The sequence below is a fragment of the Dipodomys merriami genome, unplaced genomic scaffold (assembly GCF_024711535.1).
Source record: "Dipodomys merriami isolate MVZ:Mamm:240054 unplaced genomic scaffold, mDipMer1.0.p SCAF_19, whole genome shotgun sequence".
Taxonomy (NCBI): Eukaryota; Metazoa; Chordata; class Mammalia; order Rodentia; family Heteromyidae; genus Dipodomys; species Dipodomys merriami.
In genome coordinates this window covers 15,621,335-15,681,223 of record NW_027203270.1, presented here as the reverse complement: position 1 = coordinate 15,681,223, position 59,889 = coordinate 15,621,335, and the positions used below count along the sequence as shown (strand labels likewise).

At 48.7% G+C, this 59,889-nt stretch overlaps 1 protein-coding gene across 5 annotated transcripts; it reads left to right on the top strand.

The window, feature by feature from the left end:
- The first annotated feature begins 6,606 nt into the window (after window positions 1–6,606).
- Window positions 6,607–57,428, top strand: Slc43a2 (solute carrier family 43 member 2). Of its 5 annotated transcripts, XM_070027455.1 has the most exons (15): window positions 6,673–6,694; window positions 7,291–7,352; window positions 7,537–7,739; window positions 18,822–19,029; window positions 20,658–20,713; window positions 21,375–21,451; window positions 39,557–39,649; window positions 41,082–41,215; window positions 41,302–41,504; window positions 41,922–42,068; window positions 44,747–44,885; window positions 46,214–46,343; window positions 48,910–48,983; window positions 50,137–50,260; window positions 51,495–57,428. In XM_070027455.1, the coding sequence occupies exons 3-15, from the start codon at window positions 7,580–7,582 to the stop codon at window positions 51,654–51,656; spliced, it is 1,707 nt and encodes a 568-aa protein (XP_069883556.1). In that variant the 5' UTR covers window positions 6,673–6,694; window positions 7,291–7,352; window positions 7,537–7,579; the 3' UTR covers window positions 51,657–57,428. The 5 variants fall into 5 exon arrangements, with proteins under 5 accessions (XP_069883557.1, XP_069883556.1, XP_069883559.1 ...); XM_070027456.1 differs by lacking the exon at window positions 7,291–7,352 and having other exon boundaries at window positions 6,607–6,694; XM_070027458.1 differs by lacking the exons at window positions 6,673–6,694; window positions 7,291–7,352 and adding an exon at window positions 6,800–6,868.
- The last annotated feature ends 2,461 nt before the right edge of the window (window positions 57,429–59,889 follow it).

Sequence of the window (59,889 nt, the reverse complement as noted above, 5' to 3'; positions counted from 1 at the left end):
ACGCCTGTAATCCTAACTACTCAGCCCCCTGAGTAGCCAGGCTTCAATGTCTCCCAGGCAGGAGACTCTTTATCTCCAAGTAACCACTGGAAACTGGAATTGGCACTATGACTCAAAGTGGTAGAGTGCTAATCTTGAGTGGAAAAAGCTAAGAGACAGCACTCAGACCCTTGAGTTCAAGCCCTACAATGGACTAAAAACAAAAATTTAATCATCACACTTGGTGTGCCTTATGTAGAGAACACCTTTTTCTAAACACTCAGGAGGCAGGCTTGGCCTTCGTGACAAAAAAAAAGGGGCGGGGGGGGGGGGGGGGGGAGGGAGCAAAAGCCAGTGGCTCATGCCTGTAATCCCATTTACTCAGGAGACTGAGGTCTGAGGAACATGGTTTGAAGCCAGCTGGGACAGAAAAGTCCCCATGAGCTTCTTATCTCCAATTATCCACCCAAAAACTGGAAGTGGAGCTATAACTCAAAGTGGTAGAGTACTACCTTTGAATGAAAGAGCTCAGAGATAGTGCCTAGGCCCTGAGTTCAAGCCTCACAACTGATCACAAAAAAAAAAAAAAAAAATCAAAAGAAGCCAGGCACTGGTGACTCACACCTGTAGTTCTAGTTACTCAGAGGGCTAACACAAGAAGGATCTAAGTTCCAGCCAGGTTGTGCAAAAAAGTTAGGGTCCGCATCTCAACAGAAAAATCTGGGCATGGTATACACATTTGTCATCCATCTATAGTGGGAAATAAAACCGTGAGGATCACAGTCCAGGTCCAGGCAAATGCTAGACCTTATTTGAAAAAGTGAAAAAGGGGGCTGGAAAGGTGGCTCAGTGGTAGAGCGCTTGCCTTGCATGCTCAAGGCCCTGGGTTCGATTCCTCAGCACCACATAAGCAACAAGAAAAAAGCCGGAAGCGGCGCTGTGGCTCAAGTGGTAGAGCGCTAGCCTTGAGCTGAAGAGCTGAGGGACAGTGCCCAGGCCCAGAGTTCAGGCCCCACGACCAGACCCAAAAAAAAAAAAGTGAAGAAGGCCAAAAGGCTGGGGATGTAGCTCAGGAGTACTTGCCTACTATATACAAGACTCTTAAGGTTCTAACCCTACACACACACACAATCTCATTACAACTTAAACTTATATATGATTATTCTAAGACTGGAGTTCTTTCTTTTCTTTTTCTTTCTTTCTTTCTTTCCTTCTTTCTTTTTCTTTCTTTCTTTCTTTCTTTCTTTCTTTCTTTCTTTCTTTCTTTCTTTCTTTCTTCCTTCCTTCCTTCTTTCCTTCCTTCCTTCCTTCTTTCTTTCTTTCTTTCTTTTTTTTTTTTTGGTTGGTTATGAACTCAGGGCCTGGGCACTGTCCCTGAGCTCTTTTGCTCAAGGCTCTGCCACTTTGAGCCACAGTACCACTTCTGGTTTTCTCATGGTTAATTGGAAATAAGAGTCTCATAAGACGTTCCTGCCTTGGCTGGTTTTGAACCATGATCCTTAGATCTCAGCCTCTAGAGTAGCTAGGATTACAGGTGTAAGCCACTGGCGTCCAGCTAAGACTGAAGTTCTTTTTTTTTTTTTTTTTTTGCCAGTTCTGGGGCTTGAACTCAGGGCCTGGGCATTGTCCCTGAGCTTCTTTTGCTCAAGGCTAGCACTCTACTACTTGAGCCACAGTGCCACTCTGGCTTTTTCTGTTTATATGGTACTGAGGAATTGACTCGACGGCTTCATGCATACTAGACAAGCACTCTACCACTAAGCCATATTCCCAGCCCAAGACTGAAGTTCTTAATAGCTATTTTTATTTCTTCTATAGATTATCTGGTTATATTCAGTTTTCAATTGAGGTATTAATCATTTTTGGCAGTATTGTGATTGAACTCCTACAACTACCTCCTGAGCCACACCCCAGCTCTAAGTGCCTTTTACATATCGAGGATATTAGTTCCTTGCTCAGTTTGTAACATTTAAAAATCTCATTTAGAGATTTTTCATCTCCATAGAAGTTTAAAGTTTTAACTTAGATTTTTGTCTTTATGACTTTTTAATTTTTTGGTGCTGGTACTGAGGATTGAACTCAGGGCCTTGTGAGATCCTCCAGGTCTCAGTCTCCTGAGTAGCACTTTATTGGTTTTATTTTTATATTTTGCAGGGTTGAGGATTGAGTCCAAGTCTTCATACATGCTAGGCAAGGATTCTACCACTGAGTCACATCTCCAATTTTTTCTTCTCTTCTCTTCCTCTTTTCTCTTCTCTTCTACTCCCTCCCTCCCTCCCTCCCTTCCTCCCTCCCTCCCTCCCTCCCTCCCTCCCTCCCTTTCTCCCTCCCTCCCTCCCTCCCTTCCTCCCTCCCTCCCTTACTCCCTCTCTTCCTTCCTTCCTTTCTTCCTTCCTTCCTCCCTTCCTTCCTTCCTTCCTTCCTTCCTTCCTTCCTTCCTTCCTTCCTTCCTTCCTTCCTTCCTTCCTTCCTTCCCTCCCTCTTTCCTTTTCCTGGGGCATGAACTCAGGGCCTGGGTACTGTCTCTGAATTCATATTGCTCAAGACTAGCACTGTATAACTTGAGCCACAGTTTCACTTCCAGGCTTTTTTTAGGGGGGTGGGGTGGGGGTTAATTGAAGATAAGAGTCTCTTGGATTTGTCTGCTCAGGCTGGCTTGGAACCTTGATCTTCAGCTCTCAGCCTCCTAGGATACCAGGCATGAGCAATTTGCCAAGCTGAACCAGATACTTTTTTTTTTTTTTGCTTGAACTCAGGGCCTGGGCACTGTCCCTAAGCTTCTATTTCTCAAGGCTAGCACTCTACCACTTGAGCCACAGTGCCACTTCCAGCTTTTTCTGTTTATATGGTACTGAGGCATTGAACCCAGGGCTTCATGCATGCTAGGCAAGCACTCTACCATTAAGCCATATTCCCAGCCGGAACCAGATACTTTATTAAATAAGAGTCAACTGGGAGAGAATGAGAGAATAGAAAATACTGTATGAAAGAAAATGTGCTCAGTACCTGACTCATGTAATTATAATCTCTCTGTACCCTCATCACCTTTATAACAATAGTAAAGTAAATTAATTTACAATAAATAAGAGTCTTAGCCGGGCGCTGGTGGCTCACGCCTGTAATCCTAGCTACTCAGGAGGCTGAGATCTGAGGATCGCGGTTCAAAGCCAGCCCGGGCAGGAGAGACCGTGAGACTCCTATCTCCAATAAACCACCAGAAAACCGGAAGTGGCGCTGTAGCTCAAGTGGTAGAGCGCTCGCCTTGAGCTGAAGAGCTGAGGGACAGCGCCCAGGCCCAGAGTTCAAGCCCCACGGCCGACAAAAAAAAAAAAAAAAAAAAAAAAAAAAAAAAAAAATTAAAAAATAAATAAATAAATAAATAAATAAGAGTCTTACAGACTTTCTGTAGAGGCTGCCTTTGAACCTTGACCCTCAGATTTCAGAATCCTGAGTAGCTAGTACAGGTGTGGACCACTGGCACCATTTCTTGTTCAAAGATCTTAATTGCTATTAGTTTTATTTTAGAACCAAGCAATACTTCCATTTCTTTATGACTTTTACACAATGCTGTGTTGGGGTCTTGACACACCTGATTAAAAAAATCAAGTTTTATTTAGGTGGATCTGGGTTCAAATGCCAGGTGCTAGGTGTGTGTGTGTGTGTGTGTGTGTGTGTGTGTGTGTGTGTGTGTGTGTGTCTGTCTGTCTGTCTGTCTTTAGGAGAGTCATTTAAAGCCTTAGCTTGTCACCTGGAAAATGGAATAAGGGCCTTTCTCCCCTAGTGGTTGTAGGATTGAATGACACAAAGATTAAGGCACCTATTAAATGTTTAGCCTTCAAGAAAGGGCCAGTAAGGGCTGGGGATAGGGCTTAGTAGTAGAGTGCTTGCCTAACATACATGAGGCCCTGGGTTTGATTTCTTGGTACCACATAAACTAAATAAAAACCTTTTTCAAAAGTCATTACTACTAGTACTGCCATCATCCTCCAATTCTGGATCTTGGTCCAAGAACCTACTTCTTTTGTGTGCTGGTACTGGGGCTTGTACTCAGGGCCTGGGCACCGTTCCTTAGCTTTTTCAATCAAAGGTGGTGCCCTACCACTTGAGCTGCTTCAGGCTTTTCTGGGGGAGAGGAGTGGTTAACTGAAGACAAAAATCTTTTGGAGGGCTGGGGAGGTGGCTCAGTGGTAGAGCACTTGCCTTGCATGCATGAGGCCCTGGGTTCGATTCCTCAGCACCACATAAGCAGAAAAAGGCAGAAATGGTGCTGTGGCTTAAGTGGTAGAGCACTAGCCTTGAGCTGAAGAGCTGAGGACAGAGCCCAGGCCCAGAGTTCAGGTCCCAGGACCTACCAAAAAAAAAAAAAAAAGTCTCAAGGACTTTCCTGACTGGACTGGCTTCAACCCACAATCCTTAGATCTCAGCTTCCCCAGTAGCTAGGATTACAGGTGTGAGCCACCAGCTCCCAGTTTTGAACCAGATACATTTTTTTTAGCACTTTCACTTGTGTTTCCATTCACAAACTCATATTATGTACTTGCTTTGTTCATACTTCAGTATAAAGGGCTGCTTATGCAAAGCTGAGTAAGACATATTCCTGCCCCAAAATAATTTATAGTCACTGGAAAAGGGGAGATGCACACAGATGAATAATTACGAAACAATGCAATCAATGGACATGGGTAGCTAAGGAAATCCTGGAGAGTGGCTAAGGAAGGCTTCCCAGAAGAGATGCTGTCCCAAAACAGCTATGCTGAGGACCAGAGGATAGAGAAGAGTGAAACTGGAACCACAGGTAATTTCATCTGAGTGGAGCTTCTAGGATCACGCAGGGCAAACTGCCTGTAGAAGGGAGAAAAGGTTAGTGGGAAAGAGCCAGTGTGGGGTCAGGTTGGAGAACTTGAACTTCATCTTGCAGAACAAAAGGTAGTTTCTAAAGGATTTTGGCAGAGGCCAGGCTTACAAGGTCAGATTAATATTTCTCATAGCTCACTAGGAGGGACTGAGAGTTAGACTTGGGAGACAGAAACTGAAATACAGAACATAAATGGCTAAAATAAACTGGAGACATTGTTGTAGTGGTGGAGGGGGGTGAGGTGGAGGAGAGGGGAGAATCACAGCAAGTGTCCAGCAAATATTTGTTGGAAGATCTACTTCAGTGGATAAAGGTGATTGTCTGAGGGAGAATGACAACACAGTTTTGAGGGAGACAGTGCATTATTTAAATGTTGGAGGCCTGGAGAGGTCCTTGAGCAGTCGGATTATGGAAGACCGGAAAAGGGCTGGGAATTTGTCAAGTAACAACTTAAGACCCTAAGTGGATGAGTAACGGGCCAGGTAACCGGTTAGGACCCCTGCAAACCCACAGGCCTCTCTCCCTGTCTGGGCAAGGACACCCTGGCAGGGTGGTCAGCGGCGGGCTCCGGACAGCAGGGGGCGCACGCGGACTGAGCGAAGTGGAGCAGGAAGCTGCTGGACTCCGGGCCCAGGGGTCAAGCAGCTTCCATAGTGTAAGGAATCTGGGGCGAAGGAGTCTTCTGAGGTTAAATTAGGACTTGTGACCAGGAAGATGTAACCAGACAGCTGAATTTTCACAACTGTGGCTCCCTCTGCCTGCCCTGGCAGCAGGTATACAGACGAGCCAGAGTCCTCTAGATCCCTGGAAATCCCGTGCACCCTCCGGGGCCAAACTGACAGCTGGGCATTATTCGCAGCGACGCTTTGCAAAGAAAACTCTCACCTGAAGGCGACATTGGGGAACAGGGAAGAAGGGCAGGGAGCTCCTGTCTGGGTAGGGGGTTCCCATGGGGACTGAGCAATGTAGGAGCGGGGTTGGGGCAGGGGGGGGGACCCAGAGTCTGAGGACCAGAGGAGACACCGTCCTCACACGGGACAGACAAGCCCCAAAGTCCTGTCTAAAGATCTTCAGGGTACAGTTATGATGAACAGGCCGGTGACACTTAGGAGAGGGGAAAGGACCTACGAATCTGAAAAGCAGGGAAGACTTACATCACACCAGGACAGGAGGCCCGGATCCCAAACCCTCACAATGCACCCGGTTCGGGACCACCGGACACAGAACAGCTGGGAACCAGGACACAAGATCAAGGAAGCAGGGGCTGCAGCACGGGGTGGGGAGGAGGCGGGGTGGGGTGCCTCTGGAGCTGACCAGCTCCGTGGGGAGCCATCGCGTCCGGGCGTGGCGCACCGGGCGCGGGGGAAATGGGTACGACAGAGCAGGCCGGAGCGGAGCGGAGGCAGGAGCCCAGCTGGCTGAAGAGAGGGACCGCCGTGCTGCTGGGGAAGTTCGGGGAACGGAAGATCGCCGAGACAGGCGATCGGCCCAGCGTCAGGTCTCCGGACAGCGCCTGGGGAGGCTAGGGTCAAAGCTCCCGGGGATTCCCGGCCCGGCTGCGACTCCAAGACAGCAGAACCGAGGCACAGCCCCTAGCGATCCCCAGCCCCCCACCCCAACCCCCGCCCGCTCGCCCGCCCGCCCCAACTCTCTTGTTTGTCTCCAAGTCCGGCCGGAACCGGCTTCTGCTTGCCGGGGGGCGGGCGGGTGGCTGCTGATTGGTCAACGCCTGTTTCCAGCTCCTACTCAGCCAATCAGCGGGAAGCACTGCTTTTCATCTTAGGGTCGGAATAAAAGGGCTGGAATAAAAGGGGACAGAAAAGGCTCCGGGCGGGCCCGACACACACCAGTAGGAGCCGGGTGAGCTGGACCTCCTGGGATCCCGGCCCGAGGCGAGGGTGCGGGATGCAGAAGATGCACTTGAAAGGGCTCAGGGAGACCCGGCGGAGGAGGAGAAGAGATGACAAATAGTAGAGGGAGCTGGGGGAGAGAGGGCTGGGGACCTGCCTTTATGGAAACAGGCTAATTACGGAGGTAACAGCCCAGAACCGCGGGGTCGCGCGGCTGGCTCGCGCCGCCGGTTTGAACCGGCTTCGCCTTCTCCGTGTGGGGTTCGCGTGGCCGCAGCGCCTAGCGACCTAGACTGTGTCCAATGGCGCAGCAGTTCCTGTGCAGCCAGACCAATGAGCGCGCCGTGGGCGGGCCGTTCCGGGGCTCGGAACGCTGATCTTGTGGTTAGAGGAACCAGCTCTGGGGAAGGGTCTTGAGTGCGGGCGGGAGAGAGCCTCTGACGGTCCCTGGGAGTGGCAGCTCTCAGGTGTGCCCCTGCCCAGGTGGCCATATCTCGAGCTGCCTCCGCTTCCCACCCCCACCGTAGCTATGTCATCCTGCTTGGGTCTAGGACTAGTTCCACGTCTTTGAGCATGCGTTAATCTCTTCATGCTTCCTTGCCTCAGTTTACCTCGGAGTCAGCTGAGGGAGAAGTCTTCCTTCCTTGTCAGCGTAGCTGAGGGCACCGGTACGAGCCAGCCACGGGTTCGGGGGCGTCCTAGGTCCGGGGTAGGGTTGGGGCTTGCTTACTTCGCTGCGCACACCTACAGCGGGGGCCGAGGAAGGGTGACAAGCTCCGCGCCCTCAGGCAGCGGCCAGGGGTGGCGGTGCGGGCTGTTCAGGACGGGCACTGACGCGGGGGTCTGGCGCAGGTGATCGCAGAGCCGGAGCCGGGCAGCCGCGCCGCGTCGCACCATGGCGCCCACCCTGGCCACTGCCCATCGGCGCCGCTGGTGGATGGCCTGCACTGCTGTGCTGGAAAACCTCCTCTTCTCGGCAGTCCTCCTGGGCTGGGGTTCACTGCTTATCATGCTCAAGTCGGAAGGCTTTTACTCCTACCTGTGTACTGAGCCAGGTAAGATGGGCACCGGGCCGGGAGAGGGGGGGGGTCGGGAGGGGGCGCTCAGGTTGGCTCCTCGAGGGGAGCTTTGGGAGAGGGCGGATGGTGGCCAAGACCCAGTCAGCAATCCCCATCACTGCGCAGTGCTCCCGGGTATCCAAAGGCCCTGTGGATCCTCACCCAGCTCTATTTGGTATCATATCCTCGTCCCCGTTTTGTGATGAAGAAACAGAGGCTTGGACTCTTTCTGGTTTGCTGGACCCGGGGACTGTGACAGACCCCCCAAACTCCCATATCCAGTTCTTTCTCCTTGCTGGACTTCGGTTTGCCAGGGGCCGCCTGGAATATCGCTTGTCTTGCAATAAACATGTTGCTCCCTGGTTGTAAGAAAGAGGAACTCTTGATTCGGGGCCTGGGGTAAGGCAAGAGGGAGGAAGTGGCTTTGCCTCCACCCCAAGGATGTTTTTCAATCAGGCCATTATGGAGTCTCCTAAGGGCTTGCAGACATAATTTCTTGTCTTTTTGTTTTGCTTTGCTTTGTGATTCTCCAAAGGTCCTTTCTTTCCACAAACTGTGAGAACACCTCAGTGGCCTTCCAACCCTAGGGGCAGGAAGAGGAAGGGCACAGTTAGGGAAATGATGTTAGGTTTGCTCCCTTCTTTTTGTACCTCCAGATTGCTGAAGGCAGGCTGAGGATGCTTGCCTACATGAAATCTGACCACCCTGCACCTTCCCACTTTAACTGCTGCAGAAAAGCCCACCATAAAGGTTAACTTGGTTCCTAAACTCTATCCTCCTGCTAAGGCAACTGGGTAGCAAAGGCTTCCCTTCGCTTTCTCCCTGTCCCCAGCAGAGACTGTGTAATAGTTGAACTCAAAATCTACCCAAGTGCTTGATTCCCTTGTGATGGAGATAGTCCAACGCTGACTCCCTGACTCACCCCCTGCAATGCCTTTTATTTCTAGTTTTCATAGAAGAAAAAGCTTTAGACTGGTTCTTGCTGCCTGTAATCCTCCCTTTTCCTTTCAGTTCAGAGGATTCCTGAGTGTCTAGGGAGACCTGGCAGGAGAGGTTAAGGGCAGGAGAAAGGGAAGGAATTGGAGGCTGCCTGGGAGAGAGCAGAAAGTATATCATTTATAATCAACCTTTAGCCTTTAGCCACTCAAAAACATTTCCTAACAGCCTAAGGGTTCTTGGCAGGCCTTTCCCCACATCAGCAAGAAATCTTGGGAGATGAGAGTCAGACCTTGTTCCTTGATCTAGCTTTCTGTTTTATCCAAGAGATGTTAGGAGATTAATGACTCTTTTGGAAGGAACAGGTTAGAGTGTTTGGCTCTTCCTCTCTTTCAGAGTACACGGGGAGTTTCGAAAACAAAAAAAGAAAAAAAAATGCCATCCCTAGACAAAGCTTTTAGTATCTCACCTGGACTAGAGGACTGTTGTGGTTTAAAAAAAAAAAAAAACAAAAAACTCTGGTGTTGGGAAAGTCAAATTGTAGGGACTTTTTGTTTTCATGGATTGTCCTTTTATATAATTTATTATATGATATTAACCAAAGTGGCCTGGTGATCACTTAATTTCCAAAAATCTTGGCTTCTTCCTTTGGGTGGGAGTGATTCCAGAGATTCTGCCAATACAGCGCTGAGTTAGTATTTAAGCCTAGGAGACACTTGACAGGTCACTCCTACAAACCAAAGTGAAGGTGAAGGGTCAGGATTATGGGTTGAACATCAACTTCTTATCCCATGCCTTTGCTCCTGCTTTTGATTTTGCCTTTTCTGATTATCTGGCAAACTGGCTGATCAGCATGCTCAGCGGGAAAGCCTGCTGATTCTACACAGCTTATCTCCCTGGCTTCCCTGCTCCTTGCTTCTTGGAATCCATCTAACCTGTTGTCTTTTGGAGCTAGAAGCCCCTTTGTTACACTTAGTGGGAGTTCCTGGTAAAGCTTGGGTCAAGGTTTGCACTAAAGCCTAATATTATATCAAACTTGGATGGCTGAGTTGCAGAGAAGCAATTAGGTCATTTATTACATTTATTGGATTAGATTTTTTTTTTTTTTTTTTTTGTCAGTCATGGAGCCTGAATTCTGGGCCTGGCACTGTCCCTCAGCTCTTCAACTCAAGGATAACATCCAACCAGTTGAGCCACAGCCCCACTTCCGGTTTTTTCTGCTTATGTGGTGCTGAGGAATAGAACCCAGGGCCTCATGCATGCAAGGCAAGTGCTCTACCACTGAGCCACCTTCCCAGCCCCATGAATTAGAATTTTGAAGAGCTGACCAGTATATAGCTGATGCAAATTCCTCAGCTTCTTGTTGCTTTTCAGATTGATGCTGTTTGTTTTCCAAAGGAAATTTGCCTGAACCTGTTGAAAGGTTCCCAGAATTCTTTGTCAGGACTATGGTCAGAATCTGGGCTCCAGACATGGTATTAGATTTCAGCTTGGTGAGGTGAGAGAAAAAAAGAAAATAGCTGTTGTTCCTTAGCTTGTTTTGCCTTACCACAAGACACGGGGGAGGGGTGCTGGGTGACGGATGGACTGGGGCGCCAGGTCCTGGCATTTCATGCACTTCGCGGCTGGATGCTTCCCTAGTCCCTCTGCTGTGGATACTGACATCTCAGTCTGGGGCTTCCCCCAGGCTGTGTCCTTTTGGCCTCTCTGTGGCCAACTGAAGTGATCAACCCACACTTGATCTCTTTTTTTTTTCTGTTGCTCAATAGCAGTATCAGCTTAGAAGGATGAGGTTACCTGTGGATGTCCTGTCTCCTCTTTGATCTAATCTATACTTTGGTAAACATTTGGTGAGGTGCTGGACTGAAGGTGCCAAGCAAACAAACCATCATACACAGACTTCATGCTTCTGAGAGAGGAACCAATAGTGGGGATCTGGTTGTGATTGGGTAGGGAACTCCCAGAAGTTTAGGCTGAAGCCTGGGGGAGAGACTGAACAAATACTTTCAAGGAGAGGAAAGGATTGTCCCAACAGAGATGACATGACCAGGAAGGTAAGAAGGGGCCAGGATGAGCAAGATCTAAGGGGTCATTTGGGAAGACTGGCAGAAAAGGAGCCATGAAGACAGAAGAGGGTTAGGATCCAGTTCACCTCTTAGAGGCTCTTCAGAACCATTGAGAGCTTGCCACATGCTGGGTGTGAGTGGAATAAGGGCTATGAAAGTGGAAATCTTCCCCTCCCCCCACTGTGCCTCCACTCCTGTTAGAGGAAGTCAGAGCCAAACCAGAAACATGAAGGTAAACTGCAGTTCTATGCTCTTGATCGCTGTGGCCACTGATTGTAGCCATGCAAAGCTGGTTCCTGGGTCTCAGAGAGGGCAGAGGAGCTACTATCCCCCCAGGGAAGTAAGGCCAAGCCAGGGTGCAGTTGTGGACAGATGTTCCTATTGCTCCAATCCCCCCAAACACTCCCTGCAGTGGTAGGATTTGAATTCCAGCCTTACTTTTTGCTTGTTACTTTGGAGATGGAGTTTAGTGAACTCTTTTTTTTTTTTGTCAGTTGTGGGACTTGAACTCTAGGCCTGGGTACGGTCCCTGAACTCTTCAGCTTAAGGCTAGCAGGCTACCACTTGAGCCACAGTGCCATTTTTTTTTTTTTACTGTTTATGTGGTGCTGAGGAATCGAACCCAGGGCCTCATACATGAGAGGCCAGCGGCTGAGCCACCTTCTTAGCCCCTTTATGAACTCTTATGTCCCGGCTGGCTTCCAACTGCAGTCCTCTAGATCTCAGCCTCCTGAATAGCTATAATTACAGGCATGAGCAAAACACTTTCTTTCTTTTTCCGTTTATGGGGCTTGAATTCTCTTGTAACCCAGGCTGGCCTCCAACTTGCAATTCTGCTACAGCCTCCCCAGTGCCAGGATTACTGGTGTGCACTATTACATTCAGCTTCTTTTTACTTCTTTTATCCCAGTTTGTTTTAATTTTTTGCAATGCTAGGGGTTAAACTCACATATGCCAGGCAAACATTCTATCACTGAACTATATCCATTCCCAGTTTATTTTGAATTAAAAACAAAATTTCATAAGAATGGGTAAAAGGGCCAAAGACTTGTGTCTCAGGATATATCACAGAAAAGAACTAGTGCCCTTGGATGTCACCAATAACCCTGCCTTTCTCCTTCATGTTCATGATCTAAATTCCCTCCCCCAACATCCATTGGCCTCCATTGGCTTTGTGTGTGTGTGTGTGTGTGTGTGTGTGCGCGCGCGCGCGCGCGCGCGCGTGCATGTGCACACACACACACACACACACACACACACACACACTGCTCCTGGGGCTTGAACTCAGGGCCTGGGCACTGTCCCTGAGCTTTTCTGCTCGGGTTAGCATTCTACCACTTGAACCATAGCTCCACTTCCAGGTTTTTGGTAGTAAATTGGAGATAAGAGTCTCATAGACTTCCCTGCTTGGACTGGCTTCAAACCATAATGCTCAGATCTCAGCTTCCTGGGTAGATAAGATTATAGACATAAGCCATCAGTGCCTGGCATCCATTGGCTTCATGAAGGTCCTGTCCAGCTTGGGCTATCTCTCAGGGACCTTGTGGGAAGGCCATGGAGTATCCGCTCTTTCTCCAGATGATACTAAAAGTCTCAGGCATAGCTCCTGATGCTGTGTGACAGCCTTTTCCCAGATCTGTTCTGTCACTGAGCCAGCCTTGTTCTAACTGGAGAGGACAGCATCAGTGTAGCCTAAAGGTTAACAGCAGGAGCTTTGGGCTCTGACAGCCTGGATTCAAGTCCAACTTTCCCTACACCTTTGGCAAGTGACTTACTTGCTCTGAAACTCCAGTCATGTGGAACATGGGGCCTGAGTGAGAAGACACTAAACAATCCAGGGACTGAACCCCACTGGACATAGTGACACCGTGGCTGGTGTACACAGACTCTGCAGAAGCAGGCTGCGCTATGATCTCCATGAGGGGCTTGGCTCTCTGACCACAGTCAGACCACAGTCTTGCTTCTTGTTTGCTCCTGTGGCTCAGCCGACCTCTCACCCATATCTCCCCGCCGCTGGACTGAGGTGCTGTTTCCTGTTGCCGGATAGACTAAGGACTGGAGAGAGACAGGAGATCCTGGGGCAGGTACCCACAGCAGGGCCCGCCAGAGACCCACACCCTGGAGGGGAGGGCCTCAGAACCCAGCAGCCAGCAAAGGGCTGCCTGGGGATTTAGAGGCATCACCAACTCTGTACCCCTGGGCTCTCAGCATTCTCAGGAAGCTATTCTGGAGGCTCCAAACTCTCTTTGTTTCCTGGGGTAAGGAAGGTCTCTTTTTGACTCTGGAGAGGCTCTGGAGAGTCTGAGTGGGGTCTAGCACCCTCTTTTCTCCCTGGCTTTTTCTGTAAAGATGTTGTTTGTGAGTCTTCTGAGTGGGGCTCAACAGTACAGGTCATTGTTCTGTCTGCCCCAGCCCTGGCAGCCTTAGTCCCGTTTTCCCCACATTCTGCCACACCAATTCCTTGTCTGTCTTCTTAGTTTGCTCTCCCTGGCTGGGCCAGGCTGGGCCACTCTGGCTGACCATTCTGGAGGCATCTGTTTAATAAACAGAGTTGTTTAGGTGAGACTCCAGGCAGGCTGGCTTGGCTGGGCCAGAGCTGAGCTTCTAGGCCAGGAGCAAGGGGCGGGGGCTGCTGGTGGTGCGGGGGTGGGGGTGAGGGGTGGGGGGAGCATCCCAGGGCTTGGTACTTCCTGGGTGCTTATCTCTATGTCTCTGTCCTGGCCTCCATGGGAGCAGAGGGAGAGGAGCTGTGTGGGCCTGCCTGAGTTTGGACATCTTTGGGGACTGAGATTATGTGTGTGGGCTGTTTACTGCCAACAAACTTCTGGACTCGGCAAAGGTTTCATTCTCTCCGGGAGCAAGGAACACTCTCAAATTGCTCCCTGAGCAGACAAGAAAGGCCACTCAGCTCCCCCAGCCCTCTGGGTCATCTGTCGCTGGACATCACTGTCTGGAGGTAGGAGGGCAGAGGGCCAGGTGGGCCCATTGGCAGGGATTGCTTTAAGACAGAAGCCTGGTGTGTAGGTCCCTGCTTCTGTGCATCGTAGCCTCAGGGTGACAGAGGCAAAGACAGACACTCTCACTTGCACCTGGCCCCTTTCCTTGGAGACCCCCCGTCTGGTAACCGGATGACCACATTTCCAGGCAATTTTGGATGTTTCTATTCCTAGGCCCACTGAGGTAGAGGCTGCCTAGGGAACATGCCTTGAATTTGCTTTTCCCTCCTTTGGGGTTGAATGGAACCCGAGGCCTCATTCACACTAGGCTAGTGCTCTACCCTTGAGCTATATCCCTAGCCAGTGACTCTGGATTTTTATTTTCAGTCCTGCGATGAAAAGAATCATAGGGGGTTGGAAGTTTGGCTCAGTGAGTAGAGTTGCCAGCCAATGAGTAAAAGCGTCAGGTACCGAGTTTCAGTCCCAGTCTCAGGCCTACAAGAAAAGAATTATGGATTCAGGGAGCCAGCTGTGGGTGCTTCTCCAAGGGACAGTAGAGGAGGGAGCTGGTGCCCTTCCTTATAGGGAATACTGCCTTGTCTCTCCTGTCCTCAGCTCCCTACTGCTCCCTGCGGCGTCAGAGCTGTGGCACTCCATAGGTCCCAGTATAGTCATGGGCTCCAGCCTCTGCACACCACCATCAGTTCTCACAATCAGGCCATCCAGGGCTTACGGACCTTCCCTCCACCATCTGTTGTATCACATCCAGGCTGGTTGGGTCATATCTGCACGTGGACCTGGAAATGGGCACTGCTGAGTAAAGTCCCTGTCCCTCAGCTGCTGGTCCAGTTCCTGTTGCTGGCAGGGCTGACACCTGAGACCAGCGCCTTCCTGTGACTCTGCCCTTCCATGAACTGCCCCACAGTGCACAAGCCAGCAGCTCAGGCCTGCCACCCCGCAACACAGACCCATTCAGAGCTGCATCTCAGTGGTCTCAGAGGACCTGTCTGCCATATGTTTCGGCCTCCATGTGGTGACTATTCTTAGAAAAGTGGGAGAAAGTGGCAGGAGCAGGAACCTGTGGTTTTCATAGTTAACCTTGTGGCTCTAATCTCCCTAAACCCACTCTATCTGCACCTGGGATCTGTACATCCTCTTTCCTTTTCTCTGTCTTGATCCTTTTGGCTGTTTGGATCCAGTTCCATTGTTTTTACTCATTCAGTAAATAACTGCTGGGGCCAGGGCCTGCTGGGAGCTAGGACCTGGAGGTAACTAAGACCCAAGCAGCCATCCTGTGCTCCCAGCCCAGTGGGAGACTAGACCATGGAATCATGCATGAAGCAGACTTAGTATTGTGCTCCTGGGCACTGGGCAGGTGCAATCCTTTCCTTCATCCCAAACCTCCAATCATAGTAATAAAAATAGTAACTTTTTTTCTCTCTCTCGGTTGTGGGGCTTGAACTCTGGGCTTGGGTGCTGTCCCTGTGCTCTTCAGCTCAAGGTGAGTGCTCTACCTCTTGAGCCACAGAGCCACTTCTGGTTTTCTAGTAGTTTATTGGAGATAAGAGTCTCATGGACTTTCCTGCCCAGGCTGGCTTTGAACCATGATCCTCAGATCTCAGCCTCCTGAGTAGCTAGGATTATAGGCGTGATGCCACCGGTGCCCAGTTTAAAAAAAAAAAAAGGTAACTTTCAATTGTTATTACTGAAAGCTTCCTGTGCCTGTGTAAGCTTTAGAATGTGATCTGTTTTTTTTTTTGGGGGGGGGAGGGCGGGAGGTTCTGGTCCTGGGGCCTGAACTCTGGGCCTGGGCACTGTCCCTCAGCTCTTCAGCTCAAGGCTAGCGCTCTACCACTTGAGCCACAGCGCCACTTCTGGCTTTTTTTTTTTTTCCTGGTTATGTAGTGCTGAGGAATCAAACCCAGGGCCTCATGCATGCAAGGCAAGCGCTCTACCACTGAGCCACCTTCCCAGCCCCCTGGGTTTTGTTTTGCTTTGCTTTGTTTTTGTGCTGGTGCTAGACTTGAACTCAGGGCTTTATACTCTCACCTGGGCTTTTATCAGTCAAAACTGGCACTTTCCCACTGGAGCCACACCTCCACTTTCAGCTTTTTTGCTGGTGAATTTGTGAGATAAGAGTCTCTTGGAATTATCTTCCTGGGCTGGCTTTGAACCTTGATCCTCAGTTCTTAACTTCTTGAGTAGCTTGGATTATAGCCATGAGTCACTGGTACCCAGCTTATTATTTTCTTTCCTTGTGATTTGTTTTGTTTTGTGGTACTAGGAATTAATTGAACCCTGAGCCTGGTTCATGCTAGGCAAGTGCTCTACCACTTAAATCACACTCCTAGAATGTCATCTTGAGTTTCTTATTGATATTTCCCAAAACCATAAATGTACACACTATTGTTGTTATATTATGTCCATTTTACAGATAAAGAAACTGATAGAACAGTATCAGCCGGGCGCTGGTGGCTCACGCCTGTAATCCTAGCTACTCAGGAGGCTGAGATCTGAGGATCGCGGTTCAAAGCCAGCCCGGGCAGGAGAGACCATGAGACTCCTATCTCCAATAAACCACCAGAAAACCGGAAGTGGCACTGTAGCTCAAGTGGTAGAGCGCTCGCCTTGAGCTGAAGAGCTGAGGGACAGCGCCCAGGCCTGGAGTTCAAGCCCCATGACCGACAAAAAAAAAAAAAAAAAGAACAGTATCAAGCCACTTCCCCAAGTCTGTTCAAGTGTAGCAGAGGAACAAAAATTAGAAATCAGAGGCTGTGTTCTGCCCCATAATCTCAGCACATCCCCAGCAGAGCTTGTTGGTCAGAAGTTAGCATGTGGTTTGAATCACCATAACTGCTTTCTTATTCCCCTGCCTTTTATTCCCCCTGCCTCCTGGCCCCCCCCCTCCCCCAGCTCTTCTTTCTGCTCATATCCAGGCCTGAACTCAATGTCTTGTCTTGTACTTGCTAGGCTGGCACTCTACCATTTAAGCATGCCTCCAGCTCAATTTTCTGGTTAACTGGAAATGATGTCTGGAGGGCTTTTCTGCCTGGACTGGCTTTGAACCATGATCCTTCAGATCTCAGCCTCCTTAGTGTCTGGACCAGGTGCTTTCTTTACAGTTGTGTGAGGCAGCCCTGAGATGCCTGGGCAAGCCTTTGCCTACCTCAGCCTTACAGCCCTGGCACCAAAGGGCTGCAATTGGGAAGCAGTTAGTTATCTGAGGAGCAGTATTTCCTTGGCTCTCTGGGGTAGCCTTGCATCTAATCAGTCTGTCCTGTCTCTGTGGGATTAGTCAGCACCTCTGAACTAGCAGTCCTGCTGAGGACAGTTCCTCAGTCTCAATCTCAGCTTGTCCCCATCCTCCCCCACCCCTCGCTTAGCTACCACAGCACTTTTTTCTGCCTTCTGTGTTCTTTCTTTGCTGGTTGGACTTTGGAGGGGGGCCCTTAAGGGCTGAAATTACAACACAGGTGTGGCTGACACACCAGGCTTTAGCACCCAACAGGGTCTGGGTGTGGTCACAGGAGACAGCCACACAATAGCCCAGAAGAACAATAAGAAAAGATGCATCTCAAGGCCAGGTATGTTGGCAGCCCACATGTAATTCCAGCTATTCTGGAGGTAGAGATCAGGAGGACGGTGTTTCTAGGCCAGCCAGGGAAATGTCAGTGAGACCCGACCTCAATAAATAAGCTAAATGTGGTGGAGTGTGCCTTTCATCCCAGCTAAATAGGAAGTATAGGTAAGAGGATCACAGTCCAAGGGTGATCCAGGCCAAAACTCAAGATACTACCCGAGAACAGAACTAAAGCAAAGCAGGCACTGGTGACTCATGCCTGTAATCCTAGCTATTCAGGAAGCTGTGGCCTGGAGGATTGCAGTTCAAAGCCATCTGGGGAAGAAACAGTCAGCTAGACTCCATCTCCAAAATAACCAGCAAAAATCAGGGCTGATGGTTGGTATAGCTCAAGTGGTAGACCACAAGCTGAGCAAGCAAGTCAAACAAGCATGAGGCCCTGAGTCCAAGCCCTTGTACTATCCCCTTCCTCCCAAAACATAAAGATGTAAATAAAGCACCAGGCACCAGGCCCTCACCTATAATCCTAGCTACTCAGGGTGCTGAGACCTGAAGATCCCAGTTCAGAGTCTGGGCAGGAAAGTCCAAGAGACTCTTACTTCCATTTCACCATCAAAAAAGCCACAAATGGTGTTGTGGATCAAGTGCTAGAGCCCTAATCTTGAGCACAAAAGCTCCCAGGCCCTGAGTTCAAGGTCCAGGACCAGTCCTCCCAAAAAATAAAATAAGTAAGCTGGGTTCCAGTAGCTCACACCTGGAACCCTAGCTACTCAGGAGGCTGAGATCTGAGGATCATTGTTTAAAGCCATGGGCAAGAAAGTCTGTGAGACTCTTATCTCAAATGAACTACCCCAAAAAGCCTAAAGTGGCTTCCTTCCTTTTCTTGGCTTGAACTCAGGGTCTGAGCACTATCCCTAAGCTCTTTTGCTCAAGGATAGCACTCTACTACTTTAAGCCACAGTGCTATTTCCTGTTTTCTGGTGGTTAATTGGAGATGAGTCTCATGAATTTTCCTGCCCAGACTGCTTTAACCATGATCCTCAGATTTCAGCCTCCTGAATAGTTAGGCTTACAGATATGATCATACCACCAGCACCTGGCAAGCACAACTTTTTTTTTTTTTGGGGGGGGGGTCCGGTAGTGGGGCCTGAACTCTGGGCCTGGGCGCTGTCCTTCAGCTCTTCAGCTCAAGGCTAGTGCTCTACCACTTGAGCCATAGCACCACTTCCGGCTTTTTTTTTCTGCTTATGTGATGCTGAGGAATCGAACCCAGGGCCTCATGCATGCAAGGCAAGCGCTCTACCACTGAGCCACCTTGCCAACCCAAGCACAACTTTCTTTACTGGATTCTCTAAATGGTCTTTGGTGTGAAAGTTGCTAACTCCTAGATTATTGCTTCAGAGGACTTGGGTCAAATAGACATCCAGGCTTGCTGTGGATTATTGGAACCCTTAAGGGCCCCGGAGCCAAGTCTGGTATTCCCAGTGGGGTAATGGAATGGTGTACCTGCCCCTCTGCTCTTTGGGAAAGCCTGCCATGTTCTTTTCCTCTATATTCACAGAGAATGTCACCAATGGCACAGTGGGAGGCACCGCAGAGCCAGAACATGAGGAGGTGAGCTGGGTGAATGGTTGGCTCAGCTGCAAGGCCCAGGATGAGATTCTGAATTTGGCCTTCACTGTGGGCTCCTTCCTGCTCAGCGCCATCACCCTGCCCCTGGGCATCATCATGGACAAGTATGGTCCAAGGAAACTCAGGCTGCTGGGCAGGTCAGTGTGGGATCCTTGGGAGCAGAGGGTGGACAGGTGGAGCCCTTGGGTTGCATCTCCTAAACTGAGGGACTCCTTAAAAGGAGTGTGTGTGTGTGTGTGTGTGTGTGTGTGTGTGTGCGCGCGCGCGCGCGCGTGCCAGTAGTAGGGCTTGAACTTAGAGCCTCTCACTTTTACTTGGCTTTTTCACTGATGGCTGCTGCTCTACCATTTGAACCATACCTCCACTTCAGGCTTTTTGCTGGTTAATTTGAGACAGCAGCCCCTCAAATTTGTATGTTGGGCTAGCTCAGAACCTAGAACTGCAGATCGCAGACTCCCGAGCAGTGAGGCTTATAGGCATGAGCCACTGGTTCCCAGCTCCCTAAAAGATTTTAAGCACGTAATCTTAATATAAGCACATGCAAATACAAACTATATGTACCTGTCTTCCTTCCTTCCTTCTTTCCTTCCTTTCTTCCTTCCTCCCTCCCTCCCTTCCTCCCTCTAGGTTTGAGCTCCAAAACTACAAATACACATACATACAAACACATACATATACATATATACATAAACGTAGATACATACAGCTCTAGTCTGTTAGACTTTGGCCAGTTTCCAATTCACTGGCCCTCTTTTTTTTTTTTTTGCCAGTTGTGGGGCCTGTACACTGTCCCTCAGCTCTTCAGCTCAAGGCTAGTGCCCTACCACTTGAACCACAGCACCACTTCTGGCTTTTTCTGCTTATATGGTGCTGAGAAATCAAACCCAGGGCCTCATGCATGCAAGGTGAGCACTCTACCATGAGCCACCTTCCCAGCCCCATCTACTAGCCCTCTTAAGTCAGGGTCTCTCCAAGCCATTTCCCATTGGGAATAACCACCTTTTCAGGCAATAGCTTATAGTGGGTAAGTCCTATGCCCATGAAGGGAATGTGTATAAGGTTGGAGAATTAGTGCCTTTCACTCTAGTGAAGAGACTAGCTTCCAGGGAAGAGCTAAGTGAAGGAGTTTGGAACCAGCCAGACATTTATCCTGCCTGGTAGGTCATGTCCATGCTGTGGCTGAGTGGGCCCAGGAACCTGAGGGGTGAACTGTATGCTTTCTCCCTCCTTAGCCTGGGCCCACTCCAGTCCAGTCGGGGAGGGGCAGTGGAGTATGGCATTCATAGAACCAGGCTTTGGGGCATCCATTCTGGCCTAGCCTTTTGCTAGGTAGGAGATCTTGAGAGAAATTAGGGGTTTGGAGTTTTGGTTTTGGTTTGCCTTTCTTTGTGGGGGGTGGGGAGATAGTGCTGGAGACTGAATCCAAGGTTTATACATGTTAGGCAATTACTCTACCATGGACCTATAAACCTAACCTAACAAAAACTTAGGATTTGCATTTTATTTTTAATGAGATTTATTTTCCTCATTAGTAAATTGAGGCCAACTACAGTATTCTTTGTTAATATTGGAGAATGAAACCTAGGGCCTTGTGGATGTAAACCAAGTCCTCTACCACTGAGCTATGCCCTCAGCCCCTAGAATTGTAAATTAAATAATGATTGTAAGTGCTCTAAAATGACACATAGTATCTCCCTATGATAAGACTGCATGATAGTGTCAATAATGCAATAATACATAATGTACTCTCTCTGCTTGGTTCTAGTGCCTGCTTTGCTGTCTCCTGCTTGCTGATTGCATATGGAGCAAGTAACCCAAACTGTGAGTATGCCTTTGCTCTACTCTTTCATCAGGAACTGGGGAGAGATTGTCCAGAGGTGCTTCCTGGCTACCTGCTCTTAGATACCGTACCTGTAGTCCTTGCCTGGAGTAGACAGCTGTTAGGCCTCTATACTCAGTTTCTTATCTCAAATGAGTGGTCAGGTAAGAGAGTAATCTACCCCAAGAAAAAGTCTCTTGGGGTGATTTACTCTCTGTAGCTCTCAGAGTGTATGAAGCCCCCAACTTCTCAACAATAAAAAGATGCCTGAGAAGTGACTTGCTCTCTATCCTGTTCAGACCCATCCATTGTTTCAAGGACTTTCCAAACAAATACCAAAGTAGGATCTGCATTTTGCCAAAATCTTCACCAGGCTCCTCCCCAGTTTTTCAGAAACCTAGGTGTGTAGTGTCATTGAGAGTATTGTGGGCCTCTTGCTTGCTGCTAGGTCAGCAGACAAAGGAGGACAGGTGTGTACTTTTTATAAGAGCTCAAGCTCTTGGTAGGCAGGAGGAGGAGGCACTAACCCTCTATAACTTTTCCTCCATTCAACCTGCATCAGATGGGAACCTGTTCCATGCAGAGGGGTGGGGCGGAGGGACCAGGCCCTGGCCTCCCCAGAGATTATCTATGATTCCTTGCTTATGACTCTATTCTCTACAGCTCTCTCTGTGCTCATCTTCATCGCCCTGGCTCTGAATGGCTTTGGTGGGATGTGCATGACTTTCACCTCTTTAACGGTAAGTATTGACTGATTGATTATCTATCTATCTATCTATCATCTACCTATTTATTGTGACAGTACTGAGGCTTGCACTCTCTTTTGGCTTTTTCACTTAAGGATGACATTCTACTACTTGAGTCACACATTAGCTTTCAAATGTTGAGTTTTTTGTGGGTTTAAAAAAAATTATTTTAAAGAAGATCTTTCCAGGTGCCAGTGACTCATGCTTGTAATTGTGGTTCAAAGCCAGCCCAGGCAGAAAAGTCTATAAGATTCTTATCTCATAAACTACTTAGAAAAAGCCAGAGTGGTGCTGTAGCTCAAAAGAAGCTCAAGGACAGCATCCAGGCCCTGAGCTCAAGCCCTATGACTGGCAAAAAGAAACCCAAACAAATAAACAAACAAACAAAAAACAGAGAGAGAGGGAGATTGAGTTTTGAGTTTAGTAATCTGCAGAACTTGACACAGCTTTTATTGGTTTCTACTAACTCACTTTCAATTCATCCACATTGCCTGGATGTCCCAAGCAAAGCCTACAGTAGACACAGTGACTGCAGCAAAGCTGGTCATGGTCTCGAGCTGGGAGGTCTTGTCGGTGGCAGGGCACTGCTCTCAGGCTGACTTCTGGCCTTGATTTTAGCATGGGGAGAGCTACTAACTAGCTTTGTGGCTAGGGAAGAAAAAAGAGCCACTGCCTCCCCCTTTCTTCTTTTCATTTTCCGTGGCTACTGTCACCAGGGTCTCTGGGAGTTCTGGCTAACAGTTAAACCCCAAAGCAAACCTCCCTTAAATCTCCCCAGTCCTTACCTCTGCCTTACCCAGACCTGAATGAAAAACTCAGAGGAGCACCTGTGTCTTTCTTCTTGGTTTTCTCAATGCCAGAACACAGCAGCCTCCAAAGGGGAGAGAGAGTTGTTTCTGCATGATGCCAAACACCCATTTCTTGGGAGAACAGGGTGCCAAAAATAGGCTTCTCTTTGAGATGGAAATGGGAGCTGAAAGAAGGTGCAGGTTGAAAGAAAGAAAGTCAAAGAAAGAACAGAAGGGAGCTCTCAGTAGCTTCACCTGGTTGGGCAAGGGCACCATTCATAGCTACTTTTCTGAGACATTTCTGTTCAGCAGAGAAATCTCATCTGCCTCAGTTTCCCTGTGAGAGAGGTTTTAAGATACAACACCTACTGTTACTATTTGTGGTTTCTGATTTCCCTCTCTGCCTGTGAGTCAGGAGTCATGCTGTTGAGAGGCCCTTGTTTTGTTCTGGGAGCTCTGGGGACTTGTGGTTCTTTGGTGAGGAGCTTGAAGAGGTGCTGGCATCTCTGTGACCTGCCCTACGGCTTTGAGCCAGAGGCCAGGCCCAGTGCTTTCTCTGTGTCCCCTTCTGGGCTTTACCGTGCTGGCTTTGTCCTGGCAGAGAGGATTAAGTGTCTGGGCCTAGGTCCATGGACATGGAAAGAACATTGCAGTCCATGTTTGGTGAGTTCAGGCAGTGTGTGTGTATGGTGTGCTCTGGGTGTGAGTGTCTGCAGGGTGTGTGACACAAATGCCGATGACTGGGTTGCTTTGCCTCTGCTTGTACCTGGAAGATTTACTTTGTACTCTTTAGGGCTTATGGAGTTCTTTGTTTAGAGACAAAGTCTCATTATATAGCCCAGGTTAGACCTGAACTTGCTATGTGGCCCAAGCTAGCCTGAAACTCTGGATCTTCTAACTTCTACCTCCTGAGTACTAGGATTAAAAGCATCACCATTCTCAACTTTGTGTGTGTGTGTGTGTGTGTGTGTGTGTGTGTGTGTGTGTGTGGGTGTGTGTGTGTGTGTGTGTGTGTGGGTGGGTGTGTGTATGCCAGTCCTGGGGTTTGAATTCAGGACCTGGGTACTGTCCCTGAGCTTTTGTTTTTTGCCCAAGGCTAGTACTTGAACCACAGCTCCACTTCTGGCTTTTGTGTGTATGTGTGTGTGTGGTTAATTGGAAACAAGTCTCACAGACTTTCTTACCTAGACTGGCTTTAAAATGCCATCCTCAGTTCTCAAACTCTTAAGTAGTTGAAATTACAGGCATGAACCACCAGTACCCAGCCATTCTTGACTTAAAAGAAAAAAGTTAAAACTTTTTAATCAGTTACATTAAAAAACAAAAACAAACAAACAAGCAAAAAAATCCTACCTCCTCCCCACCACCCTTGCAAAGAAAAAAAAATGACAACCTCTCAGAGGAAAACAAATGTGGAAACTGTGGGAAATATGTTCACGCTGTCAGAAGTACACAAATTCCATTAGGTTGTGTAAATTGTGAAACAGGAGTCGTAGTTCTGTTTGTTCTTGGACAGTGTAAAAACCACCATTCCTTTCATCAAGATGAAAAATAAAAACTTGGCATCCCTTGCATTGTTTTAGTCACGCTGGATCTCTGTTATGGCAAGTCTGAATTTCAAGGATAAAAGAACAAGATGGTCCAGGGGGATTTAAGCTCCAAAGTGTAGAATGATGCTTTGTCATAATAAAATATAAGATAAATAAGAATGGGTGTACTCAGTTGTTGAATGTGTACCTAGCATACATGAGGCCCTGGGTCCAATTTCTGGCACCACAAAAAAAAAGTAGGTTTAAGAGCACCATACCATGAGCCCCTTTAAGAAATCCTTTAGGCTGGGTATGGGTCTAGTAGTATACACCTGTACTTGGGAGGCAGAAGCAGAGGCAAGATAATCTCAAATTCAAGATCAGCCTGGACTATAATAGTTAGGGGCTGGGAGTATAGCTCAGTGGTAGGGCACTTGCTAACATGCTCAGGGTGCTGAGTTCCATCCCCAACACCACAAAAGAAAGAAAGAAAGAAAGAAAGAAAGAAAGAAAGAAAGAAAGAAAGAAAGAAAGAAAGGAAGAAAGGAAGAAAGGAAGAAAGAAAGAAAGAAAGAAAGAAAGAAAGAAAGAAAGAAAGAAAGAAATGCAATTTATGACTCTGGAGCTGTTGTCCAAGTAACTTTTATGAGAAACAATAGTCTATAAACATTCGTGTGTGTGTGTGTGTGTGTGTGTGTGTGTGTGTGTGTGTGTGTGTGTGTGTGTGTGTGTGTGTGTGTGTGTGTGTGTGTGTGTGTGTGTGTGTGTGTGTGTATGCCAATCTTTGGGCTTGAACCCAAAGCCTGGGTGCTGCCACTGAGTCTTTTCACTTAAGGCTAGTGGTCTAACACTTGAGCCACAGCTCCATTTTGGGCTTTTTTTTTTTCTTTTTATTTTTCATTCTTTTTTTTTTTTTTTGCCAGTCCTGGGACTTGAACTCAGGGCCTGGACTCTGAGCTTCTTTTGCTCAAGGCTAGCGCTCTACCACATTGTCACCGGGCCACTTCAGCTTTTTCTGTGTATGTGGTACTAGGGAATCAAACCTAGGGCTTCATGCAGGTAAGGCCAAGACAAGCACTCTACCACTGAGCCACCTTCCCAGTCCCACTTTGGCTTTTTTGGTGGTTAATTGGATATAAGAATCTCACAGACGGGACTGGGAAGGTGGCTCAGTGGTAGAGTGCTTGCCTTGCATGGCTGAGGCCCTGGGTCCGATTCCTCAGCACCCCATAAGCAAAAAGAAAAAAGCCGGTAGTGGCGCTGTGGCTCAAGTGGTAGGGTGCTAGCCTTGAACTGAAGAGCTGAGGGACAGCGCCCAGGCCCAGAGTTCAGGCCCCATGACTGGACCCCCCAAAAATAAATAAATAAATCTCTAATCTTTAAAAAAAAAAAAAAAGAATCTCACAGACTTTTTTGCCCAGCCTGGCTTCAAACTGTAATCTTAGCCTCCTGAGTAGTTTAGGATTGTAGACATGAACAACCAGCACTGGGCCTTTTCTTAGTTTTTATGATTATAAAACAAGACTGTTGCTGGGCACTGTTGGCTCACTCATGACTGTAATCCTATCTACTCAGGAGGCTGAGACCTGAGAATTTCAGTTCACTTGGGCAAACAAATTCAGGAGACTCTTATCTCCAATTAACCAGCAAAAAGCCTGAAACAGAGCTGTGGCTCAAGTGGTAGAGCACTACCCTTGAGTGGAAAAAGCTAAAGGAGAGCTTGAGACCTTGAGTTCAAATCTCTGTACTAGAACATGGGTACATGCATGCCCAAACACACATACACAGAGAATATTTTCATTCTGCAATGTGAATTATAGACTGCAAAAATCTTTTTTTTCCCCACCAGTCCTGGGGCTTGGACTCTGGGCTTGGGTGCTGTCCCTAAGCTCCTTGTTGTTTTTTTCTTTTTCTTTTCCTTCCTTCCTTCCTTCCTTCCTTCCTTCCTTCCTTCCTTCCTTCCTTCCTTCCTTCCTTCCTTTCTTCCTTTCTTTCTTCCTTCCTTCCTTCCCTCCCTCCTTCCTTCCTTCCTTCTTTTTTTTGTCGGTCATGGGGCCTGAACTCTGGGCCTGGGCGCTGTCCCTCAGCTCTTCAGCTCAAGGTCAGCGCTCTACCACTTGAGCCACAGTGCCACTTCTGGATTTTTCTGCTTATGTGATGCTTAGGAATCGAACCTAGGGCCTCATGCATGCAAGACAAGCACTCTTCCACTGAGCTAGCCACCTTCCCAGCCCCTTTCTTCCTTCCTTCCTTTCTTCCTTCCTTCCTTCCTTCCTTCCTTCCTCCCTTCCTCCCTTCCTTCCTTCCTCCCTTCCTTCCTTCCTTTCTCTCTCTCTCCCTTTCTTTCTTCCTTTCTCTCTCTCCCTTTCTTTCTTTCTTTCTTTCTTTCTTTCTTTCTTTCTTTCTTTCTTTCTTTCTTTCTTTCTTTCTTCCTTTCTTTCTTCCTTCCTCCCTTCCTTTCTTCCTTCCTTCCTTTCTTTCTTTCTTTCTCCAGGGGCTTGAATTTAGGGCCTGGCCATTGTCCCTGAGCTTTTTTTACTCAAGGCTAGCATTCTACCACTTGAGCCACAACACCACTTCTGGCTTTTTCTGTGATTAATTGGAGATAAGAATCTCACAGATTTCCCTAGATCCAGGCTAGCTTTGAACCATGATCCTTAGATCTCAAGCTCCTGAGTAGCTAAAATTACAGATATCATCCACTGGTGCCCAGAGACTATAAAAATCTTAAATCTTCCTTCATTTGTTTTTGGAGAGAGAGAGAGAGAGAGTGTGTGTGTGTGTGTATACATCTTCAGCATTACTTTAAATCTGTATATACCATTGTTATTCCTTTGAAAAAACTGTTATTACAATTTTTTCTTCCACAAATCTTTTGCTTTTCCTGTCAGTACTTAGAGATCTGTCTTCTTATTTTAAATTCTAGAGATCTCCCTCATAATTAAACAGTTCCATATTATTCTGTAGTATAGATGTAATGTAATTTATTCAACCAGTCTCCTACTAATGTACATTTGGATTGGTTCCAAAAATTTCCAAATTAAGAATGCTGTCTAAGTGAACATCCCTGAACATGTATTTTTGTAAAATAAATTCCTGGAAATGGAATTTCAGGGCCACAGGATTAGCATGTTTTAAATTTTAATATGTGCTGTCAAATGATCTTCTAGAAGGGTTCCACGCTGGTACTTCCCAGAATGACTGAAAGGGCTTTTTCTCTATCTTCTTCTAAGACCATATCATTGATCTTTTAAACCAGTCTGACATGGTAAAAAAATTATATAGGATGATTTTTTTTAATTTCTTGAATTATCAGTGAGAGAGTCCTTTCACCTCTTTGTCATTTGTATCTCCTGTGAATTGCTTCTTTGAAATATTTGTCTATTTTATTTTTTAAGCTTTGTAAAAAGCTCTTTCAAATTCAAAGAAACCAGCTTTTTCTGAGAAAAAGATCTTACCCTAGAGTTTTTAGACCTCTGCATGGCCCAGCCCATGAATGGGCATCAGCAGGGCTGCATACTTCCTTGAAATTAGTTGCTGGCAAAACGGGCATCAATGTGCTGCTCTGGACACTTGCTTGTGGGAGTGCCCAATGCTTTTTTCACCCTCTGAGGCTCTGTGTGAAGGCTAAAACCATGAGTCAAAGCATTCTCTGAGCTCCTGGCTGAACACAGCCAGGTTTAAAACTGCTCAGACTAGACAATACATAGGCAGAAAACCCAAATTATGGCATAAATCCACTGGTTATCATAGATTTGTATAAGGGAGGCTGGTCCTCTGAGATCTCCATTCTTGGATTTAGAGCTGGGGATCAACAAACTTCGGCCCGCCCCCTCCCCAGGCCAAATCCAGACCTCTGCCTGTTTTTGTAAACAAAGTTCTGCACACGTGCCTGTTTGCGCACGTGTTGTCTACAGCTGCTTGCGTGCTCCGAGGCAGTCCATGACACAGACCATATGGCCTGCAAAGCCTGAACTGTTTACTGTCCAGCCCTTTACAGAGAAAGTTTGCCAGCCTTTGATCCAGGCTCCAAGAAGCTGCTAACTGACTATTCCCTGACTGCCTATGTGCCCCCCCTGCCCCCCTGCTACCCTCCCCATCCTATAGTTGCAGATGCCAGCTCTCTAAGCATTTTTTTTTTTTGCCAGTTCTGGGCCTGAACTCGGGGCCTGGGCACTGTCCCTGAGCTGCTTTTGCTCAAGGCTAGCTAGCCCTCTACTAAAGTCACAGCACCACTTCTGGCTTTTTCTGTTTATATGGTACTGAGGAATCAAAACCAGGGCTTCACGCATGCTAGGCAAACACTCAACCACTAAGCTACATTCCCAGTCCTCTAAGCACTTTTGAAGTCATCCCCACCCCTACCCACAATGTGCAGGGGTCTCCTTGGAGATTCCCCTGTACCATGTGGTGATCTCATGAGAAGAGACCCCGAAGGGAGAATGAGGAGCAGGTCACCGAGGACAGGCTGAAGCTCTTAGGTAATGCTCTCCGGCTGGCTGAGGCTTCTGCTGAGCAGCGCTGAATCTCCTTCTGACACAGCCCAGGCCTTTAAAAAGCAGAACCGGCTGCCACAGCTCTCAGAGATGCCACACGACACCATAATGGCACTTTCTGTTTGTCTCCCACCCATGTTCTCATTTTGGGGACAAAAGAGCCTTTAGGGTTGCCTTCAGGAGCTTCCTAAACAAAATCTCCTGCTTTTGGGGGGACAAAGATCTAAAACTGCTTTTGGGCTATGGATAATTTGCTCCTTGATAACATGGGAAAGAGGATGCATTACCATGGAAACCCTAATTCAGGGACTTTCTGAGTCTCAAAGGGTTTTGTGTGGCATGAACTATAGTCTAAATGAAGTAAACTGGGGGCCATTGCCTCCATTGGTGGGGAGAGGGGTCTTCAAGGCGGCAAAATTCCTTTTTCTCACAGCCTAGGAGGAGATGACCCACAGCCCACCCCCCCAGAGCCTGAGAGGTCTGTACTTGGGTGATTCTTCCCTCTGGAATGATGGCTCAGCAAACACTCTCCTTTGCCCCCCTAATCAACAGCTAAGGCTGGCAGCTCAAGACCCCTCCCTGTAGTATCAGGCCTGGGTCAGCCTGTGGCATCCCGCAGGGAGGGGTGCCAGGCCAGTTCACGGGGCCAGTCCTCCCACCCCACCCCCGACATCTGGTCAGCACACTGGCGTGTTTGCTCAGTGCCTTGCATTTGTGCAGCCCTTTAACTCGCTTCATCAGTTGGAGCACAAACACCAGCCGGCGCCCAGAGATGCCACCACCCTACAATCCAGGGCCTGGGTTGCTTAGAGATGGGAGCAGATGTAGCCAAAATTGTGAACCTATCTTTTCCACTTCATTACCCTGACCCCTGTCAGTGTGGGTAGGATGGGAGAGTTCTGGGTTGAAACCCTCACAGAAGAGGGGTTACAAATGCTGCTAGCTAGCTGTACTCCACACTCAGGAAATAGTTCTCTCTGGGTTTTTCCCATTTGATTCAACCAAGTCTGACTTTAAACCCAAGATAGAAATGAGCCCATGGGAGGTAGAGCGGAGTGTGAAGAAAACACAATAAACACTTGGCCAAATCCCTGAGGGAAGGGCAGAGGTGAGTAGGTTAGCCTTCCTCCTTCTAGATCCTGACTCTACCATCAGGGAAGGTGGCCGAATTGGGCTTCTACCTTTCTTTGGACAATCTAGGTGGTCAGGTGATCAGGGCCCTCTAAGGCCCACAGTCTGTTTGCCCTCCAAGCTTCCTTATTTCTGGTCGTGTCTTGGGACCCCAAAGCAATCAGCTGAGTACTGTTGGTTGGGAAAAATTCACCCATCAGAAGTTTCGCCTCATGAATTTGCTCCAGCATGTGACCTGGGCTAGGGTGGACAGAAAGTGCAATGGGGTCATTGGCAGGGCTGGACCTGGCAGGTGGGGAGGGAGGTAGCTGGAGGAAAACGTTTCCCTTCCCTTTCCCTTTAGCAGTGAAGCGGAAAGGTGACCACAAGGACCTTCTCCTGGGTACTGTGTGCTCAGAGGCACCTGGTTTGTTTGCATTAGGGAGTGGGCCAGCTTTGCTGAGTCTGCTTGTCTAGACCAGTACCTGGATCCCGGCCTCTACAGGCTATACAGAGCATTAGGTGTGTCTACCAGCCACCTGAGGACAAAGCTCACCTCTGCAAGGGGCCTGAGGACCAGAATGCCAGCCCCTAGTCACTGCTTGGCACCCAAGCCTACCCAGGATGTGTGTGGGGCCAAACGGTGCCCCAGGGCTAGTGGACTTGGCAAGCCATAGATTTGGGGGAAAAAAAAATCAATGCCAGAAATACTATATAGTGACCTTCCATCCCTACCTGTCACCAACCCCACAGCCTGCCCTGCAGGCTCCTAGAAAGAGAGGCATCTTAGAGTCCTCCAAGGAGGAGAGGCCACTCTGTGAGCCAGGGCCTTGGCCTCTGGGAACTCTTGTCCAGTGGCGGTGCTTGGTGACCAGGAGGCCAGGGGAGGGGCTGCCTGCAACAGCTGTTTTCCCTTCTGGGAAGGTCACACAGCCAGGCCTGTTTATGGCAAAACGGAGGGGCCGAGAGAAAATGAGTCATCACAGGCTTCCCTGGGTGAGGGGAAGGGGGTCCGTGTGGAAGGCCCAGCAGCCTGGGCCCAGAAAGCAGGTTTTGCCCAGCCGAGCAGAAGCAGCTGAGTGGCTGTGACAAGATCCAAAAGCCAGGAGAGAGGACTGCGTTTCCCTCCCGAGAGCCAGCTTGTGAGTCGGGAAGCAGCCTCTGCCGAGCGTCTCCCCTGGCATCCGTCATTGCAGCATGGCTCCAGCATCCTACTTGGCAGCAGTGCTGGTTCCTCCCCATTACCGGGCCCTCACGCTGGCCCTTAGGGCACCCAGCTCAGTCAGTACCGAGCCAGTGTGCCATCACCACAGCTCCTGAGCAAGTCATATGTGCAGCCCCGGCCAGGCAGAGGCAGAAGGAGGAGAGAGTGATCCAGAAGGGATGGGCAGACCCGTGAGGGAGGAGACCCCCTCACTGAAGAAAAACAAGGGTGAGTCCGCAGGCAAATATGCACATCACTCTGTGGTGTGGCCCTGGACCATGGGGAGGTCAGCCAAGGAAGACCAAGGAGGGGAGGGGAGGGGAGAGGAGGATGGGTTTTAAAGAAGCATCCAAGGGGATGTAGGAAATCTCCAGTGGGCAGGAGTCAGACCACATGCTAAATAAGGAACATATAAGAGGCAGGAAGAGTAGGGGGAACTGCCTTGGGCCCAAACTGAACTGTATATCAGACCTGGCTATGTGAAACTCTCTAAGGCTGTGTAACCTGGTAGCTATGCCCACTTCTGACCAGCTTTGAGTCCTGAATTTGACCTTCACCAACTAGGAGGGGGGTCCCTTAACTGCTAAGTTTTGACAATAATCACTGATACTTAACACAGGACTTTTGAGAGTCTTAAAAATAATATAGAATATTTAAAGCAGTTTACTGAAACCAGGCACCAGTGGTCTGTGCCTATGACCCTAGCGACATTGGGCGGCTGGTGGGTAACACTTGACTGTCCTCCAACTATATGGCAGGCTGAGATTGAGAGGATCTTGGTTCCATGCCAGTGGGGGCAATAAAGTTCACAAGGTTCCATTTCAGTGGAAGAAGCTGGGTGTGGTGGTATGTACCTGTTGTTTCAGTTAAGACAGGAAACCTAGCTTCGATCCAGGTGTATAGAAAAGGGCCGGAGGCTTGTTCCAGGTGATAGAATATACCTGCCCAGCAAGTGTGAGGCCCTGAGTTCAAACTTCACAACCTAAAACAAAAACAAAAACAAAATGAGAAACAGTTGTTACTATTGTGTGTATTATTGCTTAGTGTGAAGGAAGTCTCATCAGATGGCTCCTGGGCATAGCCAATGAGATAAAAGTTTCCTGGCAGGAAGACAGCTGTAGGAGGAAGGGGAGAAGCAGCCTAAGAGACATAAGTTAGTATTACCATTTAGGAAAGTAATTTGTGCCCACAGAGAAACCTGTATTCTCCTGTGCTTATTCTTGGTGACCACACATTGATTGTTATCAGGATGTTTATGCTTTGGGTTTTATCAGTCAAGGTCAACCTTAATATTCTTTTCAGAGCAACTTCATCTGATACAAACACTAGGTAATCTTTAAAAGCTGCAAAAACATTTAGCTACCTATTTTAAAATTTCAGGCTGGGCATGGTAGTTCATGCCTGTAATCTCAGCCCTCAGAAGGGGGGAGGGAGGAAGATTTAGAATTTGAGGTTAGCCTGGGCTACACAGTGAGTTTCAAACCAGACTTGGCTATCTATCAAGACCCTGTTTTAAGAAGATCTAAACATAACAACAACAACAAAAAAAAAGCCCTTCTTTTGATTTAAAAAAAAAAGTGATGTAAGAAGTTAAATGAGGGACTGGGAAGGTGGCTCAGTGGTAGAGTGCTTGCCTTGCATGCCTGAGGCCCTGGGTTCGATTCCTCAGTACCACATAAGCAAAAAGAAAAAAAGCCAAAAGTGGCGCTGTGGCTCAAGTGGTAGAGCACTAGCCTTGAGCTGAAGAGCTGAGGGACAGTGCCCAGGCCCAGAGTTCAGGCCCCACGACCGGACCCCCCCAAAAAAAAAGAAGTTAAATGAGCTGGGAGCCAATGGCCCACGCCTGTAATCCTAGCTACTCAGGAGGCTGAGATCTGAGGATCACGGTTCAAAGCCAGCCTGGGCAGGAAAGTCTGTGAGACTCTTTTTTTTTTTTTGGTTGGTCATGGGGCCTGAACTCTGGGCTTGGGTCCTATCCCTCAGCTCTTCAGCTCAAGGCTAGCACTCTACCACTTGAGCCACAGTGCCATTTCTGGCTTTTTCTGCTTATGTGGTGCTGAGGAATCAAACACAGGGCCATATGCATGCAAGACAAGCGCTCTACCACTGAGCCAACTTCCCAGCCCATCTCCAATTAACTACCAGAAAACCAAAGTGATGCCGTGGCTCAAGTGGTAGAGTGCTCAAAAACATACTTTCAGTGTATGGACAAAACTGTAAATGTCTTAAATATTGGAAGAGCCTTTACAGCGGAGCAAGGCGGCACAAACCTGTAGTGTCAGCTACCTAATGTTGAGGCAGGAGAACTGCTTGAACCCTAGAGCTGCAGGCCAACCTGGGCAACTGAGTAAGACCCCCTCTCCCCTAAAAAACAAACAAAAGAACTGTACTGCAGTTTGAACTCAGGGTCTTGTGCCTTCACTCTGCTTCTTAACTGACACTTTATCCACTTTAGCTGCCTCCAGTTCAGCATTAGTGTGTGTGTGTGTGTGTGTGTGTGTGTGTGTGTGTGTGTGTGTGTGTGTGTGTGTGTGTGTGTGAGCATATGTATGTATGAGTAGTGAGGCTTGAACTCAGGGCTTGGGCACTGCCCCTGAGCTATTTATTTATTTATTTATTTATTTATTTTTGCGGGTCATGGGGCCTGAACTCTGGGCCTGGGCGCCGTCCCTCATCTCTTTAGCTCAAGGCTGCTGTTCTACCACTTGAGCCACAGTGCCACTTCTGGCCTTTTCTGCTTATGTGGTGCTGAGGAATCAAACCCAGGGCCTAATGCATGCAAGGCAAGCATTCTACCCTTGAGCTACCTTCCCAGCCTCTCCTGAGCTGTTTTTGCTCAAGGCTAGCACTCTACCACTCAAACCACAACTCCACATCTGGCATTTTGATAGTTAATTGGAGATAAGAGGCTCATGGACTTTCCTTGCCTTGGCTGGCTTTGAACATGAATCCACAGATCTCAGCCTCCTGAGTAGCTTGGATTACAGATATGAACCACTGGCACCCAAAACCTTTACCCCATACACCCCCCCCCCCCCCCGCCCTGCGCTCCCATGCTGAGGATTGAACCTAGGACATTAACTCATGGTAGCTAGAAGTGGAGCTGTGGCCCAAGTGGTAGAACACTAGCCTTGAGCAAAAAAGTTCAGGGATAGGGCCCAGGCTCTGAGTTCAAGTTCTAATACTGGCACAAAAAATTATATTTATTTATAAGGAAAAATATTAGCGAACAATATACATGTATACATATCTGTGTATGTATACATGCATGCATATACATGGAAATGGTAACATAGCTATATGAGAGCCATTACTTAAAGATTTTTTTTTTAACTACCAAACATTAGTTGTATATAAAGGGTTTCATTGTAACATTTCCATGCATGTATACAATGTATCTCATCAACTGGCTCCATTAGTCTTCTCCCCACCATCCCCTTTTTTCTTTTTTTTTTTTTTTGTCGGTCAGGGGGCCTGAACTCTGGGCCTGGGCATTGTCCCTCAGCTCTTCAGCTCAAGGCAAGCACTCTACCACTTGAGCCACAGTGCCATTTCTGGTTTTCTGGTGGTTAATTGGAGATAAGAGTCTTACTGACTTTCCTGCCCTGGCTGGCTTTTAACCATGATTCTCAGATCTCAGCCTCCTAAGTAGCTGGGGTTACAGGTGTGAGCCACTAGCACCAAGCTGCTTTTTCTTTCTTTTTTTAACCAAGAAAAAATTCATAATTTGAAATACAAGATTGTAGGTGTTGGCAGAAAGTGATGTAGTGTGATTTGCCCTAAGGCTCTGGAATGGCTGGCCAAAATAGCTTGTTGGGGAGAAGAATTTTTTTGGTGTTGATAAGAATGTTATAGGCAGGAAGAAGCTGGCCAGCAGGAGGAACAACTAGAAAGCCTCTGCCTTGGGCTAGACTGAGGGTAATGGTCTTGTTCATGGACAGGTGAAAAATCAGCCTGGTATTCCTTGTCCTGAGTCTAGAGCCCAAAGACTTCAGATGAGGGCAGGCCTGTGTACTTGCCTCAAGCCTGATTCTGTTGGCCTCTAGCCATTCAAAGACAGCCTTGAATTTGTAATCCTCCTGTCTCAGAAAGAAAATGGCCGTATAGTATCTGCTTTACTGGACTATTTTCTAGCTCTATTGAAAATTTCTTTCCTCGCCAGTGCTCCAGTGGCTCATACCTTCCTTCCTCAGGTGATTTTTCTTTGGGGAATTCTCCTTAATCTGTGTGCCAATAGGTTCATTTTCTTTCTTCCTTCCTTCCTTCCTTTCTTTCTTTCTTTTTTTTCTTTCTTTCCTGTTTTCTTCCTTCCTTCCTTTCTTTCTTTCCTTCTTTCTTCTTTCCTTCCTTCCTTTCTTTCCTTCTTTCTTCCTTTCTTTCTTTCTTTCCTGTTTTCTTCCTTCCTTCCTTTCTTTCTTTCTCTCTCTCCCTCCCTCCCTCCCTCCTTTCTTTCTTTCTTTCTTTCCTTCCTTCTTTCTTTCTTTCTTTCCTTCTTTCCTTCTTTCTTTCTTTCTTTCTTTCTTTCTTTCTGTCAGTCCTGGGTCTTGAACTCAGGGCCTAGGCGCTATCCCTGAGCTTCTTTTACTCAAGGCTAGGACTCTACCACTTGAATCACGGCACCACTTCTGGCTTTTTCTGTTCATGTGGAACTGAAGAATCAAACCCAGGGCTTCGTGCATGCAAGGCAAGCACTCTACCACTAAGCCACATTCCCAATCCTCCAATAGGTTCATTTTCAAAAAACAAAAAATGTTTCTCTGGCTTGATCTGCACCAAGAAGGCCAGGCTCTTGGCCTCCATCTGCTAGTCTGGTTGGATTCTAAGCTTTCTTTAATCTCTTTTATCCTTTCCTCTCTTCACTTGTCCTGGCTGGAGTGCAATGCCAGGTGGGAACATTTCCTTCTTTCCACTTATGCAGACCTAACCTTTGGATTTCCAAGGTGGATATAGGCCTAGATATGCCTTCTTTCTAAGGATTCTATGCTGGCATAAACAGCATGTGGCTGCCCACATATGTGAGCTGCAGAGCTGAGCATGTCCTTGAACTCACAGGTAGGAGGTGGCTACTTGTGAGGCAGGTGTACCAAAAGTTCAATTGGGCCCCTTTTGTGCTCACCTGGGTGTGTCAGCTACACAGTGAACCTATCGCATTTCCTTTGTCTCTTGCATCTTTCTTTCCTTCCCCCTCTTACCCTTTCTGAGAAGTCAAGAACAATGTAGCCCACTCTATAGAAAATAATTTAAAATTTTAATTAGCATACATTGCCCATCCCAATGGCTCACACCTGTAATCCTAGTTCCTCAGTAAGCTAAGATCTGAGGATTGAACTTCAAAGCCAACCTGGGTAGGAAACTCTGTGAGACTCTTAAGTTCAATAAACTACTCAGAAAAAGCCATAAGTAGCACTGTTGCTCAAGTGGTAGCATGTATGCACACCAGTCCTAGGGCTTGAACTCAGGGCCTGGGCACTGTCCCTGAGCTTTTTTTGCTCAAGGCTAGTGCTCTACCACTTGATCTACTTCTAGTTTTTGGCAGCTAATTGAAGATAAGAGTCTCCTGGGCTTTTCTTTGCTGGGATGGCTTTGAACTAAAATTCTCATGTCTCAGCCTCCTGAGTAGCTAGGATTTCAGGCATGAGCCATTTCACGTACAAGTTTTTGTTGTTGTTGTTTTGGTTGGTCGTGGGGCTTGAACTCTGGGCTTGGGCACTGCCCGTGCGCTTTTCAGCTCAAGGTGAGAGCTCTACCACTTGAGCCACAGCACCACTTCCAGTTTTCTAGTGGTTTATTAGAGATAAGAGTCTCACAGAATTTCCTGCCCGGGCTGGCTTTGAACCATGATCCTCAGATCTCAGCCTCCTGAGTAGCTAGGATTACAGATGTGAGCCACCAGTGCCTGGCTCATGTACAAGTTTTTATGTGGACATATCTGGGTTTCTCTGTGTGGATACTGTGCTTAATTGTCTGAAGACTGGCAGACTGTTTTCCAAAAGGCTACCATTTCCATTCCCACTGGTAGTGTAAGAGTTCTAAGCCCTCTATCATTTCACCAGTATCCTTTCCAATTATGACCACCTTCATTGGTTATGTGGTTTCGATTTGCATTTCTCCAGGATAAATGACATTGAACTTCTTTCCACCTTCTTGATGGTGCTGTTTGGGTCACAGAGGTTTTTAATGTCTAGTATGTATTTATAAATGTGGGAAAGACAGGCAGCAATGATGAGGGGTAGATACACAGACAGTTAAAACTACCTCCATTTAGTGCAGTAAGTTTGTCTTACAGTGGCCACAGACATTTGCTGTTTGTGAGATAGAGTCTCCCTAAGTAGCCCAGATTGACCTAGAACTCCTCTTATAGTTCAAACTGGATTTGAACTCAAGATCATCCTACCTCAGCTTCTGATTGCTGGAATTGCAGGTGTGTGCCACTATACCCAGTTATAGCTATGTTTGGTAAAATACAAAAATGATTCAACTGGGGCTGGGAAGGTCAGTGGTAGAACGCTTGCCTTGCATGCATGAGGCCCTGGGTTCGATTCCTCAGCACCACATAAGCAAAAAAGAAAAAAGCCGGAAGTGGCACTGTGGCTCAAGTGGCAGAGCACTAGCCTTGAGCTGAAAAGCTGAGGGACAGGGCCCAGGCCCAGAGTTCAGGCCCCATGACTGGATCCCCCCCCAAAAAAAAAAAGTTGTACTATATTTCAACAAGTAAAACAATGCTACAAATAAAGAAAACAATAATTAAATATTAATTAATAAAATAAAAAAATCAGTGTTTAAAATAAAAAATGATTCAACTGGATGCCAGTGGCCCATGTCTATAGTACTAGCTATTCAGGAGCTTAACACCTGGAGGATTGCAGTTCCAAGCCAGTCCAGGCAGAAAACTAACCAGCAAATGCCAGATTGGAGGCATTGCTAGACTGGAGATGTCACTGAATTGATAGAATGCCAGCCAAGAGCAAGAAAACCCAGTGAGAATATGAGGTCCGGGAGCTGGGAAGGTGGCTCAGTGGTAGATTGCTTGCCTTGCATGCATGAGGTCGTTGGTTCAATTCCTCAGCACCACATAAACAGAAAAATCCAGAAGTGGGGCTGAGGCTCAAGTGGTAGAGTGCTAGTCTACATCTGAAGAGCTGAGGGACAGTGCCCAGGCCCAGAGTTCAGGCCCCACGACCGACAAAAAAAAAAAGAGAGAGAGAGAGAGAATATGAGGTCCTAAGTTTAAACCCCAGTACTACCAAACCAAAAAAAAAAAAAAAAAATCAGGACAAATGAGGGAGGGAAGCATACACCATATGTGTAAACCTGAATTCAATGAAATAGGTTGACATCACTCTAAGAGCATCCTTAACACCAGGGACTCCAAGTGTACACAGGAACATGCTACAGCATTCATGGTCTCTCCTGGGCTTGGGAAAAGATAGCTGGTTGGGAGGATGTGCTTTCCCCCAGATCTATCGAAGTCCACAACACTGTTGTATTATCTTACCATGCCTGGATTTCTGCAGCATTATTAAAGGTTTTGCTATGAAGTCATTTTCAACAGGTATTCTTTCCTCTTACCTAAGGTAAGAGGCTATGAGCCAGAGTAGCTGTGTTTGGAACAGAGCCTGAACCTTCCTGATCTTGGCCCTGTCAGGTGCCAATTGATAACTAGGAGAGAATCCCCTACTCGCACTTAGAAATTTAAAAGCACAAGGACAAAGGGTGACAAATACCTTAGTGTACTCACTAGACACTATGTTGAAAATTAACTATACCACTTGTACATAGGGAAGGGAGGGAAAAACTGAGAGTAAGGAAAGGGGTGACATTGTCCCCAAAACACATGTACTTGTTACATTAGATAACTATAACTCCTCTGTACATCACCTTTATAATTATAATAAACAATTAAATATTTTAAAAAAACAGTAACAGACCAGCTCTATTGTCAACTGTGAGGGAACTGACAATTTTTTTTTTTTTTTTTTTGTCGGTTGTTGGGCTTGAACTCTGGGCCTGAGCACTGTCCTTCAGCTCTTCAGCTCAAGGCGAGCGCTCTACCACTTGAGCTACAGCGCCACTTCCGGTTTTCTGGTGGTTTATTGGAGATAGGAGTCTCACGGTCTTTCCTGCCCAGGCTGGCTTTGAACCGCGATCCTCAGATCTCAGCCTCCTGAGTAGCTAGGATTACAGGTGTGAGCCACCAGCGCCCAGCGGGAACTGACAATTCTTATCAGCACCTTCCAGAAACCTACTCTCAAAACTGAAAGCAGCTTTTGCTGACATCTGCTCCTTCTGGGACTCTGATATTTTTATTTATAAAAATGACGCTCTTATCCCTAAATAGATTCTTATTTTCAGTGGGCTTTCTCTCTTTGAAGGGTGCCTGAGGCTTATGGCTCTGCTGTCTGAACTCTTGGTGTAGGGCAGGCCTTTCATCTATGTCAGAAGTAAGGCTGGGAGATGGAGGTGATCCCAGTCAGAAAATCAAACCACCATCTCCTTTCACCTGGAGTTGGATTTCTCCTTTGCTCTCCTTCCTTTCTCTCATCTGCCTCTGTCCAGGAAGGGAAAGCTTACAATTAGCAGTAATTACCCTGAGTTTACCCTGTGGCTTATCTGAAGGGACAGACAGTAGGTACAACCTGCTGCCTGGACACTTTCTCTTCTCCCTCTTTCTTTCTTTCTTTTCTTTTCTTTTTTCTTTTTTTTTGGTTGTGGGGCTTGAACTCTGGGCCTAGGCTTAGTCCCTCAGCAGTTCAGCTCAAGGTGAGCGCTCCACCACTTGAGCCATAGGCCACTTCCAGTTTTTTGGTGGTTTATTGGAGATAAGAGTCTCACAGACTTTCCTGCCTGGGATGGCTTTGAACTGTGATCCTCAGATCTCAGCCTCCTGAGTAGCTAGGATTACAGATGTGAGCCACCAGCACCCGGCTTTCTTCTCCCTCTTTCTAAACCTTTCCTCCCATTATTCCCCTTAGCTGCCTAACATGTTTGGTGACCTTCGGTCCACGTTTATTGCCTTGATGATTGGATCCTATGCCTCCTCAGCAGTCACCTTTCCAGGAATCAAGGTGAGAGTGTAGCCATTTGCTTATCCTGGCATCTTGGCTGAGGCCTCCCAAAGGCCATGCCTCCCTCTCTGGGGAGAGGAGGGGGGGGAGAGGAGAGGAAGGAGAGAGAGAAGGAGTGTATTGTGGGTGCTAGGGATGGCCCCTCCACACCCGGGCAGGATGCACCTGTTACCACAGAAGTAAGAGAAGAAAACCATGGGGCCATCAGGGACGGGTGATATGAGTATGTCATTGTAGTATATGACCCAAGTCCCTCTCCCCGACCCTGTTGTTATTGGGCTGTTTTTCCCCATTAGCCAAAGTGCTGCACTCGGCCAAGTTGGTTCAGCTGTTTCCCTCCCAGGCAGGATTCTGAGCCTGTGGAGGTCAGGATAAAGCCACTGCTTCACTGTCCACTGCCAGTCCTACAGCTGTGCCAGAGCTCTGGCCGGGGCTGGCACCAGCGCCAAGTTGAAGCCATACTTAGACATCCAGGAAGTGCTGTGGTGATGAACAGCGTAGGCCAGGCATCTGGAATCAGGGTGGTATGGGGAGGGATCCAGTCAGGTGTCCTGTGGACTTTCTCTTGCTCTCAAATGGTGAAGAACATATCCCTGTTCTGCCGAGTGGCCAAAAGCCAGGCTCCTTCCTGTGCTTCCAGCACTTTGGGGACCCTTATGTTGGTTCTCATGACAATAACTGCTGGCATGCTCAACACCTTCTAGGCTGAGTACTCAGCTCTCCCACTACTAGGGATCACATGGTTCCACAGAGGCACATCCCTTGAATATGGAGGGGTACCTGCCATGCGTACTCTTTAAGAGAAACACCAGTGGATGAGGCTGGCAAGGTCCTGTCTCCAGGGAGCTAGGCTGATAGCAGACAAGTAAAGGGCTCAAAAGGCAGCCAGTGCCATTCACTGTCAGCCTTGAGGCAGGTGTGCTGTGACAGGGTGGTTGTCCGCGGCCTAGCCAACACGGTGATATTTTGGTTCAGATTGCATGCACAAGGCAGACAAGTTGAGATTTTTGGATCCAAGGGTTTTTCTTTTTTTTTATCAGTCGTGGGGCTTGAACTCTGGGCCTGGGCACTGTCCCTCAGCTCTTCAGCTCAAGGCAAGCGCTCTACCACTTGAGCCACAGCGCCACTTAGGTTTTCTGGTGGTTTATTGGAGATAAGAGTCTCACAGACTTGCCTGCCAGGGTTGGCTTTGAACCGTGATCCTCAGATCTCAGCCTCCTGAGGAACTAGGATTACAGGCATGAGCCACCAGTGCCTGGCTAGATCTAAGGGTCTCTGATGACCTAACAGGTGGGCTGACAAGGGTGTACCTCCTCACAAAGCTCACGATGAGAAAGAGCAGCCAGGTGCCCCCTGCCTGCTTTCCTACTCTGGCTTCCTCCTGCTAACTCTGCATGCCTTGTCCCCACCTCTACCCCATTGTGCCGATCAGCTCATCTACGATTCTGGTGCCTCCTTCATCATCATCCTGGTGGTCTGGGCCGGCTGCTCCGGGCTGGTTTTCCTCAACTGCTTCTTTAACTGGCCCCTGGAGCCCTTCCCGGGGCCAGAGGACATGGACTACTCGTAAGTTGGCATGTGCTTCTTCACCCCACCCTCATGCCAGCCAGGGTCCTGGGCCGCACCAACAGACACCCTTCTGTGGCCTCCAGGGTGAAGATCAAGTTCAGCTGGCTGGGCTTTGACCACAAGATCACAGGGAAGCAGTTCTACAAGCAGGTGACCACGGTCGGCCGCCGCCTGAGCGTGGGCAGCTCCATGCGGAGCGCCAAGGAGCAAGCCGCGCTTCAAGAGGGCCACAAGCTGTGCCTGTCCACTGTAGACCTGGAAGTGAAGTGCCAGCCAGATGCCGCAGGTATGCCAGCCAGATGCCGCAGGTACCCACCACATAGCCCTCACCGCCTAAGTCAGTCTGAGATGCCATAGGGGCATCTACGTGCCCCCCACACCTATGACCTGGGGGAGGGGGCAGGCAGCAGTGGCTTCAGATTGGGTGGGTATTGTCTCACTGAATTCCCACTTCATCTCCAAAGGGGTGATGACACCACCAGCCTTGTTTTATAAGAGAACTCATTAACAGAGAAGGGGGGGGAGGGGCACTATTTAATTCAGGGTCGGCACCATGACTCTCCCAGGGCAGGGCCCTCTTCTCATGTCCCCTCCTTATGTCCAGCATGAGGTCAGCACATTGGGTCTCCCTCCCTGGCACTCAGCCCCCACATGGTAGGGGGCCCCGTGTTCCCAGCCCTGAGCCCCCACCTTCTTCCCACAGCCGCCCCCTCCTTCATGCACAGCGTGTTCAGCCCCATCTTGCTGCTCAGCCTGGTCACCATGTGTGTCACACAGCTGCGGCTCATCTTCTACATGGGAGCCATGAACAGCATCCTCGAGTTCCTGGTCAGCGGTGACCAGAAGACAGGTAGGTGTCCCCTGGGCCCCAGGGAAGAGTGCCTCAAGAGTCCTTGGTCATTCCCACTGGCCACCCCAGCTGCAAGGTGTGAGGCTGAGCTGGATCAGCGGGGCCTGTTTGCTCATCCGAGCTCAGCTGTTTCGTCACTGCCCGCCTGACAGTTCTCTTGTGTCCCTGTCAGTGTTTCCCGGCTGAGGGAGGGAGGGAAGAACTAAAATAGCTCCTTGTGTTTAGGGTGTGGGGTGTCTGTTTCCAGTACTGGTGGGTGGGGGAGGCCTCGTGTGTGTGTGTGTGTGTGTGTGTGTGTGTGTGTGTGTGTGTGTGTGTGTGTGTGTGTGTGTGTGAAAACAGTAGAGCTCAGGCCTACACCTGGGGCTGCTGGGAGGCCGTGTGTGTGTGTGTGTGTGTTGTGTGTGTGTGTGTGTGTGTGTGTGTGTGTGTGTGTGTGTGTGTGTGTGTGTGTGAAAACAGTAGAGCTCAGGCCTACACCTGGGGCTGCTGGGAGGCCGTGTGTGTGTGTGTGTGTGTGTGTGTGTGTGTGTGTGTGTGTGTGTGTGTGTGTGTGTGTGTGTGTGTGTGTGTGAAAACAGTAGAGCTCAGGCCTACACCTGGGGCTGCTGGGAGGCCGTGTGTGTGTGTGTGTGTGTGTGTGTGTGTGTGTGTGTGAAAACAGTAGAGCTCAGGCCTACACCTGGGGCTGCTGGGAGGCCGTGTGTGTGTGTGTGTGTGTGTGTGTGTGTGTGTGTGTGTGTGTGTGTGTGTGTGTGTGTGTGAAAACAGTAGAGCTCAGGCCTACACCTGGGGCTGCTGATGGCAAGTCCAGCCCCATCTGGATTCCTGAAGACCGCAAGCATGGCACCTGGAGACCTGGGATCCCAGGGGGAGGATATGTGTCCAGTGGGCACAGCAGTTAGGTCCACACTGGGATCTGTGTCCTATACTGGGAAACAGGGAAACATAGGCTTCCCAGGAACAAGTAATCTAGTCGAGGCTTGTTAGCTCCGGTAAACAAGACTGATAACCAGCAGGAAAACAGCAGCGGAAGGTCTTCAGCTGGGGAGAGCCTTTGCTCTCCTGTGCTTTCCTGGGCCAGCTGAGTCAGCGTTAGTCACTCTGTAGCAGTGGGACCAGCAGTCGGCTAGTCCTCTTTGTTGGCAGGCTCATTGGCGTGTAGCGTTCCTTTGTTGGTTTACTTGTTTGTACCGAGGAGATGATGCTTTGTAACGAAGCAAATATCAGTTTGGAACAGGAATGAGAAGTTCTGCTTTCACAAAAGAAACAGACATCCCAGGGAATGGGATAATATTGGACAAATGGAGAATCCAATGTGCAACGTGCATAACTTTGCACAAAATTTGTAAACAAACAAATGAAAAATCTAGGCAAGAGCACAAGGCCTGGAGTTCAAGCCCCCAGTACCACACACACATGCATACACACACACGCGCGCGCGCGCGCGCGCACACACACACACACACACACACACACACACACACACACACTAGTTTTGAACTGGACACCATAGCACTAGCTATGTAATCCTAGCTTATGTGGGAAGCTGAAATAAGATTATAAGTTTGAGGCCAGCCTGGGCTACATAGCAAGTCTCTGACATATTTTAATTTTTAAAAATCAGTTTCAAGGAGTAGAGGAAATTGGGGCAGGAAGTTTGGTCTGGCTCTGCCTAGAATGGCTGCTACTGGATCAAGAAGAAGGTAGGGGTATCAGATGGCATGGCAGATTCTTGCACCTTTCTCTCTCTGTCTGAGAGCAGCAGGAAGTAACTGAGAGAGCAGCATTCCCACAGGGTCATACGGTAGTGGAGGACTCAGTTTCTGGCAGGCCTTCTGTACTCAGCACGCCACTTCCCCATCACGGTACTGGCCAACACTGTCGGCCTGACTCACCATCCTGCCCATGATGAGGCACCAGCAGACAGCTCTCTCTCTCTCTCTCTCTCTCTCAGATTCTTCCTGTGAGTCTGGCATAGGCTTAGCCACTTCTGAGCACTCTGAGGGAGTGCTCTACCTGCAATAGTTGTTTCAATTTCTGCCACTAACTTCTCCTTGTGCTTTTCTTCCTTTGCTTTCTCAATGCAGTGATGGCCACGGGTAAGCAGCGGTTCATCCCAGCCAGACTGTTCAACGAACACCCAGAGGTGTCTTACCTTGAACACCCCTCTTGACTGAACTAGTGGGGGGTAGGGGGGAGGAGCAATTAACTTTCAGCTATTTCTCTGACACCCTCCCTACAATAATTTTAAGTTTCTTTGAAGATGGATGCTCTTACGTCAAAGTTCCTGTGACTGGTGCCTTCCTGGTATATTTCTAGAGGCAGAAAAATAATGGCTAGTCACACAAAGCCTCAATTGTGGGCATTGGTAATTTTGTGGTTCCCAAGTCATAGTAACTTCCTAGAACTTCTGGTGGGGAATCATTGTGACATACTGGATTTCATTAGCCATTTCTGGGAAATAGATGGGAATTTAGAGCAGAAAATTAGGTGACCTACCACTTGATCAGTTTTGATTGAGAAGCTAAGGGCTCTGGGCTTCCCTCAAAACCTGTGGTGAGCCAGGGGCTTGGGGGAAGACTCCAGAAGAGCTCCTGTAGACTCCAGCCCCTTCAGCTTTTACCCAGCCTGTCTCCAGGCCTCTGTGACATATCAAACTGTATTTTTTTCCCCAGTTGCCCTCTACACCTCCATCTTCGGTGCGCTCCAGCTGCTCTGCCTGCTGACAGCCCCTGTCATCGGTTACATCATGGACTGGCGGTTAAAGGAATGTGAAGATACCTCTGAGGAGCCTGAGGAGAAAGACGCCCCCCAGTGCGTAGGCCCAATCCCAGTCCCCAGAAAAAAGAACACTGAGAAAGATTACCTTGGCAGGGCCAAGGTGGGCAGGTTCAGTTTTACAGGCAGAAGGAAGGGTGAGAGAGAAGTGGGCCCTGTACCTTCTCCCGAGTCCTTGAGTACTCATTGGCTCTTCAGTGTCTCCCACCTCTTCTTTGATGCACTAAAGCTTGGGAGGGACTGAGCTAGATGAAAGGAGAGGAGACACCAGAGGAAAGACCAGGGCCCCATGAGGGCCTCAGATCCCTGGCAAGGCAGCAGCATGGGGCCATCATAAAGCCAGAGTTTATGCCTCAGGGTTTATCCCACTCAGTTCTAGTAGAAAGCTGCTACAACCAGATGCACTAATGGATTTGTTGATGATTGTGAGGATTAAACAAGGTGCTGCAGCCCTACTTTATAGAAGGGCTGGGCTCTAAGATCAGAGTATAAGCTAAACTTGTCTTCTACAACTCCACCTTAATATAATAAGCTGTTTTTTATTGTGTTAGGCTCAGTGCCAAGCACTTAGCACACAATGCTTTAGTTCAGCCTCCTGACACCATGGGAGGTGTGAACTGGTATAGTACCCATTTTACAGATGAGGGGACTGAAGCGAGGTGGTTGAGTCACCTGCCTGAGGTCACATAGTTAGCAAGCAGTGGGTCTGGACTCCTTGCCCAGAATCTCTGGGTACTTGGCTTTCACTCTTGGATGTCCATGGGGTGTCGGTGTGGATGGTAAGACTGGCATCAGTAGTAGTTAATTCACAAGGAAATAATTATAGAGAATACTCTGTTATCTAGGTCAGGCCCTACAGCCAAGGGGTTATTTGTGCCCATCCCTGCTCCATCTGCTGCATATTTATTTTCTCCTTCACCCTCTCCTGCCCCCCCCAAGGGGAAATCCATTCCCTTCCCACCCCCTCTCGGCTTATTATCTGGCTTATTACCAACTTGCCACCAAGTATGAACTCAGAGCCAATTGTAAAGTGAGGCTTTTGCTGCATCCAAGCCCAGGGAACCTTCTGCTTCCCTCCCCATCATCTGAGCTCCCCTCCCTGGGCAATGTAGTGTACTGAGGGCCATCCTCCTGGGTCAGAGACTCTCTACTAAGTTTCACATTCAGTGCAAAACCCAGAAATGGCCTGGGAAGTGTCCTGTAGCTAGTCTAGCCCGAACAGAGCCACTAAGATACTCTTGGGTCACCTGTAAGTCTTGCATCAGTCCATAAGTGAGGATCCCCTAAACCTGACTTCCTGGGAGGGCTGACTTCCTCCAGGGAGCCTCCCCAACCCTCAGCGGCTGTGTGTTCTGTCTCCACAGAGGTGAGAAAAAGAAGAAGCGTGACCGGCAGATCCAAAAGATCACCAATGCCATGCGGGCCTTTGCCTTTACTAACCTGCTGCTCGTGGGCTTTGGGGTGACCTGCCTCATTCCCAATCTGCCCCTACAGGTGGGTATGAACAAAAGAAGGGGCCAGATGGGGAGGTGGTAGTAGAACAATGAGAAGGAAGTTTGTTTAGACACTGAAAACTATGTTGTATGTCACAGAAGCCATCAACAAAGACAGTGGGATCGTTTTTGTGTGTGCCAGTCCTGGGGCTTGTGCTCAGGGCCTGGACACTGTCCCTGAGCTTTTGTGCTCAAGGCTAGCACTCTGCCATTTGAGCCACAGCTCCCACTTTTGGCTTTTTACTGGTTAATTGGAAATAAGTCTCATGGACTTTCTTCCCTTAACAAGCTTTGAATTGTGATCCGCAGATCTCAGTTCCTGAGTAGCTAAGATTCTGGGCATGAGCTACTAGCACCCAGAGCTTTATTTAGCCACTGTTATTTATGGGCAGCTCTATGCCCAATGGGAGGTGGAGCTGTAGGGACATTTGGGTTCTTTCACAGAGCTCTTCTCCATGAAAATACATTGCTCTTCTTGGTCTTTTGGGTATCTTGTGTGCCATGAATACCACCTTCATCCATTTCTTGGAACTGTGTAGGGCAGTAGTCTGGTGGCTTATTTTGCATTTGTTCAAACATCTGGAAGCTGCTGTCCAAATAAGTGTGGCCAGCTGGTGGTATTGATGGGAGCATCTCCATCTAGTATAAGAGTGCCCACAGGGCCTCTGCCATGGAAAAACTGGAAAACAACAGTGATCGTGGCCTTGCACCTAGGTTTCACTATGGAGCTCAGGTTGGCCTCAAACTCAAGATTCTCCTGGATGCTGGGATTCACAAACATGTTCCAGCACCCAATTTTACACAGTATTTCTGATGTTTTTGAAAGTTGATATAGATTAGGAGCAATGTATACTTTGTCACTTCCCTAACCCCACTCTTTGGCTTGTGATAATGTTCAGGCAGTAGATTTTGTCCCAGTACTCAAACACACTTTAAAGAGACATATGTGATGGTATTGCATAAAGACCATAGCCAAAGACCATATGGTATGTCAGACCAGCTCCAAGAGAAAGGTAAGAGGCCCTTCTTGTTTACAAGGAGCCAGGTGTTCAGCTACGTTGAGCATGCAGTTGTGTGCACCCACAGGTAGTCATGAGTATGTGCCAACACTGTGCATGCAAACGGGAGTAGAGAGACTCATGAGGGACTCATACCAGTTCCAGGTGGCAGTGTCCTTTCTCCTGGCTCCTCCCTGGCCTCCTAAGCTGCTCTATCTGTCAGGCTGGCAGACCCTTGCCCTGACCATCTTGTCCAGTCCAGGGGCAATGCTCAGTGGAGGACAGTTATCTGCTTTTTGTTTTACCAAGTTCATTGCAGGACAAGTTGTGAAAAGGCAGTAAGGCATTGGGAGTGCAGAGAAGGAGTTCATACAAATGTGTGTGCGCATGTGCATGTGCATTCAGCCACAGCCCTCTCTCAACCCTGCCAAGGGCAGCCCCTGCCCCCTCTACCACCCACATTCCTGAGAACAGGTCCTAGCTGCTAAGCAAGATGGCAGGGCTGTGTATAAAACACACAAAGGGCAAATACAGGGTCGTGGTGGCAAAGCAGTTGTCTCTGGTGCCTCTCAGCGATCATTCACAGGGGCGTCTCTGAGCTTGCTGAGCTCAGTGGTGTTCTTCCCAGGAAGGGGCCTATTCTAATGCTATAGAATTTTGCTAAGGAGATGAGGCCAGCCACCTGCCAAGGACAAAGACAGATCAAGTAAGGCAGGTAAGGCAAAGATAGATCAAGGTCATGATTGGTAACTTCTTGCTCAATGTTGCACAAATGCATATTTATTCATAGAATTGGTAGCCTTAGGGGCCTATGGGAGGGCAGATGCTAATCTGTAGCATCTGCAGATGCCATGGATTAATGCTCTCATCCTGGCTGACTTCAAGCTCTCAATATGTTGACAGTGATGTGGAAGTGGAAAAAAGTGAAAAAATTCACAGTAACCCATCACTGTATGCTATTAGCTTGCATATAACATATATAAGACACCTTCAGAGCACAGATAGCTGTAAAAGAGTAAAAGAATTAGAAAACAAATGGCAGTGGCTCATGCCTATAATTCTGGCTACTTAGGGAGCTGAGATCCAGAGGATGTTGTTCAAAATTAGTCTGAGCAGAAAAGTCTGCAAGGCTCTGTCTCTGAAATAAGCAGCAAAAAGCCAGCCTGGGGATATGGCTCAAGTTGTAGAATGCCATTGAACAAAATGAGATGCCCTGAATTCAAACTCTCATACTAGCAACAGAGAGAGAAAGAGAGAAGGAGAGAGAGAGAGAGAGAGAGAGAAAGAGAGAGAGAGAGAGAGAGATGAGATTTGAGTATTCACTACCTTTGTTTTAACATAATCTATTTAATTATAAGCTTATACAATTTAATTTTTAATCATGACTGTGTTTAACAACTGGCTACATAGTTCCTGAAAATGTCACAGTCAGCTCTGGGAAGATGGGCAGCCAATTCCAGGTTACTCCTGATTTTATGCGGAGGAATAGCTGGGGGGTGGGGGCGGGGGCGGGGGAGAAGGGGATTGTCCTGGGGGTCTGCTGCTCACGCTCTGTTCTCCTTTCCAAAGATCTTCTCCTTTGTCCTGCACACAATCGTGCGAGGATTTATCCACTCTGCCGTTGGGGGCCTGTATGCCGCCGTGTAAGTCCTGGAAGCTGTGGGTGGTCTTCTGGGTGAGGAGAGGGCATGATCTGAGGGTAGGCCACATGGAATTGAGTCCCTGGGGCTGGGCCAGCCTACTCCACCATCAGAGTAAGTACCCCAGGGTTTCTGCTGGCCGTGTCAGGAAACGGCCACACCTGGAAGCAGGTAGGACATTGGGCAGACAGTTGGATACCCAGGAGCCTTGGCATTTAACACGAAGTCATTCTTTCAACTCAGGTCAGTGCCTCAGGCCTCATGAATTGCTACTCAGCTGAGTCCTGGGACTGCCTCTGGCTGCTCATTAGGACAACCCAAAGCTAAATGTTTAAGTTCAAATGGCTCTCAACAGGGCAGCGACATGGGTAACTGACCCCAGAATGTGCCAAGCTATCCTTGCCCAAGGCCTCAAAGGCCCCACTACGGCCATAACCATCTTGGGCTTTAGCTGAAATGAAAGCTGCACTTTTTCCAAGAGCCTACACAGCTGGCCCTCCTTTGGCTCATGGCTTGGTCCTAAAACTGGAATCCAAACATACCATTTACCATCTCTTGACTAGCTCATTGCTTGCTGGGAGCCCCTTCTCTTCCTGAGGTTCACCAAGATTTAACCCAGAACTCCTTCCCTCTTCTAGCAGTATCCCACGGGGGTCATTCCAGGTCGGCCTATCCCCTGCCTCCCCCCCCCACACACACACACACACTACATGGAGGAAGTTGTGGCTGCCTTGGCAGGGTGTGAGGGAGTCGGGCAAGAACTGTGATGCTGAGTTTCCGTGATTACACAATGCTGCTCTGGAGGAGGGTACAGCAGAGCCAGGCCCAGCCTCCGACCTGCTCCCTGGGCACGTTTCCCAAGCCGCAGACGCCTGCTGGCACCACTCTTTCCACTTAACTCCACCAGACACCTACAGGCCCAGGGCACATCTAGTTGCAAGGGGTTGGGGGAGCATCTCTTCTGAGAGTCTGGTCCTTGGGGTGGTCCAAACAAGAAAGTAACCCAGAGCCAGCACCCAACCCTCTCAATGTTCTCCTGACTCAGGCAGACCAAAGGTGCCTCCTTGGGTACTGGTACTCAGGGGCCAGGCTAAGGTAGGGTGTGGGAAGCCCAAAAATGGCACAGGCTGTTGACAGGTCTTGATTGCCCCCACAGGTACCCCTCTACCCAGTTTGGCAGCCTCACAGGACTTCAGTCTCTGGTCAGCGCACTCTTTGCTCTCCTACAGCAGCCCCTGTTTCTGGCCATGATGGGTCCCCTCGAAGGAGACCCTCTATGGGTAAGAAGGGCCAGGCAGTGGTCATAGGCATTGCTCTATTCTGTTTCCTGGGAGCTGGGAACCTTAAGGACAGGCTGTTTGGGAACTTGGGTTAGGACAAAATCAGGTCACCTTTGTGAACGTTGCCAGGCAAAAGGAGAAAAATGGTCTTTCTGTACCTGATTTGGGAAAAACAGAAGTGAGTTCCTGTAAATCCTGCCAAGGGCCAGGATTCTTAACCAGGTACCATGAACTGTCCTGATCTCAGGCAGGGCCCTGAGGGCAGCTGCTGAGTGGGCAACCAGGAAATTGGGATATTGGAATGTGGAGTGACAGGCCTTGGGATCTGTGATCTGTTGAGCTTTTTTTTTTTCTTTACTTTTCTTATGTATTTTTTTGTTTTGTTTGCCAGTCCTGGGGCTTGAACTTAGGGCCTGGGCACTGTCCTTGGGCTTCTTTTGCTCAAGGCTAGCACTCTACCACTTGAGCCATAGCCCCAATTCCTGCTTTTTCTGTGGTACTGAGGATTGAACTGAGGGCTTCATGCATGCTAGGCAAGCACTCTACCACTAAGACACATTCCTGGCCCTCTTATTATATTTTATTTTATTTTTGTCGGTTGTGGGGCTTGAACTCTGGGCCTGGGCGCTATCCCTCAGCTCTTCAGCTCAAGGCTAGTACTCTACCACTTGAGCCACAGTACCACTTCCGGTTTTCTGAATGGTTTATTGGAGATAAGAGTCTCACGGTCTTTCCTGCCTGGGCTGGCTTTGAACCGCGATCCTCAGATCTCAGCCTCCTGAGTAGCTAGGATTACAGGCATGAGCCACCAGTGCCTGGCCCCTCTTATGTTTTTGAGGCCAGTCCTGGGGCTTGGACTCAGATTCTAGGCACTGTCCCTGAACTTTTTTTTTTCCCCTCAAGGCTAGTGCTCTACCACTTGAGCCTCATGTCCATTTCTGACCTTTTTTTTGGGGGGGGGGTGGCTAATTGAAAATAAGATTACTGACTTTCCTGCATGGGCTGATTTTGAACCCTGATCCTCAGATCTCAGCCTCCTGAGTAGCTAGGACTATAGGCATGAACCACTGGTACCTGACATGTGGAGTTTTTCTGTTTCATTTTTTTCCCCTTCTGCTGTGACCACTTTCCTTCCCCAAACCCAAGTGAGGGTACGTGTGGAAAGATGCTGAGCTGGGTCCTGAAGTGACCACAGCCCCTGCCCCTGGTGATGGCCTCTCCTCCCCTTCCCCAGGTGAACGTGGGGCTGCTCATCATGAGCATGCTAGGGTTCTGCCTGCCCCTCTACCTGATCTGCTACCGGCGCCAGCTGGAGAGGCAGCTGCAGCAGAAGAGGGAAGATGACAAGCTGTTCTTGAAGATCAATGGCTCATCCAATCGGGAGGCTTTTGTGTAGCACTACCACCTCAGAACTGGGACCTCTTGTCCATGCTTCAGTGACTGACTGACATACTCCTTCCCACCCTAGAGGACCCCACCCCCTCCCCACCAGGATCATCTCCTTCACCATGTTGGAATGAGTCCACACTTCTTCCCAGGGCCCTGGTACCTGCCTCAGACCTCAGTGGTGGAAGGATGGGAGAGAGCCCATGACGGGAGATTTCCTCTGCTGGAAGCAGGGCTGCCCTGGCCTTGCTCTTACCCCCCAAGGTCCCTAAGGGACCCTGAGGCCTTGGGTCTCATGGTGACTGCAGGAGGAACTAAGGGTACCCTCCAGCAGGCAGGCTTGTTTTCTTGCTCTCTCTCAAGAGTCTGGATTCTGCCTCTTGCCAAAGTAAAGGGGCCTGACATCCACTTCCCACCACCTGCCCCTCAGCTGCATGCCCACTGACCACGCCTGCCTGAGGACAAAGGCTTCACTGTCTGCACCCCTTGCCTGGCCCCTCACCTCCTCCCTTGGCCAGTCTGCAGCTGCCTGAGGAAGGAAGACCCCGCTTCCTGTTGTTGGTGCTAACCCCTTTGTAATCGCAGCCCCCTGTGGCCTCTCCATGGCCTGTTCTCTCATTGGTGGCCTGGGGAGGGGATTGGAGGCCAGGATGATCATACACAAGGCCCCAGGGGTCATGGGCAAGGCTGATGGGTCATCCATCACTCATCTCCTCCCTCAGAGTTGGAGGGAGAACATTTCCACTGCCACCCTGGGTCCAGTCTGCAACCTGAAGGGAATTAAATGGACACCACTAGGTCAGCCTTTCCCCCACTCCACCCCATAGCTGTTAATGTGGGGCAGTAGTAAGGCTGTAGCTGGCAGACATGGAGGTCCAGGCCTAAGAAGGGAAGTAGATTGGTGAATGACAGAGGTGTGTGTTCTTCCCATAGGGTGTGTGTGTGTATACATGTGTGTGAGATGATAGTGGGCTCTAAGGTTTGCCTTTATCCCCACAGACCAGATCAAGAGCCAGCTAGGTCTGCAGCATTCCTAGGATATACCTGAGCAGCCTTTTCATAGCCAGTAGCTTGTCCATGGCTGTTGGGCCACAGTGCCCCCTGCTGGCAGATTCCACCAGAGCCTCGGAGCTGTTTACTTGGAAAAGGCCAGTCCAGCCTGGCTCACTACCCCACTCACCTTGACCATCCCTAGAAATGTGTCTGAGACCTCCTGGGGTGCCAAGAGGAGTGGGTTGATTTTTAGGTCTGTAGTTGTTTTCTCAAGTTTTATCAGACTTATTTTTATAAAGCAATAAACCCATTTTCCTCCTGGTAAGGGATGCCCTCCTAGCATTATCAGTTGACCGCTGCATGTGCCTGACTCGAGGTACAGAGGAAATGGCAGGGTAAGGTATTCTGCCACTGACTAGCCTCACAAGCTGTACCTTGCTGATAACCATTCTCCCTGGGTGGCCTGTCAGAGGAAGAACAGTGGGACAGGAAAAAAATACACCCTACTATAGATTTCTTTTTTAAATTTTACTACATAGACATGTGGGCCTTTCCCTCCCCAGCTGTCTGTCCCAGCCACACTGACTAATCCTGACCCCTTCTCATCATCTACACAAATTTCCTGTCACTGTTCCACACCCTGAGGGTTCCTCCTAAGTGCAAGTCAGGATGACCCCAGAAAACTGCAGGCTCAGAGAGCAGCATCAGGATATGGTGGGGGTGGACGGGATTAACAGAGATGAGGAAGAGCAAATTCAAGCTCCACAGTTACAATGGACCACCGAATCTCCTAGGCTTCAGTCTAATCAAACATTAAAAAAAAAAAATCCAACCCAGTCGGGTACTAGTAGCTCATGCCTGTAATCCTAGCTACTCAGGAAGACAGATGCAGAAGATCATGCTCCAAAGCCAGCCGTGGTAGAAAAGCCCATGAGAATCCATTTTCAAGTAACCAGCAAAATGCTGGACTGGGGACATGGCTCAAATGGTAGAGTGCCAGCCACAAGCAAGCAAGTTGATGGAGCACTCAATTGTAGTACTAGCACATACATACAAAAAAAAAAATCACAATCCAAACATAATGAATTAAGGGTGTAGCTCAGTGGTAGAATACGTGTTTAGCATGAGTAAGGCTCTGGGTTTGGTCCCCCAAAAGCACATAATTGTCATTTCCCAAACACTGCCCAGAACACTGGTCTGTGATGAGTTAATAGTTATTCTAGTTAGAAAAGTTTTATAGTGAAACACAGGAAATGCTGAGTTAAAGTCAAGCCCATGTCTTCAAAGCAAGCACTCAGCACTTTTCCCCACATTCACAAGGGTTGGGGCTGTCCAAGAAAGGGATGTGGTATCAGGCATGGTGGTGCGCACCCATAATCTCAGCACTCAGGAGGCTGAGCAGAAGGATCGGGAACTTGATGCTAGCCTCAGCTACAGTGACTGTCTCAACAAACCAAGACAAGAAAAGGAGAAAAATGTTGCTGAGACCTGGCTATAACCACTGGAGCCATCTCCCCCACTGTGTAACTGGATGGCATCAACAGTGGAGGCTCCTGGGGTTTTGGTGACAATGGCAGACTCCATGTCTTGCCTCTGCCTTGGATCTGATGCCTTGCTGCATGGTTTGAAGAGCAGGATAGTTTGAAGAGCCTCTGGCAGCATCGCTTCCAGCTGGGAATATGGAGGTTGGACAGTCAACCTGTCTGTCCCTAGCAGTGTCCAGTCCCAGCATCCCTGAGTTGTGGCACTTTGAGGAAAGATGCTGGCATTGAGAAACTAGAAAATGAGAGCAAAAGCTGGGCACCGGTGGCTCATGACTGAAATCCTAGCTGAGATCTGAGGCTCATTGTTCCAAGCCAGCCCAGGCAGGAAAGTCCGTGAGACTCTTTATTTTCAATTAAGCAACAGAAAACCAGAAGTGGTGCTGTGGCTCAAAGTGGTAGAGCATTAGCCTTGAACACAAAAGCTCAAGGACAATGCCCAGGCCCTGAGTTCAAGCCCCATGACCAACAAAAAATAAAAAAGGAAAAAAAGAAAGAAAGAAACGAGGGCAGAAAGCAATCCATGGACAGTGGTGTAGGAGGCAGAGGCGTAAGCCAGTAAAATAAGCCTAGTCAAGGGCCATTCTACCCTTACTTTTATAGAATAGAAGGGTTACATAGTTTCTTGTGATCATGCAATTGTGTTAACAGTCTAGATGAAATAGACATTGTCATCCTTTGACACTTGGAAAAATTAAGGCCAAGAGAGGTGAAGTAACTTGCCTGAGGTTAGAACCTGGACTCCAATGCAGGTCTTAAGTCATCAGAGAAGCTAATTTCCCTTTAGACCAGAACATCCCATTCCCTGCTGCAGCCCAGGGTGCCCCAGCCTCTAGTAGGGCAGCAACAGCTGGACAAAAAGGAGCAAGCTGAGATATAGTCTCTATTTTTTACATGTAGTGCTCCCTCTGGAGTAGCGTACATTCTATTCACCCAGTGGAGTCATTTGAGCCCTGGAGGTTGATGGATCACTTGGTGGCAGGGACAACTCTCTGGTCACTCCAGATTCTCACGCCCCGAGATGGAGACCTGATCACAAGCCAGGGCACCGAGTGGCCACAGCCCTCCCATCTTCCCCCTTGTCCTTCAGGCTCCCATGGGGGAATGAACAGGAAGTGGATTCAGAGCAGGAGCAATGTGGGAACCCCTCTTCTCTAGTCTCCCTAGATCCTGGGATCCAAGCACTCGGCCTCTGTCTGCAGCTTCTCCTGCCAGCCCTTACCCACAGTCAGTTCTATCTTGGCAGAGATCAAAGGCAATATACAGGCCCTTTAGGGACTCCTCTTTCACTCCACTCTTCCCCTCCTGTGCCCAGTATGGACATAGTCAAAAGAACTTTACATAGTCTTACTATGGCCTAGGCAATCTAAGGGCATCACATTGCACTAGAACCCAAGGGCACTGGAAACAGAGAGATCTGGAATTAGGATCACAACAGTAAGGACTGTCCTAGACCTTAGCGCAAGTACTTTCAGCTAAATAGAGTTGGGAGTGCTTCCCAGGAGTCGGGGTCTAACTATATCTCTAGCTTCAAATGCTGCATCCTCCTGCCTTAGCTTTTCGGGTGCTAGTGCTGTGATTACAAGCATACATCACCAAGCCCTGCTAAGTGGAGCTTTGATGCACTTGTTTGTCTGAACCTGAGCAGATGGTAGATGGTGAGGGGCAGGGACGAGCTATAGGGAGCCTGTGGTAAAGAGTTCCTGTAAGGAGTTCTATTCTGCCTTCTCCACAGAACCTGGCTCCAGGGGCCAATTTCAGTAGCAGTCACCTTTCTTGTGAAGGACTCAATGACATATTCTTAAGGGGCTTTTGGGACAGAGAGGTGCCTTATCTGTGCTAATTACCAGGGGCTCAATTTCCCCAAACACACGGTTTATGAGGGTAGTAGCCCAGGGCCTCTGAATCAGAGGGATTGCAGGCCGCAGTATTTCTTTGAGGGTGGGGTGTTGGGGTGAACAGGTAGGCTCTATGAGATTTTCCCCATACCCTGACACCTGGAGCCTGATTTGGGAGCGGGGTGGGGGTGGGGGCATTTAAGAAGCTTCCTAGGGGTCAAGGAGGCTCTGCATGCTTCATGAGGTTGGCCTGTCACCTGTCACCACTCTGGCATCTCCTTGCCAACATGGAGCCACTGCCTGTGTCCCTTGGTCTCTGAAGTTAGTCACCCTTCTGGGCAGATCTAAGATTGGATAAGGGACACTGGCCATCCCTGACCTTGGCCCTTCTCAGATAGTGGCCTATCTCCCCATGCTGAGGAGACACTGAGGAGCAAAGGTCACCAGGCCTGACCACATTCTCTCTGGTGCACTTAGGCAAGTCTTGAGCCTCAGTTTCCTCATGTGTAACACAGAGTCAATGGTACTCACCAAGAATGACTGCAGGGGTGTGTAAGTAAAGCGCCTGCACAGTAGTGTATCTGGCAGTTAGCAGGCACTTAACCATGGGGTATTATTTGATGGCTCTGGAAGAGGGTAGACAGCACAGGGAACAAGGCACCCCCACCCAGATGACAGGACACCTACTTAAGGTGGCCCTGACCAGGATGGACTTGCAGCCAAGTGGACAGTGAGATGTATCCCTGTTGACCCTGCTCCTCTCAGAATTCCTGTCTCAGCAAAGCCTTAAGAAGTGATTCCCTTGACCACTTTTCCTTTATGCTGTTCCCATAAGACCTTTGTGTCTGGATTGTCTCTAAATGGGGCAGGTTTATACTGAATGGGATGACTCCAATTCTAAGCCATGGGGGCGGGTCAAAGCACCTCCACAACCACTTTGGACAGCTGTTTGCCTGGGCTTCTAAGTGTGGTGTGTGTGTGTGTGTGTGTGTGTGTGTGTGTGTGTGTGTGTGTGTGTGTGTGTTGTGTGTGTGTGTGTGTGTGTGTACACGTGTGCGCACGTGCATGGATGTGCACGTGTGTGGTCCAAGACTTGTTCGGAGTATGTCTGTGTTTAAAGAAATGTGTGCCATGACACCTGGATGGAGAAGGAATGGCCTTCCCTGGATCTATCTTTTTTGGTTGCTAGAAGGAACATCTAGACAAGCCAGGTTCAGGGTTCAGGGTCCAGGGCCCAACCTAGGCCTCAGAGAGGCGCCTGAGGGAAATCCATTCTCAGTGTTAACCAGGGTCACACAGTGTCACTGACAATTCAGTGACCCTGGTTCTTCCCTGCTCCTTCGCTGTTCCTTGCACATGGCCTACTCCTTGGCACACAGTAAGCACTCAATAAATGTCTGCTGAGAATGACTAAGAATTGCTTCCTCCATGCCTCCTGTGTTTCTTTCTCCCCTGATCATATATCTTGTGTCCAGAAATCCTGTCCCTCCTGAAAATACATGCATACTGATGTCCACCCTCTTAGGCTACCATAGCTGCTTTGGCCTTTTGTTCTTTGAGGAAAGTGGGCAGGACAAAGAAAAGGGTCTCCCAATGGGAAGATGGGAATACCAAGGCTGCTGCTAAATCCTGGTTCTGTCTGTGTGTGTGTGTGTGTGTGTGTGTGTGTGTGTGTGTGTGTGTGTGTGTGTGTGTGTGTGTGTGCCAGTCCTGAGGCTTGAACTCAGGACCTCGACACTCTCTCTTAGCTTTTTCACTCAAGATTGACACTCTTTTTTTTGGGGGGGGGGGGAGGGTCCAGTCATGGGGCCTGAACTCTGGGCCTGGGCGCTGTCCCTCAGTTCTTCAGCTCAAGGCTAGCGCTCTACCACTTGAGCCACAGCACCACTTCTGGCTTTTTTCTTTTTGCTTATGTGGTGCTGAGGAATCGAACCCAGGGACTCATGCATACAAGGCAAGCGCTCTACCACTGAGCCATCTTTCCAGCCCTCAAGGTTGACACTCTACCCTTTAGCCACAGCTCCACCTGCAGTATTTTGGTGGAGATTAGAGTTTAATGGATTTTACTGTCTGGGCTGGCTACTAAACACAATTCTCAGATCTCAGCCTCCAGAGTACACAAGATTACAGGTATAAGCTACTTACTCACACCAACTGAATCCTGGTTCTAATGGAGCTCATCCTTGCTTTTCCTCCTGTGGCCTTCTAACCACTTTTCCACCAGGACCCTGGGCAGTGACTATAGGAGGGAGACAACCTCTGGGCCTACCCAGAGAAGCTCCTCGGAGACCCCCCTCTGAACCAGGCAGGGAGGAGACCAAACAAAACTGTCTGAGACCTATAACCTAACATTGGGGGCCTGGGGCCTAGGTGAGGTTATGGACAGCTGAGGTGGCGCCACTCAGGAAGGAATGAGTGGCGGGCCCCTGCAGCCAGGGCAGGGACATGCCAGACACACCAGGATGTGCCTGGTGGCTGCGTCTTGTTAGGACTGCAACCTCAAAGGCTGAGCTCAGCCAACATCCCTTTGTTGTCGCCTTTCATTTCCCGCTTTTGATGGAGACAGCTCTTCAAGGAGAGCTGCTGCATACGCTCTGTGGTCAAACAGAAACAGCTAGATGTTGACCTCCACCTTGGAACATGGGAGGATGTGGGTGGAGGGACACCTGAAGACCACAGCCCCCATCTAGGGGGAACATCCTGGCCCTAGCTCCAGTCATGTGCTGTCATTTGGAGATGAGTTGCCAGACCTTTTGATTTTTTTTTTTTTAAGAGAAGCTGGAAGCTGAGATTTACATAAAATATCTCCCTTTTCAAATGTTGGCTGGAAGGAGTTTTTTAGAAAAATATCACAGCTGCTCAAATCATTTTTAACCCTATGTAGGCTAAACACTATTGAAGTAGGGAAAGAGGTGAGCAAGTAAAGGGTCTTGTTGCCCCCTCTGGACACTAAGATACCTGCTGTCGGGTATCCCTTCTGCCCAGCAGATCATATACTCTCCCCTCTCTCCTGCATTATGTAGGCTGAGCCCTTCTCTTTTCTTTTTTTAACTCTTGTTTCCCCAGACTGGCTCATAGTGAATGCTACTGAGTGAGCAAATAGGTTAAACACTCTCATCTCCATCCCTGTGGTGCTCAGTCTCTATTTAGGGACAAGGAATTGTCAGAGAAGCTTTGAGCAAGCCAGCTCACCCTCAAGGGCCTGAGGCCCTACCCAAAGCCAGTATGGCTCTTGTGCCCAATGGGATAAGTAGGTGACTCCACACTCAGCGATCTCTTTTTATTTTATTTTTAGTTTTTAAAAACCATGGGCGGGGCTGGGAAGGTAGCTCAGTGGTAGAGTGCTTGCCTTGCATGCATGAGGCCCTGGGTTCGATTCTCAGCACCATATTAGCAGAAAAAGCCAGAAGTGGCGCTGTGGCTCAAGTGGTAGAGTGCTAGCCTGGAGCTGAAGAGCTGAGGGACAGAACCCAGACCCTGAGTTCAGGCCACATGACCAGCAAAAAAAAAAAACATGGGCTGGGAAGGTGGCTCAGTGGTAGAGTGCTTGCCTTGTATAAATGAGGCCCTGGGATCAATTCCTCAGTACCACATAAGCTGAAAAAACCAGAAGTGGTGCTGTGGCTCAAGTAGTAGAGCACTAGCCTTGAGATGAAGAGCTGAGGGACAGCACCCTGGCCCCACTTACAAAAAAAAAAGAAAAAAGAAAAAAGAAAAAAAAATCCAGCTGGACAATGGTGCCTCATGCCTGTAATCCTAGCTACTCAAGAGGCTGAGATCTGAGGATCACCGTTCAAAGCCAGCCTAGGCAGAAAAGTCTGTGAGACTCTTACATCCAATTAACTACCAGAAACCCGGAAGTAGCACTGTA

What these genes read in the sequence shown, in the direction of transcription:
- Slc43a2 (XM_070027456.1), top strand. Translation starts at nt 7,580, where the DNA reads ATGGCGCCCACCCTGGCCACTGCCCATCGGCGCCGCTGGTGGATGGCC. An exon ending in CCAGAGGACATGGACTACTC is followed by an intron (nt 41,216 to 41,301) that starts GTAAGTTGGCAT and finishes TGTGGCCTCCAG; the next exon opens with GGTGAAGATCAAGTTCAGCT. An exon ending in TCGAAGGAGACCCTCTATGG is followed by an intron (nt 50,261 to 51,494) that starts GTAAGAAGGGCC and finishes CCCCTTCCCCAG; the next exon opens with GTGAACGTGGGGCTGCTCAT.